Below are 70969 nucleotides of genomic sequence, written 5' to 3'. Positions count from 1 at the left end.
ATATTAAGGCCGAAATAACCAAACTTATTGAAGCTAAGTTTATTCGGCAGTGTCGGTATGCCGAGTGGATTTCCAATGTTGTTCCGGTCTATAAGAAAAATAGGAAGCTTCGGGTTTGCATTGACTTCAGGAATCTTAACAAAGCTACACCGATCGATGGTTACCCAATGCCAGTTGCCGATCTGCTAGTTGATGTTGCGGCTGGGCATCGGATTATCAGCTTTATGGATGGCAATGCAGGATACAATCAAATATTCATGGCTGAAGAAGATATTCCAAAGACTGCATTTAGATGTCCTGGTCATATTGGTTTGTTTGAATGGATAGTCATGACCTTTGGCTTGAAAAATGCTGGTGCTACTTATCAGAGGGCTATGAATTTTATATTTCATGAGTTCATCGGTAAGCTGGTAGAGATTTATATTGATGATGTGGTGGTTAAGTCTGGAGACTTTACAAAGCATCTTGCCGATTTGCGAAAGGTATTGAAATGCACAAGGAAACATGGTTTGAAGATGAATCCCAATAAGTGTGCATTTGGTGTATCGGCAGGACAATTCCTTGGTTTCATGGTGCATCAGAGGCGGATTGAGATCAGTCGAAGATCCATTGATGCCATCAATAAAATAGTTGCTCCGACCAACAAGACTGAGCTCCAGTCCTTGATCGGCAAGGTAAATTTTATCAGGTGATTTATATCTAATTTATCTGGTAAAATTCGTGCTTTCAGTCCTTTACTTAAGTTGAAAGCCGATCAAGAATTCGTTTGGGGGAAGGAACAACAATTGGCCTTGGATGAAATCAAGAAGTATTTGGTGAATCCTCCAGTCCTGATTCCACCTCAGCAAGAGAAACCCTTCAGATTGTATTTGTCTACCTATGGGATGGTCATCGGTTCGGCTTTGATTCAGGAATTTGAAGGGAAGGAACGTGTGATTTACTATTTAAGCAGGAGGTTGATCAATTCTGAGACTAGGTATTCGGCTATTGAGAAGCTGTGCTTATGCTTGTACTTCTATTGTATTAAATTAAGGCATTATTTGCTATCGGCCGAAAGCACGGTTATTTGCAAAGATGATGTGGTCTGATACATGCTATCTATGCCGATCATGAGTGGCAGGATCAGTAAGTGGATTTTGGCACTGTCAGAATTCGATCTGCGTTACGAATCGGCTAAAGCGGTTAAAGGACAGGTTATGGCCGATTTTGTGCCTCAACATTGTGGTGCAGTGGAGGCTGTGGAAATTGTACCTTGGACGCTCTTCTTTGATGGATCCACATGTGACCGGGGGGCAGGAATCGACATAGTGTTAATTTCCCCTCGGGGGAGGAAATATGAATTTTCCTTACCGATTGTTGCCACGTCAACAAATAATCAGGCTGAGTATCAAGCTTTGATAAAAGGATTAGAATTACTAAGGGAAGTTCATGCTGATGCTGTTGAGATCTTCGGGGATTCTATGCTAGTTATAAATCAATTGGCTGGAAGCTATGAATGCAGAAGTGAAGTCCTCATAACTTACTATGAAAGGAGTATGCAATTGTTGAAGGGATTCAAGGATTTCTGATTAGAGCATGTTCCTCGATTGCATAATGAAGAGGACAATCGGTTGGCTCAGCATGCCTTGGGATATCAGCCTATGATTAATACGATATCGGCAATCGGTGCCAATGATTGGAGAAAATAGATCATTGATTATTTGAAGGATCCATCCAAGAAAGTTGAGAGACGAATTCGGGTTCAAGCCACCAAGTATGTGCTCCTCGAAGATGAATTGTATTATTGAACTATTGATGGGATTCTTCTCAGATGCGTATGTGATGATGAGGCTAAGAGTTTGATGGGAGAAATCCATGAAGGGGTATGTGGAGCGCATCAGTCGGCTTTTAAGATGAAGTGGATGATCAGAAGAAATGGGTACTATTGGCTGACTATACTTGAGGATTGCTTTAAATACTTCAAAGGGTGTCAAGGATGTCAGAAGTTTGGCAATGTTCAAAGGGCGCCTGCATCGGTCATGAATCCAATCATCAAGCCTTGGCCGTTCTGGGGATGGGCTATTGACTTAATCGGTCAGATTTATCCACCATCTTGCAAAGGGCATAAGTTTATCTTGGTTGCCACTGATTATTTCACCAAGTGGGTTGAAGCTATTCCTTTAAAGAAAGTTACATCGGCCAATATGATTGATTTCGTGAAAAAGCACATTGTCTACCGATTTGGGATTCCTCAAACAATTACTACCGATCAGGGTACCATGTTCACATCGGGAGAGTTTGACGAATTTGCAATCGGTATGGGAATTAAAGTGTTAAACTCTTCTCCTTATTATGCTCAAGCTAATGGGCAGGCCGAGGCATCTAACAAAGGAATTATCAAGCTTATTAAACGAAAAATTAAAGAAAATCCTAGGAGGTGGCATACATTGTTAAACGAAGCTCTATGGTCATATCGGATGGCTTGTCATGGATCGACCAAGGTCTCACCTTATCAATTGGTGTATGGGCATGATGCAGTATTACCTTGGGAAGTTAAGACTGGGTCTAGGCGGCTATCTTTTCAGGATCAGTTGACTGCCAATGATTATGCTACTTTGATGACACACGAGTTGGATGATCTAGCAGGGCATCGGCTAAGGGCTTTGATGAGTTTAGAAGAGAATAAGAAGAGAGTTGCTAGATGGTATGATAAGAGGGTAAAGGCTAAAGAATTTGCCGATGGAGACTTAGTATGGAAATAAATCTTACCGATCGGGACCAAGAGTTCGAAATTTGGGAAGTGGTCTCCCAATTGGGAGGGTTCCTATCGGATAAGTCGATCGGCTTCTGGAAATGCCTATATTCTAGAAACTCTCGAAGGAGTTGAATTTCCCAGAGCATTAAATGGCAAATATCTAAAGAAGTACTACCCCAGTATATGGGTTGATGCATGAAAGTTTGAGTGCCGATAACATCCCTATCGGCTGGGTCAAAATGTATCTGGGACCGGATGTAGTGTTTTAAAAGGTGCCGATAACAGTCCTATCGGCTAGACTAGATATCAGGAAGTTTGGAAAGTAGAAAGAAGCAAGTATGTTGCCGATGAAGAGTTCACATGTTCAGCAATGTCTGGATCGCCGATATAGCGCGCAAGCAGATCTGGTTGGCTGCTTCTATCTCTTTGATGTCTTCATCGACAGAGCCTTCCACCAGCTTCAATTTCTTCTTCAACTGCAGCGCTTTACGACCATGGACATTTCGCTCTTGCTCAAGGAGCTTGATCGCCTCAGGCAGCTGGTTTTCCTCTTGTTGAGCCTGGGACAAGGCCTCTTCCACTTGCTTGAGCTCTGCCAACAAGGCTTCTCTTTTTGCTGACAGATCAGAGATCTTGCGCTTCAGTGCATCTCCTGAGGATTTCAAAGCGCCGATGTTCTTATGCTTCTCATCGGTAAGAAGCTTTGCTTTCATCATCTCCTCAGAAAGCTAAGTCTGAGCCGCTCTATTGGCAAGGCGCTGGGCAGCCTTCTGGTACTGCAGTTGACGGCTCTCCAGATGTGCTGCTTGGAAGAGAACTTCTTCGGCATCGGCAGGGATTTGGCCTCTCAGGGTCTTGAATAAAGCCTTGGCCAGATCAGAGTCATCAACTAGTTGGGCTGTGTCTTGATGGAGGAGAGCCGACAGTTCTTCCAGCTTTGCCCTGACCTTTGCCGATGTAATCCCAACTGCTCGAGAAGAGCTTGCTTCCTCGCCTTCATCTTTAGAGATGTCGATGGCATAGGAGAACAAACTGTTGGGAGAGTCCTGCTCCTGAAAAGGAGATAAGATGAGTTATTCTTTGGTTAGGTATTGATAGATAATACAGACAGGGATTGGGTAACTTACTTGTTTCAGGGAAATCTCTCGCCTCTGACTAGAAGATGCCGATGGAACCACAGGTTGATCGACTGGGGCTGCCGATGGAACTATGTCGGCTGAAAGAATAACAGAAATAATTGTAGAACAGAAGAAGTGAGTTCATCGGCAGTGATTTCCTAGAAAGTGTGTTACCTTGGGGAGGTGCAGTGCTTGTCTGGATCGAGGAAACTACCGATGATATGATTGATCCTGCTGAATCGGTAGTCTGCTCGCCCATATCAGCCGATGTGTTTTCTGGCTAAGGTGCTTCTGGTTGGGGCTCTTCTGGTCGGGGTTCTTCCATTTGAGGTGCTTCTTGCGGTTGAGGGGAAGATGGTACTTGCTGTGTCTGTGTTTCTGGAGAAGAGGGAGAAGACTCTACTGGAATTGGAGATACCGGGGGAGGAGGAGGTGTTGTTACTCTCTGGCGCTTTGTTTGTGCTCTGGTACTCTTGGCACCTTTTCTCTTCGGCTGACTAGACTGGGGGGCATCGGCACTTTTGCTTCTGGTCCTTGCCGATGCGCTGGTGTGCTGATACAGAAAGGGAGATTCGTAAGTACAAGTGCATCAGATATAAGAGTGAGATCGGTATGAAAAAGTTTGAAAATGTACCTTGAACGCCTGTGCCAAGGTAGAGGCAGCTATTGATGGAGATATCTGAGTCCTCTTGGTGGTAACTTTCTTGAGGCGGACACCTCGATGCATGATGGTAGCCAGAGTGGGAGCATTGTTACCGATTGAAGAAATCGGTCCTGATGGGAACAGATCAATCGGCTTGCCGCTCCTGCTGACCGATGGAGGAGTGTTATCGACCTGCGACATAACACAAAGAGTAAGTTACCGACGAAAATGAGAATTAAAGGATTATAGCATTGGTTTGGAAGTACTTACAGTATCATCAGAGACTTTGTACTGAGGATCGATCATACCATGGTATGTAAGGGCCGATCTGCAGAACAAGTGCTCCTTCCACTCCTCCCACCATTGCTTGTATGCCTGAGTAATGAAGAGGGCTGGAACCCACTCTGACAGATATACATCTGTATCGGCAGTCGGTGCTAGTTGGGCTACTCGGATCCACTCGAGGAGGTTAGTAATGACTTCCCTGGATTTTATCACATCGGCATAACAGAGTGCAATCGGCAGCTGGCCGAAAGCTAGTTGACGGGCTAGTGCCGATGGGTTGTAAAACTCATAGGTTTGGTTGGAGGTTTTCCCACTGCCAAAGAAGTTCACTGGTATAATTCTGGGGGTGATCAGCGCCATCATCACTTCGTCATCCTTGGTGAGACATTATTGAACGGATGGAAGACCAAAGGAAACATGGTGTCTGGATCTTCATAGGGCATCCATGCTCGCTGTTCTCTGGTCAGGCCTTCATACAGGGTTTGGAAGAATCGGCTGACCTGGTCCGCATTGCCTCCTGTACCGAGCAGAACTATGGCAGCGTCACCAAAGTTCAGAGGGGACGGGTTGCCGATTCTTCTTCATCCAGTTCGTAGTCCTCGGCTATATCCCTGGGGAAGCGTTGTGCGAAGAGATCAAACTCAAGACGCTTGTGCATATGGAGACTGAGCCACATGTTGATAAACCACCAGGGACCCCCAAGTTGCCGATGGGCTGGCCGAGTAGGAGTTTCTTGGTTACTTGATGAAGGAGGTGGTAAGCCGCGCCAAGCAGGTATCGGCCGAGCGGAAATCGGCCACCATTTGCTAATCTTTCTGCTGCCGCTAGATAGACGGAAGTTGGTCCTGCCGATCGACCACAAAATACGAATTTGTCTAACCACAAGTTTAGGAAACAGGTCTGTTTCTTTATGTTGACAGGACCTGTTCGTTTGTATTTTTGGATGTATCCCGACCAACCGCCGATGGAGCGAGTTTCTACCTTGGCACTGGGTGCGGTATCAAAAAAATGGGTGCTATCGGCAGAAGATACGTCCAGGCCGGTGAGCATGACCACATCGGCAAGTGTAGGGGAAGCAGGGCCGTGACCAAAGACGAAAGCATTGAGTGTGTCCGACCAGAAATAAGATGCAGCGATCAGCAGAGATTCATTCCTATGCATATCGGCAATGGACAGCCTGATGCATTGGTCCAGTTTTCGCTCACCCCACTGAACCTCGTTCGAATGGCTGACCCTCAAGAACCAATCCTTCCATCCCACGGTAAGACTGGGCCAGGAACGGAAAGTGTCTTTCCACAGATCTAAGGAGAAATTCTCGGCTCTAAAAGGGATCCTGTATGTCTCTGCGTTAATCAAATCTGTGGGATCTGGGTTCCCTAGTGGACCAAGACACTGGAGATGTGGCTGATCGGTAGGGATGACTAGTTTGTTGGACAGATCCTATTGGTTTTAGGGGTGAAAAGAAGAACAAGAACAAAAAGAGAAAAAAGGAGGATGCTCAGTAAAATAAATCGCAGATGAACTAGGACATGGTAAAAGTACGCGAGAGGGGGTGATGAACTAACCTCAGGGACGATGAAGTTGATGGCCATTTTCCTCGTGAGGAAGAAGGTTGAAAGCTTCAAGATTGGTGGAGAAAAGCCTTCGCTGGAGTTCTTGGAGCTCTTGAACAGCGCCGCTGCCAGAGAAGCAGAGTTGGGGCTGTAGAATGGTGTGATGGAGAAGGAGTACCCGAGAAGGAACTATTTATAGGATGAAATGAGCAAGGGTAAATCTGACTTATCACTTCGCCGTATCCGTGAAATCCGAGGATACTCAGGAAGATATGGTAACTGTTTGCACGGTAATCAAGGGATTGTACAGGTGATTTGACAGGAAGCGGCGTGATCTGGAGATATTTTACTATGCGAGATTTTCTAGTCGGTCCATCGGCAGCGCCTTGTAACGGTAATATTGCTGATGAACGAATGGAATGGAGATATCCGTTGGGGAGGATAAGGCACGTCACTGTACGGGATGTCCTGGCCAGTCCATCGGCAGCTTTCTGTAACGGTAACATTGCCGATGGGCGATTGAAGTGGAGATGTCCGTTTAGGAAGTTGAGGGTTTCGAGGAATCTACGGAGGAATAGGATCGGAGTTGTTCAGATTGAAGTTGTCGGTTACCAAATTGGGAACATTAATTGCGGAAAGACATCATTACGGCAGAGAATTTCGGAGCATTAATGATTTCATACTCCGAGATTGGGGGTCATGTGTTGACACCATTTTTGGACACGTATCCAGGATTGGTAGGGTATAGGTCGGCAAGATAGGGTGGTAATACGTGATCTGCGGAAGATGTTGCCGATGAAGATGTTGCCGATGAAGATGGTTGCCGATGAAGGGATGACCGAATATGACTAGGTCCATAGGTGACAATGTGTTTGTGCCGATGGCTACGATAAGGGGGTCTGCCGATGACGCGGCAGAAGGACATGGAGGTTGCCGATTGGCCTGTGGATTGGCCTTTGGAGGTGTCCTAGTTTGTCACGAGAAGATAGTTTTATGTTTTCCTTAGTTAGTTAAATCGTTTTGTACACGGATTCTGTTTAAATTTGGAATTCGAACTCTAGTCGTGTCTGGTTGTAGCTCTTTGGGCAGGGTATAAAAGTAGACCCTAGAGCTTTGTAACAATGGATCAATCAATCAAACACAAGTTTCTACTCATATTCCAGCATCTACTTTTTCGACGACTTTGTCATATTTTCCCTTTTTCATTACGAGTTCTTAGGAGTTCGTCGACTTAAGCTCGGCGTATTCTCAAGTTCCGTGTGAATATCTCTTGGCCGTGGCATCCGGGCGCATCGCTGTTGTCGGGACCAAAGTATTCGAGTTATCACCTTTGCCGATAGTAAGGTCAAATCGGCTGGCACGCCTTAACGTTTAAATCGGGTATTAGCCCTTTGTGTTTGCAGATCAACTTTTGCATCAACACACTGTGCTCTCCCTGACAGGTCCTTTCGAGAGGCATTCTTGGGTGTTTCGTATTACAAGTGGAATGCCAAAGTACGAGAACAGAGAGGAATAGAATGAACTCTGGTGTTTCTTTATTCATTGATCACGGGTATTTATACAAGTCGGAGGGCGAGGAAACTCTCACCCCAAGTAAACTCGAGCCCACGATGAGTCGTGGGTAATATCACGGAGGTGGAACCGGTCTCCACGGGTACGTGCGTAGTCGTGGGTGATATCCGTAGGCGGTCGTGGGGGAAGTCGTAGTTAGGATAGATTCCTCGTAAGAGGATCTGAGGAGATGAGATCACCCCGGATAAAATATCCGTAATACTCCCCCTTGATCGAATCACTTGTTGAGATCAATGAATCGTATTGCTCCTCCAAAAATTCATGTAGGGTAAAAACGAGGAAAAATACGTGTATATATGTGCTATAGTAAAACTCCTTAAACCGCTTGGGAAAAGAAAGAGAAAGTTATAGCACTTAATGATTGCCTCATTGTGAACTAATATGAGAAAACCTTTGCAGAAGAAAACTCATGTTGTAGTTTAGAGGACAATATGTGTCTTTGATACTCCTTTAAAAACCCCTGTGGGGAAAACAAGGAATATGACACTCTTGTGTTAATATTATCTCATTAAAAACTCCTTATGAGAAACCTTGTGAGGAAAAACTCATAGAGAGAAAAGAGTATAATATGATGGTGTAGGCAGGCCAATGTCTAGGAGATTTCTCCCCCTGAACATTGCAAATCCCTAAGTCGTCGCATACCAATTCCTTTGACACATTTTTCAAATGAGGAAGCTGGTAGGGACTTAGTGAATAGATCAGCGAGATTGTCACATGATTTGGTTTTCAAGATATCAATCTCTCCTTTTTGTTGTAATTCATGAGGATAGAACAACTTTGGAGAGATATGTTTGTTGATATTGCCCTTGATATAGCCTGTCTCCATCTGTGTAACACAAGCCGCATTATCTTCATAGATAATGGTTGGAGCTGTAATAGCTTCAAGACCACACGACTGTTGTATGTGGTTGATCATTCTGCGAAGCCAAACGCATTCACGTGAGGCCTCATATAATGTGACTATTTCAGAATGATTCGTGGACGTTGTTGCCAAGGTTTGCTTGGATGATGTCCATGATATGGCGGTTCCGTTTTGTAAGAATACGAAACCGGTTTGTGATCTGCCATTATGGGGGTCTGATTGATATCCAGCATCGGTGTATCCTATCATCTTAGAATTTGTTCCTCTTTGGAAGAATAATCCAAGATCCCTTGTGCCATTAACATATCTAAGGATCTGTTTTACTCCTGTCCAATGTCTCTTGGTAGGAGCGGCACTGTGCCTTGCTAGCAAATTCACTGCGAAAGCGATGTCAGGCCTGGTGCTATTGGCAAGGTACATCAGTGCTCCAACGGCACTAAGGTATGGGACATGAGGTCCTAGGATTTCCTCCCCCTCATCTTGTGGTCTGAATGGATTAGTGTTTAGTCCTAAAGACCGAATGACCATAGGGGTTTTGGAAGGATATGCCTTGTCCATATTGAATCTCTCCAATACTTTCTAGACATATGCAGATTGATGCACAAAGATTCCAGTTGAAAGATGCTCAAGCTGTAGGCCTAAGTAGAATTTGGTTTTACCCAAATCCTTCAACTCGAACTCTGTCTTAAGATGTTTGCATGCCTCATCAATATCTTGTTTGTGGCCGATGATATTTAAATTATCAACATACACCGATATGATGCAGAATCCCGTTTGGGATTTCTTGATGAAGACACATGGGCAATCATCACTGTTAGAGTAGCCCTTCTGTAGAAGGTACTCACTGAGTCGGTTATACCACATTCTTCCTGACTGCTTTAAGCCATAGAGTGATTTCTGTAGCTTTACACAATACATGTTGCGATTTGCGTTTTGATTCGGTATTGGGATTCCGTCAGAAACCTTCATGTATATGTCCGAATCGAGTGACCCATAGAGATATGCAGTCACTACGTCCATCAACTGCATAGATAGACGATTTTGTACAGCCAGAGAGATTAAGTATCGGAATGTTATTCCACCCATGACTAGAGAGTATGTTTCATTGAAGTCAATGTCGGGTCTCTGCGTGAACCCTTGTGCTACAAGCCTCACTTTGTATCTCACCACCTCATTGTTCTCGTTCCGCTTTCGGACGAAAACCCACTTGAATCCCACAGGGAATACTTGTGGAGGTGTAGGTATTACTTGTGAGAATACCTGTCTTTTTGTGAGCGAGGATATTTCTGCTTGGATTGCATCCTTCCATTGGTTCCAGTCCGAGCGTGTTTTGCACTCTGCCATGGTCTTAGGATCTGGATCATTTTCAAGGATTTCGACAATCATTGCGGAGAAATATGAGTCGCCAGTTGTAGTCTTTCTATCAAATGACTCTCCAGTTTCTTCATAGTTGATGGAAATTTCATGGACCCTTTCCGATGCATCATCATTTCCCAAGATGGTCGCATCAGGGTATTCTGATGTCCCAGCATCAGTAATTGAGTGCACTGTTGATGTGGGATGTGAAGGTTGAACCTCCACTGGGTGTTTCTCAACATGAGGTTGAGCTGCATTTACTGGATCAGAAGATTTTGTCTTCCGTTTTCTTTGCTTGCTAGAAGCTGTATCCGTGGAGATAGCCGTACTTCTCCCCCTCTTACTAGGGAGTTGAGTTGTTTTGTTTGGTACCTCTACTCTTTTCGGTACATTTCTCGTTGGATTATAGGATTTTGTAACACCCTTATAATCAGTAAATGCGTCTGGCACGTTGTTTGCAATGTGTTGCAAATTTATGATTTTCTGAACTTGGAGTTCAGATTTTGAAGTACGTGGATCTGAGTTGGGTATGTCTGGGGCATCCCAATTGATTTCCTGGCATTGTTTGTGATGTGGTAAGTCTCCCCCTAATGCCAGAAAATGATCTTCATTGAAGATACAATCAGCGTACCGGGCCGTAAAGAGGTCCCCTGTGGTGGGCTCCAGATACTTTATGATCGACGGAGATTTGTATCCCACATAGATCCCCAGTTTTCTATGGGGCCCATTGTTGTACGCTTCGGTGGTGAGAACGGTACGTATGTAGCGCAACCGAACTTTCGCAGATGGGAAATGCTTGGGGGATTTCCATGTACTAGATGCAACGGAGACGTTGCATGGTATGCAGTTGGTCGCAATTGAATCAGTTCAGCAGCGTGTAAGACTGCATGACCCCAACATGAGGTTGGTAGATTGCAATTCTGCAATAGCGGTCAGCAATGAGCTTGATTCTCTTGATGAGAGACTCGGCTAACCCAACATGGGGACGCTGATCCACGTGCGGCGGAGACGCGGGGGCAGAGTTGGTGGCGGCGGTGGTGGAGCAGCGAGCGCCGGGTCGACGAAGTACGCCGGCAGCCGAGTCGGTGCCGACATCTACGCCGCTATGGTTGGTGGAGATGGACGACGTGGAGGCAGGCTGTGCGCAGCCCGCTCAGGTGACGGCGTCGGCGTCGGGTACCGGATCGGCGACTGCGGCTCTATGCCCAGTGACAGCCATTGGCTGGCCACCATGGATGGTGGCGGTGGTGGGCACGGGCCGGCACCGTGGAGTGGGCACCGAGGTCGGGGTGGAGTCTGCAAGGCAAGGACCAGCGCTGGAGGCGCTGGTGGAGTCGGTGCCCTCGACGGTGGCGTCGCGGGCGAAGCCGTGGACGACACCACTGAACACCATGACGGAGGGGCGACGTTTGCACCTCAGTGTCCTCCGAAACGACGTCGTACAGGAAAACGCCCGGGGTTCCTGTCGAGATCACGGCGTTCGCCCCGAAAGCGATAGCCGCGAGCCTCTCCAAGGGTTCCCGGATGTCCTCCAGTAGTTCCGCGTGAAGGTGGTTGTTGCCGAAGTGTGTGCCCAAGTGTCACTGTTCATCGCCATCCAGACGACTTGTAGGATGAGAGAAGCCATTGAGGCAGGATTACGGCGAGAGAAAGGCATGATTCTACCTTGGGGTGAGGCCCTAGGGTGAGATCGATCCCTCGATGATGTTCTATCCAACCGAGCTATTCTCCTCTGGGGCAGGGAAGAGCGATGTGCTGATAACGTGTTACAAGTGGAATGCCAAAGTACGAGAACAGAGAGAAATAGAATGAACTCCGGTGTTTCTTTATTCATTGATCACGGGTATTTATACAAGTCGAGGAAAGGGGAGAGGAAACTCTCGCCCCAAGTAAACTCGAGCCCACGATGAGTCGTGGCTGATATCACGGAGGTGGAACCGGTCTCCACGAGTACGTGCGTAGTCGTGGGTGATATCCGTAGGCGGTCGTGAGGGACGTCGTAGTTAGGATAGATTTCTCGTAAGAGGATCCGAGGAGATGAGATCATCCGAATAAAATATCCGTAACATTTCGCACGAAAAGCAAGCACCAAATCGGCCTCATCTCAGTGATCCCCTGGTCGGCGTTGCTGTTTTAGTGTCAAATCCTACTTCTAGGTTTGGCTTAATCATGTCAAATCTACTATTGAAAAAAAATACCAGCTGGTGATGGTGCCTTTGCACCCGCGGCTATGAAAGTGACGGCATTGGGAAATACTATTTTTACTTTCCTTTATACTAGCGCAGTTGAAACCGACGCTAGTACAAACTCAAAAGACACCCTCTATTCTGTTTTAGGCGTAGTTTGAAATTACACTGTTTCCTAAATTACATTTTGATCATTTATTGATTTTATATTATATTTCTTATCTTATAAACTTATAATTATTATTTAACAGTACAATTGCTTACAAATTTGACGGTATCTAGTTTGTATGATACTAATAGTTTAAAATTATTATCTAAATATTAGTCAAATACATATATATGTGCGCGCCTTATTATAAAAGGGAAAGGGAGTAATAGTGGTTGTTGCATTCTTTATGCCTATATGGTATGTGTATGTGCTATGATCTGTATCATAGTAAAATAATTCAACAAAGAAATAAAATGTGGCCAGTGACTTGAATGTGGCTCAGACAGCATGTAGGCAGTAAACAAAAATATGAGCAATCAAGTTCACTGCACAATCTGAACAATGGCTTCAAAAGTATCTATGATCCATGCCTTGTTTGGATGTAAAAAATTTTTAGATTTTGATACTGTAGCACTTTTGTTTGTATTTGATAAATATTGTCCAATCATGGACAAACTAGGATTAAAAAATTCGTCTCATGATTTATAGGTAAACTGTGTAATTAGTTATTTTTTTATTTATATTTAATACTCCATGCATATATCATAAGATTCGATGTGATGAAGAGTCTGATAAACTTTTGGATTTTCAGGTGCATCTAAATAGGACAGAGTGCACGCTGTATGCTCGTAGTTCAGTTAACGGATGCAATAATATTATTTACAAAATTTGTTACCACGATAAAAAGTTATTTTAATTGATTAAGGGAAAATGAGACGAGAAGTTAAATGCTCAGTTATCCAAGCTAAAAGCTGGAGAACCGAGGGCCTGTTTGGTAAAGCTCACAATAATTTTATGAGTTATTGTGAGCTGTTTTTTTTTTTTTTGCTAAACACTTAAAACAGCTTTATGGGTGGAGCTGTGAAGCTATTTTATCAAATACTTTATCCAAAACAGCTCGGCTCCATTTAGAAAGTTGCTCATGAAGGTATTTCCTAAAAAAAAGCTTTATTTGTGAAATTTAGCTGTGCCAAACAAGTCTGAATCAACTATTTTGTCGAAAGGAAAAATATTATTAAACCAACAATTTGTATGTGTAGTAATTAATCCAACCATGTCAATACTAGTAGCTCAGATAATCATGCATCATTTGGTAGTTAAAAAGGTTACTATATATGTATATACATAGACATGCCACAGGCCACAACTGATAGATATGCTTCTTGTTCTCGATAAGACACTCCGTATATATTGGTCCCACTTTACCCGTGCAAACAGAAATGAAAACATGACTGTTGCACTCATGAACAGTTAACAATATCTATTACCAATCCCCTATCTAGTCATTGCATCCCCATATCAAGACTTCTTCGTCCTTTGACTGTATCGATCTTTCAGTAGCCATAGAAACGGCTGCTCTGCTGGCCATGGCGGTCATCAGCAGCACTGCTTGTCGGCGGTGGCAGCGGCTGCTGGTGGTGATGGTGCTGGCCGTGGCCGAAGCTGTAGATGTGATCCATGTCCATGACGCTGACTGCCGCCGCCCTCCTCCGCTTGTAGCTCTCCTTGAAGCACGCCTGCCGCAGCTTCTTGGTCCGCTCCGTCAGCTGGATCGACGGGTCCTCCTCCATGAGCGCGCAGTACGTCTCCAGCGCCGCCAGCTCCTGCTCCAGAGCCACCGGAGACATGCTGTTCCCCATCTCCTGCACGCACGCATGCAGAGCTTGCATTCAGGACGACGCGTGGAACTAATGGTGATTAATTATTTATTACTGGCACGGTAATGCAAATCATCGTTCGTGCGTTAATTTTCTGCATGCATATGAATGATTCGATCGAGCGTCACCTGGACGTTGGCCATGAGGGACTTGAGGCTCTTCATCTTCCGGTGAGGCCACCGCAGCACGCCGAGCTCGCGGCAGCGCTTCTTGAGCACGGTGAGCCCGACGTTCATCTCCCTCGCCGCCCTGGTGATGGGCATGTAGAAGTACTTGCGCAGCTCGTCGAAGCCGATGTGGTCCAGCCTCGTCTTCCCCGGCGCCGGAGCTGACGACTGCCGCCGGTCGCCGGCGCCGCTCCTCCTTGCACGCGGCTGTGGCAGTGACGGCGGCGGAATAGGCTGCTGCTGCTGCGGCGGTGGCGGCACCAGCGCCACCGCAGCAGAGCTTGCTTGACGATGCTCGTCATGATGCCTGACCCTGACGACGGCCGTCTCGACACCACTGGCTGCTCCTCGTCCGAAATAGGAGGAGTCCTCGTCCTCGACGGCGACCATGGCCTTCTTCTTCTGATGAGCCTGTACGACGACACCTGCATTTTGGCCAGCGATCGTACCGTGGATTGGTGGGGCTCGCGTGCCGGCGGCGGCGGGATGATGATGATGATGATGATGAACCGCCGGCGGGATCGTAATCATTTGCTCGAGAGGAGGCTTCTTCTGCTCGTCGGCATTATTGTCGAAGGCCTCAAGATCAATGTCGCTCAGCGGCGCCAGCAGGAGCGCGTCGTCAAGGCTCGTGAGTGCGCCGTCAGCAGGTAAGGGTTGGAGTTGGTCGGAGCAGTACTGATCGCCGACGACTGCTGCCGGCGGTGGCGCAGAGTACATGGGCAGGTAGAAACTCTCGTCCTCCCTGCAACGGTGCCGCGACTTGTCATGTCAATCATCAGTGCACAAGAACGACGAGGTCGGCAAGGCAATCGCCATGGCCAGCCGGCGCGCGAAACAAACTAGTAATTGTTGGAATGACCTCTGTAGGTTCATCAGAGCCGACGAGAAGCAGTCGGCTGCAGCAAACGCGGCGTCAGAAGAAGAAGAGGCTTCGAGGACTTCGGTTTTGCATCTCTGCAGGTGAAGGACACCGGGTCCGGGAGGAGGAGGAGGAGGAGGAGGAGGAGCAGCGGCGATCGGCGCCGGCGGCAGACAATCTCCCGCCCTGACATGAGGAAGAAGAGGAGCCAGGAGATGAAGAAGGTCGATGTCACCGTCGAAATCAGAGACCGAGGCGGTCCAATGAACTGACCTGCTGCCGGCGGCCATGGCGTACGACGAGGACGACGAACACAACAGGTTCAAGTCCCCCAGCACGTGGTACGTATACCAGTCGGCGTCGCCGACGTCGTCGCATGGCGCCATCGCCATTGTTGACATGTGGCAAGCTGTAGATGTGCAGGAGGGAAGGATGAGCAGATAGCACGGTGCACGGCAATGGCAGACAAGACAGGTAGCACGGCAATGGCAGGAACTACTTGTAAAACACTTGTTATATACTCTATCTACTCTGGGACGATATATGGTGATCGAGATGCATGGGCAGATGTGAACGTGTGCGATCGATGGATGGATGCAGATGATGGGAAATGGGAGAAGTGGCGCGCAGTAATTGCGGGGAGATCTTGGGTGGATTTTGGCTGCGAAAACCGATCAAAGCCGGCCATTAACTGCTCGGCATTTGCTTGGTGTTGCATGCGCTCATGCAGGCGTAGTAGCGATATAGTGGGGGCACGCGCGCGGCTTCCCGAGCCCAGCCCAGCCATGATCCATGATGAGATGAACTCGCTCGCGCTGATTCATTCATTCTCACGGCGGCGGCGGCGGGCCGGGGAAACGCTCTCGATCATCATCCCAACATTCATTGCTCCGGTGTTCGTGCTCATGCATGCATGCGCATTTACTTGTGTAATTGTATTATCAGCACTTGTAATTGTATTTACACGTACGCGTGAGCTCTTGCTCATGTTCTGTGCCGCGCTACTTGCTAAAATGGCCCACTTTCCAGAAGGTGGCATCAAATCAACAACGGTGTTGATTGGCACGGTACGTGCGTCGTCGTTGCCCAGTTCAAACTGCTGGCCGGCCGGGGAGCTTTGTCTGCACGGCCAAAGGCTGCCGGCTGTCCGCGCTCTGCCCGAGAAGGCCGTGGGGGTTGGAGGTTCACCGGCGGGAGCGCCGGGGAAAGTAGGCATACAGGCCAGCCGGTCGCTACAGTACAAGACTGCGAGTTCACCGTCGTCAGCATCCTGCTCGGTGACCCTGAGGCTGGCCTGGGACTGCCTGGTCCGTTTCCTGAAGAAAAGGACGTACTCTTGCCGTTGCAGGAACAAGCGCAGGAGGATTCCCCGTCTCTTGCCGTTGCAGGAGGACAGCTGGGATCCCAACTGGGGAGCTGACTAGGCTCTGGCTCGCGCCCAGTTCGCGTTCACCGGCCTGACATGCATGGTTGCCAACGAGCGAGCACGGCCTTCGACGACGGTCGGTCCTTGGACGATTCGGGTAATTCCTCCTGTCGCCTTTACGCGGGCAGTGTTGGAAGATAGTGGCATGCCATGCACTGTGATAGTATAGTACTCCTATGCTGCTTTCCAGCCGCAGCTGCTGCCTGATCGCCCAGCTGTCAGCGACGTCGTGACAGCCCAGTCGAGAGATGGAAGATGACGCTAGCTGGTGCCTTGGGCTTTTCAACCTACCATGCATGCATCTAATAAGCTGCGAGCCCGGCCCCGGCAGAGAGCGTGCATGGGCCGCCGCCAGAGGTCCAAACGGTCCAAGTGACCAGACCGTCGTACGTCGACATTGCAAGAGCTCGTGGACGGCATGCGTACGCCCGATCACGGGGTGCTGATGTGCCATGTTAGCACGAGAGTCGAAACACTTGTTTGCCATGTTAGCACAAAACTTATTGGTGTGGAACGTCTGTGGTCTTAACGGCCGTGCGTGTCGCAATATAGTTCGAGAGTTTGTCGTGCAGGAGCAGGTATCCCGTATCCGTCGTGTGTCTTCTTTTTTTTCACGATCATGCCATGGCACGTTTCTCGTTAAGTAGAAATATAGCTTGTTACATCCTAACACCACGTGAAAAACGATTTGTAGGAATACTACCTATATCTTTTAGGGGCGGCTCTTGAGTCGCCCCTACAAATGGTGCTCAATCAAGCCGCTCCTACAAATCGATTTGTAGGGGCGGTTGGTGTTTTTAGCCATCTCTACAAATAGTGTCTATTTGTAGGGGCGGCTCAATATCCAGCCGTCCCTAAAAATTGATTTGTAGGGCGGCTCTATATTTAGGCGTCTCTGTAAATAGACGCTAAATATTTATAATAAAATACTAAAATTTGAATGTTTCGAAATGACCTCGGATAGAGAAACAATCAAAATAAAAGTTGCAGGTCTCGAAAAATTATGAAACTTTGTTAGTGACAACTTTTCTATTTAAATTCATTTATTGCTTCAAAATACTGTTTGAAATTTAATTTTAAATTGTTGATGAACACTTATTTCTCTTTTTAATCTCTGGCTAAAACTTGTAGCTAGTTTTTCTCCCTCGTACGAACTCTAAATGTGATGGTTTTTTCTAAATTTTTATAAAATTATGGTCTCTCAAGATATTATGTTCTTACTACTATTCTTTTGATTATCTTTTCTTATGTATATTTCAAAATTTGAATTTAAAAAATAACAACTTCGAACAATATTTTGAAATGTTAAACGATTTCGACTAAAGAAGTCATGAATGTAAAAGTTGTATAGCTCATCAAGATGTACATTTTTTGTTTTGGTCATTTTTCCATATGATAAAATGAAAGTAACGTTATTCACAAATCTTACATATTTGTCCTGTAGTTTATGAAACTACATAAACTACAATAGAGATATATAAGATTTGTGATCAATGTTAGAACCACCATGTCAGATAAATATTTGATGAAATGATCAAAATAAACTTTATAGATCTTGAGAAGTTATAGAATTTTGTAGTTTGCAACTTTTCGTTTGAATTCGTTTTGTCAAGGAAAACTACGTTTGAATTTATCCAATTTAAAATTTGAATTTTTCAAATGACCTCAGATAGAGAAACAACCAAAATAAACTTTGTATATCTTGAGAAGTTAGGAAACTTTGTATTTGGTAACTTTTATCTTGTCATGCAAAACTACATTTCAATTTAAAAAATTTAAAATTTGAATATTTCAAACAACCTTGGATGGAAAAAACCACCAAAAGAAAAACTGTAGATCTCAAAAAGTTATAAAACTTTATAGTTAACAATTTTTTAATTTAAAATCATCTTGTCATACAAAACTTCATTTGAATATCCCAGCCTTAATATTGATAAGATTGATCGCACCCTGGTGTAGCAATTTGGTCAGACAACTATTGCCGATATGTGATTGATGATTTTTCAAAATCATTAATGCATATATTACTGTTTTGGTTTTTAAATTTGTGTTATTTTAAATATCACCGTAGCGTTAGCACGGGCAGTATACTAGCAAACACAAGTGACAAAGAGGTGCAGTGGTAGACAATGGTATGTGCGAGTGGGAGGCCTGGGTTCGAAGGTCGACAACCGCGAAGTCTCGAAAAATCATGAAAAAAATAGATGTGGGCTAGATCTAGCAAGTGGCTGACCGGTGGGGGTCTTCTCATGATTAAAAAAATGTTTTGCTATTTTTTTAGAATTTTTTAGTGGCTGAATTTCAAAATAATTTGTCAGGACGGCTCAATATTCAACCACCCCTACAAATCAATAGGTTTTGCTATTTTTAAGAATTTTTTAGTGGCTGAATTTCAAAATAATTTGTAAGGGCGGCTCAATATTCAGCCGCCCCTACACATCGATTTCTAAGGGCAGCTGGATCCAGTCGCCTCTACAAATCGATTTGTAGAGGCAGTTGGCCAGCCACCTCTACAAATGATGTATTTGTAGAAACACCTTGGTAGTGGCAGCTGACCAAACGGCCCCTACGAATGCTCTTTAGTCGCCCTTAAAAATAACATGTGTAGTAGTATAAGGTAGCCACGGTGAGACTAACAACTGAACAACACACAAGTTGTTGTAATTACACAACAATAAATCATGACAAGCTGACCACGACGTCAAATCCGGCTAAATCTAAATTTATGGTTACTAAGTCTAAATCGCCCGAAAACAACACATGTTCTGTTTGTAGTGTGTTCCGTCATGTGTCTTCGAGAGACGACCAACAGATATATTATCCATGTTATCTAGGCTGTTTTTATATTTTTAAAACAAAAATTAAAGTTCAACAGTGTGCTATCTGGTTTGCTAAAATAACAAGTTTGCTATCCTTAAACTTTCGCTTGTTATATATAGCATATCGTCCTCACTAGCTATCCTATGCAAAAGTTGTTGTAGAACTTTATGCTTTGAGTGAGTTTTTTTATTTTACACAATAACTAAAACTTATAGTTTAGAATATAATTTTATCTAATATCTTGAAGATGCTCTGAGACTGTCGACCTATCTATAACTTTCTACAATGAGTTAACGGGAACGGGATTTGACTATGAGTTCTTGCCTTTGGTTAGTGTGCACCGGCGGAGAGGCAAACGATGGGTACCAGCCGTCATGTCGGCCACGTGTGTAAAGATGGCAATGGGTACCCGAAAACTCGATGAGTTTTATTTTATTAGGGTAAGAGTATGGGTCAACTTTTATACCTATGGATTTGTTAATGGGTTAAGAGTTAAACCCAGCGGGTTTCTAGGTGTGTGTCTGCAGGCATGGTACTTAAATCTGTAAACTCATGAGTTTTTTAAACCCAATTTATTATAATAAAGCATCACCAAAAATCCAAATTACTCTAAAATTTTCTCAAGTAGAAGGGTTCATTTAGTGCCATATGACCATCCCATATCACATCGGCAGAGAAAATAGCAGGAAAATAAAAAGAGAGAAAGGAGAAGTGCTGCTCCTGCCATGCATGCATGGTCCATCCAAAAGCCGATGGATCCTTTGTTATTTTGGTGCATGGGCCGAAATGCTGACAGCTAGTGCTTCCGACCACTTGCATGAACACTACTCATTGCTGCCTGTAAGTTTAGTACCACACTGCTTATAGAACACAGACATAATGAGGAGGTGAACTATAAAGTAGACTAGAGGATGCCAGTATGGATGCAACACAGTAGTCAGGCATATGTGTTGATGCATAAACCTTAGTTGCTTAAAGTTTATTCAAATTTAGAATTAGAATTAAAATGGAGATTTGGACACAAACATTAGAATATATGAATATATCGGGTATGGGTTTGCTATACCCAACGGGTACATACCCGTTGCTATCTGGACCTGTGTCATCGCTAGTTGCTCCAGGAGCAAGAGATAGCGGGCCTTCGCTAGTTGCTCCGGGAGCAAGAGATAGTGGGCCTTCTGCACTCGAGCATTCTATCTCTCAATGCAAGTTAATATTCACTAGCACATACTATTATGTCTTTCTTCAAACTATTCACATCATTAAGCAACATCACCTAACATATATTTATGTCTCCCTTAATGCAAACTATCCATGTCAGTATCAACTAGCACATATAGTTATGTCTTTCTTCAAGCTATTCATATCATTAAGCAACATCATTCACTATTAGAGTCTATATCTTCCATATTTTTTTTTGAGAATTACACAGTACAACATAGATACCCACAACACGCATATACATTTATCCCTATAAACACATATACGCAAACTATATCCCTGTGAGTACCCTGTTCACACTAGTCTGTGTCATCCACTATCATGCATTACGATATTTCTCTATTCATATAAGTAAACATAAGTAGTATAATTTTATGAGGACTGAAATAAGGGTCATAGGCCAAAATATGATGAATCAGATCATCGAATTGCTCAATATAAGTAGAAACTGTGATTGTTTGTTTGAGATGGAAGAACTAACAATTGAGGGGGTTCTGTTAGTTACACTCAAAGCAGCTATAGATGGCAGAGCAAAGATCAATCCAAGAGGACCGCTGAAGGGATGGATTCTACACACCGCGACCAAAAGGCTTTGGAACCCACAAAGTTCGTAATATCTAATTTGACCCACATGTTAGGAGGAACAAAGAGATATCAAAATATGATTAACAATGTTGCTACCATAATTTTGGGCTCATGCCATCAAACTTGGGAAATTCTATTGAGGAATGGCCTAATTCATACGAAACTACCACTAAGAATCATAGCTGCTAGATGACACATTAGGGAATGGTGTGGCACCTTTGACCGGGTTTGGCACGATGGTGGTGACCAACCCGTTGCTAGAACCTTGGTGAGCGCATGTGTCGCGCCATGGCCAAAAGGCCCTAAAGCCACCTTGAACGAGGTCAAAGCCTGATGAGAATCCGCCGGCTTCATCAAGTTGATGTACTCTGTGTCGGAGGCGTGTTTTGCTAGATCAAAGTCCTCCTGGTGTGATGAGAGTTGATCCACCTTTAGACATAGGTCTAGAATGGATTCGTGAAGCTCGTCCACCTTGGAGTTCATTTGGGACCGCTAGACGTCCACATCCTTGAGCGTGGAGAGGTTATCATTGAGGGTGCGCTTGATGGAGGTGTTTTGAACCAAGAATTCCTTCATCAACGCCACCAATTCTCCGATCTGAGCCTCCATGTTGCCAATCCACTTCTGATCCTATGTCTGAGGTCGGAGGAGAGATAGTCATGAATGGTCCCAACGTTGATTGGTGAGGAAGAGGAGGAAGAAGTCGCTGTTAGGTTACGCCGCCGACTCAAATATGGCGACGGGTGTCACCGCCATCGTGCCCACCGATCGATTGACTGTTGGTAGCGATTGATACAATATCTCTCTATCACAATTGTATTGGTACCAAGTAGCTATGGATTTGGGGATTACAATGAGCTCAACTCACGTCAACCTTCTCTTCTCCCTTCCTACCTCCCTTTCTCGTTTTCGTCCTTAGTTAATGTTCCTCGAGTCCTCTGATTCTGCACAGCTCCTTGGCAAGTGGATCAGTTGAGTGTTTTCCGATTATAACAGACTCCGCTAGCAAACACTAGAATTTGCCCACCAATGTCAGATATAGTCGGAACAAGACCTATCACCCTACTTGGATCTCATTTCTTCTTGACGGTATTTCACATTTTTTCCCTTTTTATTTTAATCTGTATATCAGTTTCTTACCACCAGAAAAATAACCCAAATATATGGGTGTTTGGCACTGCTCCACAAACTCCACCATGGAGTAGCTCCACAAAAAACTGGAGTTTCCACAAACTCCACCATGAAGCAGCTCCACAAAAAACTGGAGTTCGTGGAGTACCTCTTGAGGTGCTCTCACAACTCCACCCTTTTTTCTCGAACTGAGTGCGTGAAGCTGAAACTGTTTGGCTAAAAATATGGAGCGGAGCTTAAAAAAATATGGAGTAGAGCAGTCCCAAACATAATCCGCGGTTCAAGTGAGAAGAAGGCAGCCTGACCAAGGTCACACTTTGACGCAGGAGGAAAGGAGCTCTATTGGATGTGAAAAATCACTTTTAGCGCAGAAACTAGGTGCATTTGCAAAAGAACAACTACTTCAGTCGATAGCATATTTTGCACTGCAAAGGGTAATTGTCCATTCGATAGTTTCCACTTACGGTGGCCTTCTCGGCAAAAGCCAGAAACAACAATGTCTTGCCCCTTGCGAGAAAAAGTTACTGACAATATACAAGAGTAGTACGTTTTTTTTAAAGACAATATTAATATATAAAAAAGGTAAGCATGCATGACTGGCGCTAGAGGCGTCGTGGGGGCGACTTAGCTATGAATTATGTGACATCTCATCAAGATATTTGAAAGTAGAAATCGTGCAGACAGCCATTAGCTAGGATAGGAGGCTAGGACTTTTTGGCACCTGACAAAAGGAACGCGCCGGGCCGAACTGACTGTGACCTCACGGATCTCTCAATGTTTTTTTTTTTTTTTTGAGAGCCACGGATCTCTCAATCTATGCGTCTATCAGCACGCCGGTCCGCCGCGATGTGCGTCAATTTGAACTGCAATTGCTTGAATGTATCGGCACTGGCAGACCCATCTCGCGCGCACACGTGATCCAAGATTCCAGACATACATCATCTGAAACAGAGGAAAGGAAAAGGACAAAAAAGAATTGGAAAAAAAGCATGGGAAGATCGATCCTAGGACTACTTGGGAGGGAATGTGAGATGGGAATGGGATAGAGAGCGCGACACAATGCTCTTTTTTTTTCACTTTGCTTAAAGCTAATCATGTCCCAAACATGAGAGACATTTGTTAATCCCAGCGTGATGACGCATTGTTCCCAAGGTAGTTTTTTTTTCTCTCTTATTTACAACTGTTTCCTAAATTGTACGGATGAGCAGCACTTTTATTGGTACTTCCTCTGTCTTTGAAAGCTTCAATTCCTAAAATCCGTGCCAGTCAAACTTGTTTAACTTTGACCAACTTTATAGAAAAGAGCATCAATATGTATAACATAAAATGAGTATCTTATGAAAATATATTCAATGATAAATCCAATGGTATTAATTTGGTACTATAAATCTTAACGTTTTTTTCTATAAATTTGGTCAAAGTTTTAAAAGTTTGACTTATGACAACTCTAGAAGTTGCACCTTTTAGGGACGGAGGGAGTACACAAATATTGTAGTCCTAGACAAGATTTAATTGTACTAGTTAAACTGCGTCATCGAGTGACTATAAAATAAATAGCAATTCTTTTAATTAAAAAAACAACAAACATATTGATTGAGTGCTTATGATGGAAGCGAGGTGTGATGATTCATAAGGAGGTTGGGTTTTCATTTTCCCCTAAAAAAAACGGAAAGAAACCTCATAAGGTAAGGTGGGTCCATATGCATGGGCAGAAATGATGGCCATGCACAGCACAGGGATAGAAAGAGAAGAAAGGTAAGAAAGAAGTGTTCAGTTCAGCATCCCAACGAAGGAAATCTCATCTCATCCTTGGGAGCTTTTCATCTTGCTGCACCGCAGTCGGTGTGAGACCCAACCCAACCATCCTGACTGCTTATAATAACACTGCTGTAAATATAAGAACCAACTAAACACTGTAGGAAACCAGTTCCACTACCAGCTTCACTTCACCCTGCTGTACTACCTATCAACGTCGGGCTTGGTGACTGTTGGTGGCAGTGGATGTAGGGATTACTCGACTTGATGAGCTGATGATAGTACTACTCGCTGGGAGTGATTGCCGGCGTAATGTGGGGGACTGAGTAACCAAGCAAGTACTCAGGAGTAAGGGCCATCCGATTTACCATGTTTGCCGTTCATTCACCAGGTCATCAAAAACACCTTTCAATAGAGTAGTTGCAGCAGTCATCGCTTGTCACATTGGCTTTGCCTTAACTTGCATTATTATACCATATGTACCTGTTGCTGCCGCTGCCGGAGCATCACCACAACTGCTCCTATAGTACTAGTTAAATACCTGTCGTGCTCATGACATGCGCACCTCCTCCTTCTTCCGCCATGGTCTTCTTCCCAGCACGGCGTTGAGTTCCACCCATCATTGCTTCTCGCCATCTTGGTCCAAACATTCTTGGTGATTGCTCCAGGCTTCCATCCCCCATCTGGCTCTGTGGTGAAAGAGCGATACAGGAACAGAGGCAAAGCAACAGAGGAGTTGGTTTTGCTGGCGACAATGGTGGAAGCAGTGGGGACCTTCGAGAGCAGAGGCCCCGGCGTTGCGGGGATGAGCAGCACGCTGGAGGAGGTGCAGATGCAGGAGACTCTCGCCTTCTCTGAAACCATCAAGGTTAGCTCATCCTTCCACCAGATTCGTGTTCGTCGCTGCATTCTTCTTCTCCATCTCGTTTCGGTTCCCTCCTAGCTTTTCCCAAAAAAACTACGTACCATATCTTGCTTGCTGACCACTTAAAACAAGTCCCCACATTGCTTTTTCCAATTGCAGGATCTCAAGACACTGAGGTCGCAGCTGTACTCCGCGGCACAGTACTTTGAACTTGCCTACATGCAGGAAGACAAAAAACAGGCGTATGTGTTATACCCAAATCCCCTCCATCCCTCCTGCTTCCCGCACGAGATCATCAACAAGCAGAATGCACTTGCAGTTAACTTTTCTTCACACATTCTGGCTTATGTTGCTCCGAATTTACTGATGGTCTGGATGTTTATCTGCATAGGATGACAAAGAACCTCAAGGAGTATGCCGTGAAGGCCCTTGTGAACACGGTTGACCACCTGGGGTCCATATCTTTCAAGGTCTCCAGCCTAATTGATCAAAGGTTCAATGAGGTCGCCGACGCCAATCTCCGCATCTCCTGCATCCAGCAGGTTTCAAAAGGCTTCTCATCCTGGAATCTGTATTAGTCCTGTTGTCTCTCTCTTTGAACTACTAATGAAGCAATTGGTTTCAGAGAGCTCAAGTTAGCCAAGCCTGTATGGACAGAGAGGGCCTTTCACAGCAATCCTTAGTGATCACTGCCCCTAAGTATCACAAGAGATACATATTGCCAGGTAAACGAGTATAGCTATCCTATTCTTTGTTTCGAATCTCAACTGTAACTTGTCAGCTCATTCTGAACGCAAGGAGTGACTTGGAATTAACTTTGGCAAGATATCTAAAATCCATTTGGCAATTGCAGCTGGAGACCAGTCAATGCCCAGTGCCGTGCCCAACTTCAGGGAAATGAACAAGGTCACAAACAGGGCTTCTCAGATACATCAAGTATTCAGTGGTAAGAATGCACCATAACATCTAGTAGAAAGTCTTCACCGCTTCTTCAATTAATGGCCCTAGGAAGTCCCATTTTTGTCGGACTTCTTCCTGCCCGAAAATTTTTTGGGCTGCCGGCGGAACCAAAATTTAAGGGGAGCCGCCCTTCCCTCGGGTCGTTTCGGGAGGCCCACCCAAAGGTTGGGATGGTTTTCCCTTCCCCCCTTCCCCCCCCCCCCCCCCCCCCGGCCCTTCTCCCTCCTCGTTCTTTCCTTTTGCAGGTAGGTTGACAATCCAATTGTTCACTGTTTACAGAAAGGTGCAATCAATTGCGCGAGTACCTTCGCAGCGTGCACGTTCAGCATCACCAGCACAGCGTGCACATTCCATGGCACCATCTAAGAATGCTACACCCACCAACAGAGGTAGAATAATCAACATCTGATCAGTTCATTCCAGCTATCCAGTTACCGGAGATTATTAGAAAGAGGCTCCTGATTTGCCCCTACAGATGCATATCAAGATCAGTTGACCCATGCTTAACCATCGATTTGTTTCTGCAAAAGCAGATAAGCGATCAGAATCACCAATTCCTTTCACAACTCCACTGACAAGGTCTGCGTCACTCTCAAAGAAGGCATCCTTGCTCAAGACATCAAGCGTCAGGGTTCAGGTAAATCACATGGGGTTGTGATGGAATCTTCCAAAAAATGGTACTCTAACGCCAAGACATTTTCATCTGTTGTTGCTTAAAATGCAGGCCACCTCACAGCCCAAGAAATTGGCACCACTGAGGTCACAGGCTGACAGGAGCAACGACTCGAAGGATGGTGAGCATACCCCAAAGAAGAGCAAGAAGTTTCTCAAGTCCATCCTCAGCAGGCGCAAGTCCAGAAAAGATGAGCCACTGCCAAGTTATTTTGACGACTACTGAGCCACAAGATTTCTCCCTCCATTGGATGGCACTGCAATCTCTGCATACTCCTACATCAGTGTTTTCATCGAAGTGTTATGTTCTCAATATAAATATCGTCATTGTATAGAAATAGCTTAAAGGTTACATGAATGTAGTTGAAGATGGGAAGTTTCAGCAAGATGTCTCACCCACTTGCATGTTTCTGTAAGAGATGCTCAGATAAACCTGTAACAGTCAAGGATGGTAATACACAACACAGAAACATCAGGTGTAATAGAAGCAATTACCTCTCACGCATTGCAACAGAGAGTAAAAAGTAGAAACTACAAGATTTTCTTGAAATATTATAGCTACATAACTATACAGAGTTGATATGAATATGACAACATTAACGCCAGTGCTCTACTCGACAAATCGCATAAATTCTCCCACACCAAATACAATCTTTGTTTGGTCCATTTGCCCTGCCATTGTACATTAACCCTAAACCCAGCACTTATGTATTGAAAAAAAAGTATTGTAGCTTGGTATCTCCCTACTTCTAGCTTACAACTTTACACCCTCCATCATCAACATCCTGGCGAACAAAACAAGATAACTTACTGTACAAATTTCCAAAGATTTATGGTCCACATTGCCTTGTGCAAAGTGCAAAAACTCATGGCCTCAAAATAAATCACTGAGGCAGTATGACTAGTCACATATCAAGCTCATATAAAAACTTGATGTACAAATTCTGATGTCAAATTTCCTAGATGTCTCTGCTCTTACATCATAGCTCCGTCTTTGCTATGCCATCCTTGAAAGGAGTAAAGCATCTCAAAATTCTCATGCACGAAACAAAATAGAATGATATCAAGCGACAAACTGCATCCATCACAACTTCTAGCATGTTTTCTTCCCTCTTTGCTTGTATTAACGCTGATATGCTGCAGCGAGATCTTTTATCTGAACAAGCTTCACAGAACCATCACCCCCACATGAAACGAAACCATTAGGCAACACCTGGATGTCTGTTACAGCAGCCTGCAAATACATAGGCATATAGTTAATAAAAGAGAAGTATGTGATATTACTATCTTCTCTTATCATAACATGACCAAAATTTACGAACAAAGTCATTAAACATTTTATATCGTCTTTATAATACTACATACTCTAACAACACCGCCAAAACCCCTGGAAGTTGGTTGGAAAAAGGTGTGCCGTTCATGCATCTTTGTCCAGTGAAAGACTAGCTGGGAGTTTTTAGCATCCCAAAGCTTCACATCTCCATCTTTGCTTCCAGTTAAGAACAAGCAGGTATTTGGGATGGTCAATACCTTTGTGACACTACCTGAAGATGGACGATAAAGATCAGACAGAGAAACCAACTTCAATTCTGAAGAGTACAATGCAGTATCACTTAGTTACCTAGATGAGCCTTTGGTATATGCCAGACCATCCCGCTATTGGTACCACCAAAAGTACTAGATTTGATGTCATGCATGGAAGATGCCTTGACACCATGCTCAGTGGTAATTCTATGATGCTTGGACTTTCCAGTAGAAAGGAAGCGGCAATCATGCAAAGCTATATCTCCATTTTTCCCACCAGTCACAACAAGCGGTGATATAGACCCACAGCCTCTATCACTATCAAACACAGAAATAGACCGAGCTCCTCCTGCAAGATGAAGTCCATGGTCAACTAAATATACTATATGCTATACAAAAGGACATCATATTGCGCAGATCTGATGATATGGCTGTACGGCAAAAACCACATGGGTAGGACTCAAATTCACCTCCCAAAAACCTCTAGGACACAAGCCTAGTCAGGCTGCTGTATGCAACACATGGCCCCTTGTGGTTTACTATCCCACTGTTGGAACTTCATGACAATTTGGCCATGTTGCCCAAACTAAGTCATAAGACGTATTCAAGACTATTTACTATTATACAGTACGTATATATAATCATGTTTGAGTCCTACTGGGCTACTAATGTATGTTGGAAAATGTCCACTTGATCTGGGGCTAGTGCAGAAAACAAAAAGGGTTCAGAACTGGTAAACATGGATAACTATCTTTTTTTCCCCCTAGGCCATGTTCAGTGTCCATGCTTGGGTTCATTTTATCTTTCACTGTATTATTTGGGAGAAGAAAGAGCAAGATGTATTTTGGTAACATGAGATTGACCTGCTGGCAACATATACAAATAAAACTCAACGACAAGAAATGACTTTGCTCACATTATGTATTTATGTATGAAAAGAAAACCAATTTATTCTGTTTCTTTCAGAAACATGTGATGTGGATCACTTTGCATTCATACCAACACATGAGTACTCAGTTATTGACAACTAAAATATACAGTTGCCAACTCAAAATTTTCAAAATCAAATTTATGACGCTAATATTTACACTTGTGCAGACATCATGACCCCATGGTGCAAGCCTGCGACAACCTTGGATACTGCATCAAGGTGCAGTCACATTACGGAACGGAAGAGCAACATGGGTTCTACTGCAAGTTCAGAAAATGAGGCACAAGGTGGGAATGCACTGCAATTCTCTTGTTTCATATTCGCAAATAGCAATGAACCATGGAAAATGCTCAAAACAAATGGATTTGACTTAAATGTTCTCAACACCTCATCAAGTTGATCCTTCTAGAGTGGTAACTGGATTGTGAAACTTTTCTTTTTGCCCATGTAAAGACTTGCGTTATTCTACACCCTAGGTGTAGAATCACCACAAGTCAAAATTGAGTAGAAAAAATACTGAGCAGTACTGGAGAGTGTTCAGTATCATCTTGTCCAACACTCAGGATCACGAAATACTGAACAATACTGAATTTTGCTCAGCATAACACTTCGGTGTAGAATAGTATTCTACACCTAGGGTGTAGAATAGCACTTGTATATATATATAGAACTATTACTCTGTAGCTGGCTACAAAATAACTTATTTTGTAGCCACTTTGAGTTACGATAATTACAATATTAATTTACAAGATTATTGTAACTCCTTACTAAGTGGTTTACTATAACATTACAGTAAATATCCCCATGTGTTATAGTAAGTCAACTATCGTAAATATGTATTGTTATGAACGAGGGTATTTTAGGATAACTAGGCCTTATGCTTTGCCAAGAGCTTAGAATTGTTTCTTCATAATTCATTGCTTTCCTTTCCATTGTGCTCCATGGGCTGCATATAAAAGGTACATAGGACTAACACCTCTTGTGCCTAGACAATATGGTACTATTCCTATAGACAAATAACTTTTTTTTTAGCAATATAGACAAATAACTAAGAGAGACACTAATTAACACTAATGGGCTTAAGGCCCAACTAGGACACTTGCGCCCTACGGCACCCCTCTTTATGCCCATGACATCTCCCCCGCCCTTGGAGAACCAGCTAGTCCTCGAGCTGGAGAGCTGACGCGAAATAGGGTTAAGCCTTTTACATCTCGGCTTCCCCTTTTTATTGAAGACTAAAATACAAGGATATCCACCTGGATCCCATGGGAAGAGCGCCTCTGCTGGCTTCATGTAGGCTGAAGGGTGGAGTGTGAAGCAGCCGGCCCTTATGCTAAAAGTGTCTAGCACCACAGCAGGCACAAGGATGAATGAGATAGCCTTTGATGCATGATGCTGGTGCGAGGTCGCTGCACTGGAAACGCCCATACTTGGACCTCCACTGCAATTGGAGCCGCAGGCCGTATCGGCGAGTCCGAGTGGATGAACGAGCTGAGGAGCATACGTATCTGCCACACCATGCGACGGACAAGCATTCCTCGCACTGTTGCCTGGAGGCGCACCGTTGCTTGCTCCTTCGATGCTTTTGTGGCACGAAGAGCCTGCGCTCGGCGACGTGCCAGGAGTCCCCGTGCTGCTGCCTAGAGGTGTACAGCTGCCCGGCGTTCACGGTCCTCCTTCTCGAGACGCACCTGGAGGCGATCCAGCTGTGCGGTCATCTCCGCAAGGTTGCGCAGGCAGTTGTCGACACCAAGGGACAGCCGGTGGAGCGGATTAGGGCGCGGAGTTGGTTTGAAGCGCCGCTGCAGGAGCTCGGTGAAGCGACGCCATGCTGGGTATTCATCTTGCGTGACTTGGCGGAACCACTCGCGGGCATCAGCTTTCAAATTGCGAGAAGCTAGCCATACCCGTTCTTCCACCATGATGCACTCCCGGCGGAAGTAGAGCTCGCACTGGTTGATGAAGGCCTCCGGATCAGAGGTTCCATCAAACTGCGGGAACTCCATCATGTACGGGCGTCGATGGGTCGAGGTCACGCCTTGGATCGGCGACGAGGGGTGAAGCCGTGGTCGTCTTGGATCGAGGCGGCGCCTGCTGGAGAACAGGCGGCGACTGCTGGTGGTGGGCTCGGTGGCGCGGAGGGGGTGCGGACAATTCCCTGCCTTTCCTTTCCTCCCAATCTTGGCCCTGATCTCTGGTGTGGCTAAGAATAGACGACATGCAGAGGTTGAGGGTTCGGTGGATGTTGCACGGCTGTGGAGGCTGCTGCGGCTAAGAATAGAACAAAGGCATGCAGCATTGGAGGACTAGCATGCAATGGTGGCCGCGCGGTGGGATGGAGTGGCGGCGGACGGTGCTGATCGGATCGGGATCGGAGAGTTGGCTCAGCGGCTGGAAGCGGGGTTGTTGCTGCGCGAGATGGTGGTGGGGATCGGGCTGTGGTGGTGGCGGCGCGTAGTGGGGCAGCGGCGGCGGCGTGTTTAGGGTTGAGGTGACGCTGCTGCTGGCTGCTAGGATCGGCTGATCTTTTTTTTTGGAAACGAAGGGGATCGACGGGATAGTTGTTGTTGCCGGCGGCTGATGGAGATGGAGGTGCGGCGGCTGGGGGCTGTGGTGGTAGATGGCCGTGGAAGATGGATCGGCCGGCGATCTGGATTGATTTTTTTTTTTGATGTGGAGGATTGGCAGTAGCTGTGGATGGATCGACAGGACTCGTGATACCAGATGTTATGAACGAGGGTATTTTAGGATAACTAGGCCTTATGCTTTGCCAAGAGCTTAAGAGAATGAGGGAGACTAGAATTGTTTCTTCATAATTCCTTGCTTTCCTTTCCATTGTGCTCCATGGGCTGAATATAAAAGGTACATAGGACTAACACCTCTTGTGCCTAGACAATATGGTACTATTCCTATAGACAAATAACTAAGAGAGACACTAATTAACACTAATGGGCTTAAGGCCCAACTAGGACACTTGCGCCCTACGACGCCCCTCTTTATGCCCATGACATGTATACATATTATCGTAAATGGAGGTGGCTACAGAATAACATATTTTGTAGCTAGCTACAGAGTAAATATATATAACAGGGTAACACAAGAGTCAGCAAACAATCTATCATAATCATTTTCCTACTATATCCTAATATGCAACAAGATCCGAAGGTGTGTCTGCAACAGTCATACATTTAGTGATTTATCCTGTACTAATCATATTACATTGCTTATTCAAGAATAATGATTATTTATTCTCAATAGTCAAACAGTAAACAATTAAGCATTGCTCACGCTCAGGACTTACCTTCATGGCACATGATAGAAGTTTGAGATGTGGCTGGTGGAGACAGTGTGTCCCATATAACAACATTTGCACCATTTGAACTATAGCCAGCAGAAGCAACAACTGATCCACTTGCAGACACATACGCAACATCCCTGTAACCAATAATAACTTATATGTAAGACAATGAGATCTGTACCAAGTAGCAGCTATTGGCTGTCGCATTGCATGGATGGAGTTTGGTACACATACGAGGCATGGCTGTCAAAGCATATAGATGACTCTGTAGGATGGACATTGCTTCTTCCACCCACTTCAACTTGCCATGTACAAACAGTACCATCTAATGCAGCAGTGGCAAACCGCTGTCCATAATAATCAAATTGAACAGCTGATATGGAGGCCAGTGCATAAGGCGGTGGAATATTAGCGGCAGGTAGAACACCATATGTAGCCATAGCACTATCTTTACCAAACTGAAAAGTTATAAGAATAAAAGTATAAATGGATATTTAAACATAGGGTATATATAGCTTATAAATAGTTCAACGCTAATAAATGAAGTCCTATAGTAGAAGTCATTCATGAAATATAGCGTGCTATGGGAATGTTTACTGGTTCCAGTAATGTTTGATATTATGGCTCCTAAAAAGATGTTTAAAAACTGCTTCCATATCTAGGGGGAAAGAAGTGCTTTAGAAAATGTATACCTCCCACAGATACACATGTGTATTGCTTGAACCAACAAGAAAAAATGGTAATGAGGGATGGCGGGATAATGCTCTTGAATGGATGTTCTCAATTGTTGCTGGAGGATCAATGAAATCCTCAAATTCTTCAGGTTCACCCCACCCAAACCCAGAGGCCCCAATACCAGCATAGCCTGGAATTCCAAATGCTCCACCACCAGTTAGGTCTCTTCCAGGTTTTGCTAACGAACCCAAACCTATAGTCCCTCCACCTGAACCAAGTTGTGACCCTCTTTTCCGACCAAGACCAACACCAGACGAGATAGAAGTTGGAGTAGGTGTAGACTGACAGCCAGCCCAGCCATCTAATGGCCAATCAGATCCCGACCAGACATACTCTGAAAAATTCTTGTCATGCTGCTTGTCGCTCCAATTGAAGAAAACAAGGCCCTGAAAAGAGGCTTCGCTTAGTTGGTATATAATGCTAACAATGTAACAGCATAACCATATGACACAATGACTTGCTAGAAAAACAGCACACACTGTACAAAGACAGCTCTTGAAATGAGGTTTGGCCAGCAAAACTGAAGAACATTAATACAACAAAGTTTAATATATTACGAAATAAAAGAATATATTTCATCCAATGCAGGTATAAATTTCTCTTTCTAGATGTGATGATATAAAACTCAGGATGAGTTATGACATACTGAAGTGATTAAAAATATACCTTTCGATTAGTAGCAATAGCAGCTTGTTTCTCATTGACAGAGTTAAGACATATCGCCTGCGCCACTGTAAAGGTTAAAATGCAGAGTACTAGAAAGGGAAGCAATGTGTACACTAAACAGTAAAAGATCTTTAAAGGCTCAATAGGCTTATATTAAATACCTCAAGAAGCTCCCCGCTTCTCCTTAAAATTTCCCTTGGGCTCTGAAACTCTTTTTGTATGATCAACTCTCTTCTTTTAGTTTCAAAAAACACTTCGCCGTTAGAAGAGGCTTTGTCAGTGAATCCTTGTCCCTTCCCATTGTTCTTGGAGCCAAGTCTGTGTTCATGTTCTTCTCCACTTCTTTGAGTAATAACTTTATCACACTCAACCACAGGACATCTTATGTCCTTCCAAGATCTAGTGACATTTATGCTGCTTAAAGAAAAACAATTAACTCCTTCATTCACAAAGGCATTACAAACATCCACAGGATTAACAGATATTTCCCACAAAATATTAAACAACGCCTCCATATTCTCACTGTTTGAAAGCTGCGAAATTCTCGAGAGGTGATCATGGCTATCACTGACTGGGTGTTGCTGAGACAACTTGGACTCTAACCAGAACAGCAAACTCGAACTTGAATTCATTGGTAACTTCTTCCTCAAGAACGATGCATGCAGTTTTACTAACGAAGATGACATAAAATGAATGGAATCCATAACAAATTTTGCAGCAACAGAAGTGATAAGACCCCTGAATTCTGAACCACTAACACCAACTTCGTGTTCAAGTCCCTCTTTTTCAAAGAATTCCCTTAGATGATGTTCAATCACAGATATCAACCGAACCCACACAGAAGTGCCTACCAAATGCCACTTCTCATCTGCTAAAAGATTTGAATTCACACTCTTTTTTAGTTGTGTCTTACTCAATGCAGCACAGGGCATTTCTCCTTCTGTATTCAATGATATATCATGATTTTTGTGGCGTATAGCATGCATCAGTTGATCTAATAGTACTTGAAAGGGATCCCCATTAACAGAAGCAGCTAGAACTGGATTTATCATGATAAGTAATGCTTTTATGTCGCAATACAACCAAGAAAAGGAAAAGTCTACAATGTACTCAAACAGATCCATAACTGCCAGCACAGCTGACCTGTCATCCAGAATATAATTTCCACTGTTGTCATGTCTAAGAAGTAACCTGCTGACGTTCAGGTAATTTGACAAACCTGTTATAATGTACTTATGACTCTCTTTAGGTGCGCATGCAGTAGAATTGGTGTGCTCCATACTCAGAACAGAACACATGGAGGAGAAGACAACATATCGACTAAGAAACTTCCAGCTCTCTTTGAATGAAAACAATAACAGATAATCGAGTGGGCAGAGAGGGTGACATTCAAGAATACGATTATCAGTTGCAACATCTGGTGACCTAGTACCCCATAACAAAACATGCGCTAGAAACAATAAACCATCATGGCTACAAAAGATTAGGATCTGCAACAAAAGAAGGGGAATTTTTTGGATGAACTACCATTCAAAGTTGACCAGAAATTATAAAAATAAAAGAAGCAGCTATCTAACAGCATTACCTTCTCAGCTATATCAGCAAATTTGAGGGAGAACCTTTTATCAAATATTGAGATTACTGCTGTAATATCACACATAAGTTTTTCAATTTGATGATTGTTGTACTCATTAAGAACTTTTTCTTCAGATAATGATGTGTTGCATTGTGAACAGAGTGAATGCTTTCTCAGAAGGCTAGATAGATACTTTGAAGCCATAGTTACTTTAAGGTTGGACTCAACACCACTAATGACAGATGAAGATAGCCAATTCTTAGAAGCAGAGAAAGGGCTCAGTATTCCATCAAAAATCTTGTGTTCTCCATCACCAGGTGAGATGATGCTATCCTTGCCATCTATGCTTGAGTTAGTAGATAGGCATTCAAGTGCTTCAAGCTAATGAGTGACAAAAAAGTTCAACAATTAGAATCATATACAAAATAATAGATACAAAATACAGGGTGGACAAGCGAAAAGAAGTCAGCCAGCACAAGGTAAACTTACAGGTAGTCCACACTTATTCAAGGCACATGCAGCCACTGCAAATGAAAACTTAGATAACTTTGCAGATACAGCTTCACCAACAGAGTTTCTGAAACTACTTTTTGTCGAGAGAATTGCACAGTAATGACCCACTTCTGGGTCTGCAAGCACATTTTGATTAATCAGCAACTTTGGATGACAACCAAATAGTCTATTGACAGACTGGCAATAATTCCCTAACATCCACTGAGGATTCAGATGAGATAAAGTTAAATTGAAGGATTACACTGGAACCACAATAATGTATATTGATTCTCAACATAGCAAATTGGAAAGGCAATTAGACAAAGGCCACATGTATATGACACACCTCAAACAGGCTTGACAGCCAGTTGTCTCCTCTCTCAATTGCATCTGGAAGTAGCACATTACAAATGAGATTACGCTCCAGAGGCCCTCCAGATCCTTCAACAAGCCGACAAATTACAATGGCGAGCTGTTCATCTTGAAGGTTCTTTGCACAAACATTCACTGCTGATGAAGTATCATCACCAAGGAGAAAAAAAGCTATAGCAAGCTCCCATTGATGCCTTCCCATTAGTACATAAGCATTTTTTAGAGCAGCAGCCTTGTGCCTTTCTTCCTGAATAGATTCATCCCAATAAGTGTGATGTAGTAATATAGGTTACAACGCAGCGTTGTTTTCGTATATATGAAAGTTCATGTTTTTAACCAATACAAAACTTAGATAATCATTCACAAATATATGGTGTACATGTACCCCTCGTCAATCTGTGTGGGCAATAGAATGACCTTATCGCAAAAGGAATTTGCCGAAGGAGGGTGAAAATGTGCAATCATCAAATCATTTGGCAAGAAGGCTCTAGAAAAAATCGACCTACGGGGGAAGACTGGTCCAACGGCATTGCACTAAGAAGAAGCTTCTCTTGTGCCGACCGAGAAACATCCCAAAGGGTGGCTGCCCTAGACGTGCAACAACACATGCCTACAGCCATGTGTATCTCGCTGGAAGCAACTCAAATGGTTACACATAACTCAGCAACACAGCCGATGAGGGGTGTTTTTTAATCCAGATTCACTCCCACGAGAAGTGGAACCTAGGAGTCTAGGACCAGGGGTGCTACTAAGGTTGTTGTGTGCCCTAAGCAACAGACCCTTTCGCAAATTGAGTATATGATGATATGTTTGAACAAAAATGGAAACCAATACATTTAAAAAAATGAATATTTCAAAAACAATATTATTAAAAAATAACTTGAAATTCCTTGGTCATATTATCTGCATCTGGCTCAAAAAAGTCCAGGATTGCCCGCATAATGATAATCTATGAAGTATGAACTGTCCCCTAGCTCATATGAGGTGCCAGAACTAGCATTACTTATTTCCTGAAGAATCTAAAATATGAACTTTGCAAGATAATTATAGGATCAAGCCACACATATGAAATAGAAACAACCACATAACTGATTTTCTCCAGTAATCAAATAAAAAACTTACAACAGACTGAAATACCTGGAAGTTTCTGGACAAAAACTCATATAGACGCTTATCCTTCTCATCTCTACTAATCTTGAAAAGACCAACCAACACTTTTATTCTGTTCAATGCTATGTAGAGCAAAGCACAATCCTTGGGGTCCTTACTTTTAAGATACTGCAACCTTGCCAACTTCTCCATCTACAATTTCATAGATACCTAATCAGCACAGGTGATTATCCAGATAACTGCAAGTACAAAAATCCTTCATTATGGTGTTTAGAGATAGGGCACAAAAGATCAATGGAGAGTCATTAATGCTTAATTCCTAAAATTTGGAAACTGCATTACAACAATAATAGAACAGTATCACATAAGTTGAGAATGCAATCCTATCATAGACAGGTCAAATTTAATGACTTCTTTGGGGAAAAAGAAACATAGCATTTAACTCTAACCAAGGCAAGCAGAAAGAACATTAGTGCCTGTTTTGGTATGGGAAATAGACATGAATCTTTAGGATCAATCTTTTCAAGGGGCAACGAAATCCACTTCATCCAAACACTCACTTGGTATAGGATACTACTGATCAAACGAACCCGTTATTATGTGTTAGTTTAAATTATCTTATTAGCACCTGCAGGATGCATTGCAAAAAAAACATAAACAGCCTTTTCAGGGGTTGAGAACATGATCCGTATGAATTTGATACAAAAATGTGCATCATGACGGTTTTGCCAGTTCACAAGACATGCTCTAGTTTACCACTCTTTTTAAATGATGAAATCCATTTTCTCTTTAGGAAAACAAAATTATAGAAGTTAGATTAGTTCTGAAGCATTGGATCGCTTGGATTCACATACCCTTGTCCTTAGTTGGGACACATTTGTATACCACAATCCTATACCAAGCTTTTGCATCTCTGGCCAGGTTGGCTCTGCAGGAAGCACAGAATTAAGTAGATCATCCTGACAATCAGATTGGAAGGCCCACGCTATGGAAGCAGAATCAACACGGCACCCTGATGAATCTCCAGGTCTTCTAAGAGCATGGAGTTGTTGGAACTGCACAGCAACCCAGAACCTTGAGAGATAAAATTACTAATTAGTGTAACTTTAACCACATATGATAGTATAAATCCAGCTCAAACACTTAACTAGTCTCTAGATTAAAAAAAACGAGATCCAACCTAGGAGGAACTAGGCGATTTTTCATTAAGAAGAGAAGATAGAGAAAATAGGCACCCAAATTCAAGCCAAAAGGAGACTTACCTAGGTGGTTGGGTGCATGACCACACCTCCCACCCAACCAGTTTAGCTAGGCTCACTTCCTAACTAGTCTCTAGATTCAAGTAATGTAATACCAATGAATTTTCATAAGTAAACATTTCAAAGTTCCATTACCTTCTTCCTGCTTCATCAAGGTTTTTGTAGGGAGAGGAATAGCTCTGATCAGTGATTCCAGCCATAAGATCAGAAATTGCAAGTATCTGATTTTTCTCTGAGTCACTTATACCATATATGCTGGAACTCTTATCAAGGAGCTCAACAATCTCTGGTTTCCTGGATGCACTAGTTGTAGTATTGATACCTAAATTGCCATCCTCATAAAGAATTGAAGTTGAAGGTGACAACAGATTGAAAGTTGTGTTACTTCTATCTTCACCCCACATAAACCCCTTGGTAGAAATGTTGTTGGACACTGTTGCTGCAAAGTATTCAGACAAAGGAAGTTCTGGAATACTATGGCTTGATTTATGGCATGTGCTGCACTTTGACATGGCCTTCGAAGTTTCACTCGCTTTCATGGATTGAAAAAGATGGTGCAGAGCAGCATCGACACGTTTCCATTCACCTATGCACAAGAAACAAAATAATCAATGACTCAACTATGTTACTTGATTTGCACAAAATTGTGTAGGATACTAAGTGATTTTCAAATAAACTATGCAAGGTCACAAGGATATATCTTGTCGAATGGGTATCAAAGATTAGGGTATCTATATACTCTAATAAAGCTAATCCCCACTAGACGTTCTATCTCTTCTTGTAAGGTGTGGTTGACAGCACCATTTAATGGTGATGCTATAAAAGCTAGTATATTTGTAGATCAGAAGGTTCAAAGGAACACATGAACCATCCAAACCTGGCTATTCCAATTTATGACTGGTCAAAGTTACTTACCGGGACATTCCAGGAAACAGCAGTTCCATCAAGGTTAATGTCTTGCAAACAGGTTGGGGAAAACTTTTAGAACTAAAACAATCAGGTTTAGTTGGGCACAGCAGTTTATTGTTCTCTTTTCGAATACACTAAATGACAAGATTTTTAAGAGCCACGTAGAACTTTGTCTATATTTCTCATAGAATCACAGCAGATCATGCCAAAAGTAAACTTGTATCTCGAAATTCAACTCACATTAACTCTAACATCTTGAAAATCTAAGGTAAGGTAGCAGTAAAATTGTTGGAGCTAGTACTGCCGCATAGGAAGTATGAGTGGGAGGTGGGTGGTCGAGGCTTAGAAGCCTGGCAGCGAGGATGTGATTGTGTGCTCGACGTCGGCTAGGGCACAGGAGAACACAGAGGGGCGAGAGAGATTAGATCAATCTTCAGCTAACCTTTCATTAATCCAGTGTCAAATACTTATACCCAAATCTTAACAAACTTCTCTGCTAACTCAAAGGAACAAACAAACTCTAAAGAATCAGATCCTATCAACTGAACGTCCACGCGCTGGAGACTCCTGGTGACCGCGCTCTGGCGCGTCGCAGCATGGCTCGGCAGGCTCGCTCCTCAGCCACGATTCTGCTTCCTCCGTTGATACACGCTGCCCAACATAACAAAAATTATCTAACATCTTGCTCTGCTAGCCACAAATAAATTTCATCTTGAGCAATAGCAGTCTTGAAACCACAACAAGAACTACTAGTTTCTCCCTCTATCCCAAAATACAAACATTTCTAGGTTTGTCCTAAGGCCCTGTTTAGATTGGAGATGACAAAATTTTGGGTGTCACATCGGATGTGTCGGAAGGATGTCGGGAGGAGTTTTTAGAAACTAATAAAAAAATAAATTACATAGCTCGTCTGGAAACTGCAAGACAAATCTATTAAGTATAATTAATCTGTCATTAGCACATGTGGTTACTGTATCACTTAAGGATAATCATGGACTAACTAGGCTTAAAAGATTCATCTCGCGATTTTCAACAAAACTGTGTAATTAGTTTATTTTTTATCTACATTTAATGTTCCATATATGTCTAAAGATTCGATGGGATGGATGAAAATTTTTTAGGTAGGGAACTAAACAGGGCCTAAGTAAAACTACCTTAAGTTTGACCGAGCTTATAGAAAAGAACAATAACATTTTCGATATCAAATGAGCACCATTACATCCATTGCGGCATATATTTTCATAGCTTACTTCCTTGATTGGGTAGATGTTAGTAGTCTTCTCTATAAACTTGGTCAAGCTTAGGATACTTTGACTTAGGAGAAAACTAGAAACACTTAAACTTTGGGATGGAGGGAATAGTTTATTGTACCTATATAACCTAGTAAAATCAAAATAATAGGGCATTACTCTTCAATGAGAATCCAGATTATTATTTTCAAATGCGCAATTAAGCATTCACAGAGAGGTCTATAATCAAGTTAAAAGATGTTAATGTGCATACCCCAAACGCTACTTATTTTTCATTAGACAATTTTTTAAAAAACAAGAAGTCCATTCGTATCAACTTAGCAACACTTGAGATAAATGTAGAGTTGAGAGAGAAAGAGAGTATTTTAGGTAAATCCAACACACCTGAATAAAGATACTGGACAAGTGCTCTTGGGTGATATGATGCCAGCGGTCCACTCAATCTATCAGCTATATGCAACAAGCTCCAAAAACCATGAGAATAGTGACTATGTTGGTCTGTTAGCAGGACATCATTGCTATCAACATTTCTACTGTTGTTGTAATTTTCTGGTAACTTGAGTTTACCAAAAGTAGCTTCGTTAAAATTGTTAGTACATGGCAACATCTCATGAACTACAGGACAAGAATGTATCTGGGTCATGTACTCATCATCTCCAGTTACTAGCCATGAACTGAAGAGTGAAAGATGGTTCTCATGAACAAGCACAACAGTTGCTTTTGGCCCCCAATGAAAGCCAACAATATCATGATGAGCATGGGATAATACAATACAGCTCCAAAGATGCTCTTCTTTTGAATTCTCAGTGTGTAGTACATTCTGGAAGGAAGAATGCTTATGAGAATATATACGCAACTCATTAGCTAGATAAACTGCAAGTAGAAATCGTCCATCACCTAAGGATAGCCCGTCTAAACCAACAATATGGTCCTGCAACATTAGTGTATCTTCTAGCAGAAAATTCCCATCCCCCCTGATTTTTACTGCTTCCCAGATATGAATAGAGGTGCTATTTTTCTTCAAATTTCTACTAACAGTAATAACTCTACCACAGCCTGACAATAAAACTGTGTCAATTGGTCCTTGATGAGCACCAAACATGCCTACTAGCTCCCAGATGTGTCTTTCTTTCTCAGTCTGTAAAGAGTTATCTGCACAAGACATCTTCCAAAGTTTTACAGTGCCATCAGAGCAACCAGTAGCAATATGATAGCCTGGAACAGTTCTGTAAGGGTCATGTTGTTGTATAGGCAGTACAGTATTATTCAGCAGCATTACAGAAATGCATGTGGGATATTCTCCCTCCAGGCCAGAAGGAAAGACTGAAGAACCTTCATAAACAACTGCTGAAAACATTTCATTGTCGAAGCATACATGTGCCCCTTGGTTTGTGGTGGAAAGTGAGCTAGGAGCAAAACCACACAAACATCTCCCATTGACATATTGATTTTCTGAATGCAATACTACTTTCCATGAGAAAGCTTGGAAAGTCTTCTTCCATAGACATACTACTAGGAAACTGTTGTTCACGAAACAACTGCTGCATTTAGAATCTAATGGTATTGTATGAATGCTGTCAGGTGGCCCTTCGGCATTGCTTTCTGCAAGGAAGGGGATTGTGAAAATTTTCTGGCATGAAAGAACCTCGTCTTTCTGAATTCTGACGATGAAACAATCAGCTCCACTTTCCCCTCCAAGGACAAGAAATCTATTATCATGAGTAACAGAAGGCGCCCAACACAAACATGAGTACTGGACATCTTCAGAAATGTTACGCAAATCAAATTTGCACAACAGCTTCCATAAAGGATACATAGGTGCATGCAATGTCGGTATGAGAGTTGAAAAGGTTGACAGAGACCAGAAAAATATCATTCTGTTTGAATCCATGGAGACAGCTAGCTCTATTTCGCAGCTATATGGATGGACAGCCACTTGTCTGATGCTACCCTTATGTCCATCTTGTTTGACAGGCTTAGTCAAACAACACAAGATACTTTCAGCAGAATCACTTGAAGCATGGTTCCCAGAATCAGCTGACAGTCTGGTGGATAAGGCTGACCAAACGAATGAATCGTCCACCAGCAAATGAAGCAAAAAGCATGTTACAGGTGGACCAGAACATAAGCTTCTTGAGATGACAGCCTCAACAAAAATTGACTGTTCTATAGATTTTGGAGGGCCTGAGTTAACATAGGACTCCCCCCAGCCCTGAAGTTTGCTCTGTTTCCATAAAGTAATCCGTGGGTACCTTGGAGGAAATACATCATCCAAACAATGGACAGCCCAGAAGCTAACGCAAGGACCGGGCCCAAGACTTACAAGCCACTCACATTTACCAACCTGGCTCTCCCTCAAATCGCCTGAAAACAACTTGAATCTACCTTTCTCGTCTCTTGACACAACACTGCCAGATTCCATGGACCATCTCACACTGATATCCACTCCGAGGACTCCATTCAGAGTGTTGTTTACCTCCATTACTGCAATGACACTGAATGATATTTGCAAACCACGCTGCTTCTTCGACCTGGCCACCTCATCCTCACTCCAAAGCCGGACAGTCCCATCAAAGCAGCAAGTCATGAGGATCTCTCTCCTGATCTCAGACCGATCATGGACATATAACGAACAGGGTCTCCACTGGATCATACAAACAGGCTGCGGATGCACAAGCTCAGCTTGCTCCAGCCCCCTCCTGGCATCATTCAGAAACACAAGAACAGGCACACTGCCGTCAGCTGGAGCAAGAGCTGCCCCTGTCGCGACAGGACCCTGCACGGAGCAGGTAGTGGAGACAAGTGCTTGCGGCACCTGCGGCGTAGACCTCCAGGTGAGCTGCCAGGAGGACTCCAATCTGGTCCACATGGAAACACCTGAGCCAACTGCCACAATGCCATTGCCGCAGCCAGTCCAGGAGACAGCGGTGATGGCGAACGTCTCGGTGATAGACCATCTCAGGAGCCAACCAAACGAACCTGCAGATTCCAATCTCCAAACACTGAGCCGTGCCACAACAGCCGTCTAAGCTAAGCTGACGAGCTGCGAGGATAATTTGAGGAGTTGGACAGAGAAGCAGACCTGGAGAAGAGGTGGGCGCTGGCTGGAAGACGGATACAGAATTTTCAGCAGCGGCGGCGACCTCTCCGCTCCCGCTGCCGCACCAAGCGACGGCGGAGACGGGGGCGCGGAGGTCGATGACCTGGCGGAAGAACGGGGAGCAGCTGACGTTGCTGTTGTCATCCCGGGAAGGGGAGGGGAGGTGGGATACGACGAGGAAGGAGCCGGCGGCGTAGGCGACCCAGGGAAGGCCCACGAGGTCAGGGAGGAAGGCGATGGCGCGCGGGTCGCGGGTGGGCGCCGGCGGGATTAGATGCGGCGGGCCGAGGGCGAGCGGCAGCGGCGGAAGCGCGTCTCGCTCCCCCATCGTCGTGCCGGCTGCTGCATGCGCCACTGTGGCGGCGATGGTGGTGGTAGCTGGAGTTGCGTGGATCCCCCTCACCGGTTGCCAATGCCACGGCCGATCTCTGGAAAGCCGGCGACCACTGTGTGCGGCTGTGCACGGACGTGGGCTACGTTATTGCGCGGGCCACGACCTGGGCTTTCTGGGCTAATTTAATTGTCTTGCAGTCATGTATTTGTTGGTCCATCCTTCTATTATCGAGCTGAGAAACTCGTTGAGTTTGAACAGTATTTAAAAATTTTAGTTTTATGATTTTTTTTATATATTCTATTTTTTATTTAAATTTTTATACTCAATCTATCCTAAATTATAAGATGTTTGACTATTTAATACCAAGTTTGACCACTCATTTTATTCAAATTTGTGTAAAATATCACTTCTTTTATCGTGGCTTGGTTTATTAATAAAAGTTCTTTATTAAAGACTTAAATTTGACTATGTTTGTATAAATTTTTTGAATAAGACAAGTGGTCAAATTTAGGGTTAAAAAAGTCAAACGTCAGATTGAGGTAGCAGTATCTTCAATTAAACTTTGTTAAATATTTTAATCATCCAACTAAATTGTGACTTTACTTATTAGTGATCTAGCCTCGCTTTGCAATAATTGACATCTGGACCTAACAAAAACCTAACTTGTCTCTGAGTTGGCAAACAAAACCTCGTTTAAAATGTCTCCAACAATTTGTCATCTGGCTTTCCCATTCTTATTTTTTTAGCAAAATAAAAAAAAATCTTCTTTAATAGTTTGGCATCTTCCCTCCCCGTCTTTTCCAACATCACAAAAAATTATCCCGAGCGCGCATATATGCGCGCAGCCTAGAAGGTTTTCTGACTCGTCTAGTAAGCAAAAAGAAAGACAGTATTCTAGATGAGAAAAATGTAAGAGAGAAAGATTTGGTAGAAAGGCTTAAACACGTAAAAAAAAATTCTCATACTAATTTAGAAGTTGGTAAACACCATATTTTGGAGAGAAAAATATAAGGATCTCTTGGAGATGTGACAAGTGCCAAAATGGATGATTTCTTCATAAAAATTGCCTGGAGTAAGCAATTGACTTGCAACTGCATTGTTGATTTGATAGAACAAAAGATGCACAGGAGCAAGCGTGGCTTTTCTCATATGAGCTAGTTTGCCCACTAGCACCTCCTTCATTTTCCTGTAAAGGTCATATTGCCTTTTTTCTATTCGATGAGTTTTGCAAACTTTTAAAATCACTAACTTTTATTTATTATTAATGAATAATATATATTAAAAATAAAGTTCTCGTCTTAAAAATAGATGGATGATCTCTAGATTTTATAGACTGAGTTTATAATAAGGTCACTAGAAGTTTTGATGTAATAACCAAACTAGCGCCATTGCTAGAACCTTCGCTCCCACCTCTATCCACAAAATTCATTTACGACATAGATGAGCTTATTCGAGGCTTCTTTTTCCCCTTCCTTTGTAGGAACATAATTGAGTCAATTCTCTTTTGCTCTCTATTGTCTTCTAAGTTCCCTCCTATTCCTCCAACATCTTTGGTACCTAGATGGGTTAGCCTTTAGCCTGGCTGTGGCGAAGCATGGGAAAACTTCTCATCTTTTTTGGTTATCTTAACTACCAACTCCTCCTCCTTTTATGTCTCGACTGAGTGAGCAAAGTAGTATCAATGAGATTCTTCTAAATTAAAACTACTAAGAGTATCAATGAGATACTTCCTTTGTCCCAAGTTACAAGACGTTTTGGTTTTTTAGGTTCATTATTTTTTAGACTAGACTAGAATATAGTGTATATCTAAGTACATACAAAAGCTATATCTAGAAAAGTCAAATTATCTTATAACTTAAAATAAAAGGACTAGCTATTAACCTCATTGGGTTACTGCTTTATGTTTCTCCTTGCTGGATCGTATGATGAAAGCCAATTGAAAAAAATTTCAGTCATAGGCAGCTAAATCAGGTCTATTTTCTTAGGAAATCTTAAAAGGTCAAACTTTTCCAACAAAGAAGCTAAGTTAAACTATACGAATGTTGATCAATGGCCCAACTTTTAATTTCTCAATCATTTGTAAGGAAATAAAATATTATAAACCTTTATTGCAACAAGAAACTAAGACATGCTCCCCTCAATTCAAATTATAAGACGTTTTAGCTATGAATCTAGAAAGCCAAAACGTCTTATAATTTAGAACAGAGAAATTATATAATGTATACTTTCCTCCCATTTCACAATTTAACCATAGACTATTTAAGTTGTCATAAGCTAAACACCAACATCAAATTAGTTAATTCATTATGGAATATGTCTTGAGTATTATCATATTTTCTACATGATTCCTTTTTTCCAGAAAGTTTAAGTTATTATAGGACAAATAAAACACCACATCCTGCCTGAACCAGATGACCTAAATCTGGATACCTGAACTATATGAACATATGGTCTGTTTGGATATGCAATTAGTCTAAATTAGTTGTGGTTGACTCGCTAGTTGGCTGAAAACCAGTTAAAACTTGACCAAAAAATTATCTAATTTTAATTGCTTTTTAGCTAGTCAGCCACCATACGAGAACCATACCAGCCAGACGTTAAAAAGGTATCCCATTTCTCCGCTGGTGTGGACTGACTATAACGACCAGGGGACGGGCGAGTGATTAGCAGCGAACGATGTGACGTGGCAGGCAGACGGGGCAGCCTCGGCCTCAGACGCAGAATTTCGTGTGCGGTGCCGAGCCGCCTCTTATCCCTCCCGACTCCTGCGTCGCTCGCGGTCAAATCAAAAAAAATGGCGCTGCTGAGCCCGCGCGTGCCGCGGCTGCCGCCCTCCACCTTCACCTTCACCTTCGCCGCCGCGGCCGGTGCCCCGTGCTTTGGCCGTGCCGCGAGGTGCCAGGCGACGGCGGCGGGCGGCGTGGCGGCCGCGGGGCCCCCGTCGTCGGAGCTGGAGGCCGTCCAGTGGGGCAGCGCCAAGCTGCAGGGCGTTCGCGACGAGATGGAGGATGAGATCTTGCTCCGCCCGGGCTCCCTCCTCGACGGCTTCTCCTTCGCCGCCGTCTTGGATGGACACGCCGGCTTCTCCGCCGTCCAGTTCCTCAGGCACCTTGCAAATTTATTGTTTTCTAAAATAAATAAATAAAATCCTACCCCCTCAATGAAGCGCGGTTCCCGGCTGCTCGTTCGTGGCGTTTTCAGGGACGAGCTGTACAAGGAGTGCGCAGCCGCGTTGGACGGCGGCGCGGTGCTCAGCACTAAGAACCTCGACGCTATCACGGTCTCCATCCAGCGTGCCTTCGCCGCTGTCGACGCCAAGCTCTCCACCTGGTCAGGGTCACTGGTTTGCAGGATTCCATCTCCCAATTTTCTTGTCTTTCTCATCAGGCTTGTAAATCTCTTGCTGCTTGTTCTTACATGTTAGTATGTGGTTGCTTCCCTCCAGGCTCGAGCAAGCGGACAAGGACGACGACTCTGGTGCTACGGCCACTGCCATGTTTCTCAGGAACGATGTCCTTGTTGTCTCGCACATTGGGGACTCTTGCTTGGTAACCAACAATTCTCTTTAGTTACCTGTCTTGTGTCTGTATAACTGTGCTTTGTGTCATCCTAATGTCAAGCCTAGCAAGTAACTCGTCCAAAAAAAAAAAGCCTAGCAAGTAACAACAGGACTCCGATTTTTTTTTTCCTATTTCAAGCTAACTTTTCTGGCGATGATGAGAAGGTAGTTCTGAATCTTGATTAGCAGGTGATATCACGCGGTGGAAGACCTGAAGCTTTGACCAGCTCTCATCGACCATATGGGAACAACAAAACGTCCCTTGAAGAGGTCAAGAGGATCAGAGCAGCAGGTGGATGGGTGTGTTTTCTCTGCCAGAGTTCTTCTCATTCTCCTAGATTGCCCCTAGACTACTGTATTCATAGCTTCATAAAGTTGGTGACTGTACATGTTAAGTTCAAAACCTACCCTTCACTCCTTGCTAAAATAATGCAATAAAGAACATGTTCCTTACCCCTCATGTTTCGTCTCATTTTCAAAGTTATGGGAAGCTGACTCTTGTTTTTACAAAGTCAAATTATATTGTTTTTTTTTCTTGTAGATTGTTGATGGGCGCATATGTGGAGACATATCTGTATCTCGTGCTTTTGGGGACATAAGATTTAAGACGCGAAAGAATGAGTTTGTCTCTTGTACTCAACTCGCTGTCTCCACACATTATGTATTCCTTTTACTGCGTTATTTCTCAGTAGTAGCTTCTTAGTCTTTAAGATTCCTTTATGGTTTTGTACAGAATGCTGGTGAAAGGAGTTAAAGAGGGAAGGTGGACTGATAAGTTCATCTCACGGTAAAGCGTTGGATTTTATTCCATGAATATTTGTACACATGCCCACCTAAAAATTCATATGTTCACATGCATCTGTAGCATGTAATTAATGACTCTCAAAGTTCATATGTTGCGTTTCAAGATTAATAGGTTATTGGTTAACCTCATGGTTGGTTTAATAAAACTATGTTATAGCGAGTGCATCATTGCAAGTGACAAATAATATAAATCATGAAAATTACATTTACAGCAATCTATATTTGAGGCATCACAAAAAATTGCTAGTTTCAGGAAACTGAGTTCTTTTTGCTGAAACACAAGTTCACTGAAGCTATCTGAAAAGTAACTTATTTGCAACTCCTGTTCATTTTCTCTAAACCATGGTAATCAAAATCATTCCTTCATGCCACAAATTAGATTATCATCAGATGATAAATATCTTATGTTCTTCAGGGTAGAGGGCTGATATGGCTCTGAACCATGGAGTTTGTCCTCATTTTAATATCTGATCTGTATCAAGTAAACTATTTATCCAACATATATTTATGTCTTCTTGGTGTTGGCAGTTTTTGAGGCGGTCGCCACATAATGTGAAAGTTGATGGAAAAAAAAAATACTCCTATTGCATAACTTAAAACTTTTACACAATGAGGCTATGTTTGCACTTGCCAAAAGTTGAGCTTATTAAGGTCTATGATGCTTCTAATGTCACAGGAGTTCTTTTTCTGCAGAATAAAATTTAAAGATGATCTAATAATCTCGTCACCTGATGTATCTCTGGTAGAGCTTGGACCAGATGTGGAATTTGTTCTATTAGCAACTGATGGTCTTTGGGATTACATAAAAAGGTCTATCCAAGTACCTTTCATATTTATGTACAGTTTGCCTTTCAAATCATTGTAATTCACTATTGAAAGTTAGATGTTCTGACATGTAAACTGATTGGCTTTTGTAGCTCTGAAGCTGTAGCTTTTGTCAGAGATCAACTACGTCAACATGGTGATGTCCAGGTATTCAGTTTATCCCGCGGAGAAAAACAATAGTAACTATTTTCCTTTCTGCAACTGATTCTGTATTTTCACTTATTACTCATTTGGTTTGTGTAGTTGGCCTGTGAGGCACTTGGTCAGAAAGCTCTGGTATTGATGCCTGCCTTCTGTTGTTCTTTTCTTTTTGTATCATGAAGCTAGTTTAAGTATAGTTTTGGGTTCATTCCAGAATAAAAAGAAATGCTGTTATAATGTTTCATTTTATTCTCAACAGGATCAACGGTCAAAAGACAATATTAGCATAGTCATAGCTGACTTGGGGTACTTATTCAAAACTTTTAGTTGTTCGTTTGGTTGATGTGTGCATGCTTCTAGTTCAACATCCACTGCAAGTTACTGACAATTCGTACAAATATTGGCAGGAGGACAAATTGGAAGGCGTTGCCCGATGAAAGACCAAACATGTTCTTGGAACTAAGTCAAGCAGTCGCGACTGTAGGGGTTGTCTCAATAGGAATTTGGTTTTCGTCGTTCCTTGGATTACAGTAGAACTAGGTCCGTTCAGATGTGTATATTACTTTCTGGTTACTGAGTTACATTTTCTGCTGGCAGCTGCAAATATATGTATATATTCTTATAGGGTGAATAATTAATAGGGTAATATGTTGGGTAATAGTGAACGTGTGAAGTACTGATGAAGATCGTGTAGTTTCAGCTCCTGGTGAGTGATGACAGCTGAGTCGCTTTGAGTCCAATGGGACGGAGTGAATGATCTGTCTGGATTTCCTTTTTCTTTGCCATATTGAGAAACTTCTTTTAAAGAAAGTGATATGAATATTTTCTATGTATAAATAGGAGATCTCCACTAATTGATTTGTCTACAGTTTTGTCAATCCACGTCATTACTTGGGGGGCGGCTATAACTATTTTCATTAGTTAAGCCACTTCAAGAGACTCTATATCCTTCCTAATCGTTGGAAATAGAGATTTTGATAAAAAACCATCCTACAACAGCCTTTTCAATTGATATTCGAATATTACCATCTTCTATTCTAGATTTCTTGCTAGCCAAAGATAGTGAAACATTCTCTAAAGTGCGTATAATATATAGAAAAATTGTTAGAGAGTAAAATGATATAGAAAGCGATATTTATTCAAATAACTCCATATAATAATTTAGAGACCAAGTTTTAGAACTCTTGAAGATGCTCTAGCGCTAACAGTTCAACTCATTATCTAATCACCTATTAGTAGGTGGATTTAAACACATCTCTATTAGAAATTAGCTAGCTAGCTATTTTTTAATGGTAAAATAGGGCCCCGTTTGGTTCCTCTTGCTAAATTTTAGCTAGCTAAAATTATTTTAGCTACTCTTGGATGACTAATGGAACTAAACTATTTTAGCTTCTTTTAGTCAATGTGTTTGGAACTTTAGCTACTAAAGTGACTAAAGTTTAGCTAGCTAAAATTTAGCAAGAGGAACCAAACAGGGCCTAGATCAAACATGTCTTTGTTCTTCTATTAAACAGTTAGGCAGATAAGGTGGTGAGTTATTATTTTATCTCCATGAGCTTTCTATGTCAATTTGCACCGACGAGAATCTAGGCATAACATTTTTTTTTCAAATCTGGCATAGCCATATTTTCCGCGCCCGTGATATCAAAATAGGTCCTCAGACCACAGCAGATCCCTTTGCTTTTTTTTTCATCATCGTGGTCATTCTCCCGCTTTGCCTAAGCAGTGGTAATCTCTACAACTAAAAAGAGGCAAATGTTATCGTCTCCGCTATCGGCCTGCCTCCGACTCCCGTGGTTAACCTGCGGTCAAAAACAGTTCCTCCCTCGCCGCTTCCCCTCTCCACAAGGAACCGCAGGCAATCTCCACGACGGCGGTTGTGGTGTGGCATCCCGATGGCGGAGGTAGCGCAACGTCCGGCGTCCTGGAGGCAGATGCGGCGCGGCATCCCTGCTGTAGAGTCCAGCAGGAAGGATCTAGACATGCAACACAATCGGGATCTGTTCGTCACCATTGCCAAACCCTTGCCGATGTGAGCACCTCCCTCCCTCTCCTCCACTCCCTGTCCATGTCTCTCTCCCTCACTATTTCTCCTTCTCCCAGATCCATGGTGTCCTCCATGAAGCAGAAAGAGGTGGAGGAGCTGCTCCAGTGGGTGGAGGAGCTGGAGCAGGCTGAGGCATGGCTGCTCGGCAAGAAGAAGGCCGCGGAAAACGTGTCGTCGATGGCTGCGCGAGGAGGAGCATCAGCGGCATCTGTATTTTTTTCCTACATATTCTAGACTTTGAATTTCATTGGATTACTTAATGCACTTCGATCACCTCATGCTCAGAAGTTGGTGTCTCCTGCTTATTTGCTATTTTGGTAAAAAAAGGAAGTGCTTGTCAGGAGTATTTTAATCAATTGCTTTCATCAATTCAAATGATAAAAGAGTAGTAGAAAATTGCTTACTAAAAAGTCTGACAGTTATTTTATATACTTACTGAAAACTCACACACATGAATATTGGATTTCCTTTCATTTTGTGGTGATGATGGTGTTTAGTTCTATCACAGACGCAATGTCTTGAAGCAAAGAGATTGAGGTGTATCTCATTTTGTACAAATTTCTACTTTGAATAAAGACAAAGACATGTATAAAAGTTTGGGTGATAAGTACAGGTGAGCAATTTTTTAGCGCCAATATCACATTCAACCCACATTCTTGTTTGCAAAAAAAGGTTTTAATTTGAGCTTCAGCATGTACTTGATAAAGAGGTCTGGGAACCTGCAAATTATTTTGGGGAGGGCTCCAACAAATTTAGTTTCATATGTTAATTAATTATACTAAGGATTCAGACACACGGATTGCTATTCTGATTGTATTGGTGTTTATCATATCCTACCGCAGAAATAGTTATGCATTTGCTCTTTGCTGTGAAGACATTGCACAGTGACATGCCATTCTCAATCCTGTCATTTTGCCTTCTGAGCATGTGGAGGGGGAGGAGCCTACTACTGCAATGGATGCAGCGACATGAGGTTAGCACTTTCTCTAGGTTGAACTGAGAGTCTATTTTCTATGATTGGAAACCAGGAATGGAACATACAGTGGAAAACATATTGCCAGCGTTAAAAGGGAGATGTGAACTCAGAATCACAGGCTATACCACCAATCTCATGAAGGTATTTTTTATTTTCATTCCTCCAGTAGCTTATATAATTGTAGTTTCTTGAAGTAAATCTGTCTTGAATATCTGAAATCCTTGCCAAGACAAGATAATCAAGCCAAAACATAACTCCATAGAAAAAATGACTAGCAAGCACCCCTACATGAATTTTTTTATTGCCAGAAGCTGGCAGCATGGACAAATACAGGAACCAAATGAGCATGGCCATCAGCAATCTGTTTACTGTAATTAGTATTAGTTAGTTATTAGGGCAGTAAGTCATATCATTATATTATGGCCCATTTCGATCTTTATGAAAGCGCTCCATTTATTGGTATCTGATTCTTAATCTTAGTCCTTTTCTGCAGGTAACATAGATCAAAGAGTACAGCAGAAAGGGATGACTCTTAGATGTGTCATGGAATCTATGTCCATTGCAATGCACTCTACGGTATTTTCTTCAGTGTCTGCTGTTTTACATATCATCATCTGCCTTTTTATTGCACTCTATAGTATGTTGAGTAATCTGTTTAGGCCTGGTATTTTCTTCAGGAAGTATGATATTAGAACTGCTATTATTGTTGCTCATGATGAGACACGTGCCACCACTATTCAACACCGTATTCAGCACCGTGATCCAAGCGTGTTTGGTTTGAAGCGCCCACCTATTCTTAGTCATGCTGACAGCAGAGAGGCGACTGAGGAGGTGCGTTGAGAATGCTGGTGGTGTTGCGTGATCATTTAGTATAGGTTGGTGTCTGTTGTTGAGAATCAGTCAACAACGAAAGGCGCCTACACCGAGGGGCTCCTCAACACCAAGCCCATTCAAGTGTGTTGCTTATGCTCGTAACCTGCTTAGCAGAATGCCATAGTTTTTTCATGCCAGCAAGCAATACAGGCCTTACCACTTATGGATATGCCATATATTCTTACAACCACTAGAAATGTGAAATTATGATTTTGGCTTGACATGGCTTTCAGTTGTAGTAATAAGTTTTTTGTTGATGAATCATTGTTTACACGATGCTTGCCATTTGCTCTGCTCTATCTGTCAATGATTAGATCTGCAATTATCATAGCAATTGCATAAACAGATAGTTTTCTTTTTGTCCTGATTGGGTCTCAAACAAACCAACATGTAAGATATCACGTAGACATGAGTCTTCACTTGTTTAAGCACATTTCCATACATTATGCTTTAGACTAATCTTACCTAAGGAATATACTTTTGTTGTTTTTAACAACAGTGCATTGGTTCCATTCTTACTAGAAAGCTGGTTCTCATTTATGTCTCTTATCTGAGAACTTGGTTTCATACATGCATTGACTAATTACAAATGTTTTACTACAAAAATTACATAATATGTCCCGCTTTTAAGAAATTTTGCTAATAATATATCTGTTCACATGATTTTGGAAGCATCAGTAATACATAAATCTTAATTTGTAGATATTAGGAGGATAATAAGAATGCAGAACATGATACTCACATTGGGAATGTGTTAACACCTGCTTTGTAGCTCATGTAATATTTTTTCTCTTTAGTCAGATGTGCAAATTTTTCAGAAAGACTACCATAGAATGCAGGGTTCTAGAAAAATGTCATCGATGCAGAGATTATGACATGGGTAACAAGCAACATATAGGGAAGAGGATTTTCTTGTTGAAAGGATTGAGATGTCGCGTAGGGGGAGGTTTTCCTGATAGAAGGCACATGTGCACACTATCCCTAACAGTCAGTATTTACTTGCCTGGGCCGGTCTTCTCTCATGGGCAAGTTGTATGTTGCTGTCTAGATCCACTGCTAGAAAAAATTATCAAATCGTTGCCAAATGGAATAAGGATCATTATTTTGTCTATAGAGGTTCTTGATAAGCACAATCTGTAATGATGATCAGGTAAGTTTCATAGATAGTTCATGGCTAAAACTTTTCCCGTGTTAACTTAGTGTCTTTTTAATATGTGCAAAAGACTGAACAATTGCAGGCAAGAGAAGCTATTTTAGGTAATGGTTGACTTATTCTTTTGACAAGACTCACCCTTCAGAAATGTACTTCAAGCGATATGTTCTTGTATGCATCAAATTGGAGATGTGAGGATGAGAGAGAGAAAGAGAGAGGAGGGAGGGAGGGAGAGATGTCCATTTTTTTTGGTGGAAACAAAAAAGGCAGCTGTTATAATAAAAGGTGGCGAGAGGTCCACATTTCAATGGTTTTTCCTTCACTGTTCCAAGTGTTGATTCATCAAAATATTATATTATTTACACATGCAAAACAATTTAAACTGGTGGATATCATGTTCTGAACTTGCTTGTAATTGAATTTTTGAAGAGTGTTTGTATTTGCTTACACTTTTTGTTTGGACATTGCTATATCAAATTGATGCTTATTTATCTTCATATAGCTCAAACCAGCAACGATGCTAAAATCAGGTAAATCATAGTGTCCGATGATTTTAAAATATCATGTTTTTGTCATGCTTCTCTTCTCTTATTGTGTTCAAATCCCGTAGCAACGCACGGGCATAAAACTAGTCTACTCATATATTTGTGATGGTTCCTTCCTAAGCGGTTTGATCTTGGGCTTCTTTGAACTGTTGTTGTCACCAGTCCACGCCCGGGCGGCCCACAGGCAGGAGCAAGGCCTAGAAGAGCGAGAGAAAACGGGCCCGGACCGTTCGCGTGTCTGGCCGAGTGGGCGCGTAATGTGTTGTGTCAGGCTTAACAAGAGCAAGTATAATAGCAGAGGTAGAAGAAAATGAGAGCAGATAAAGGTAAAACGGGCCGTAAGTTTATAATAACCAGCTTACACATAAGAACTAAAAAAAATTATGAGAGACAAGTGGGCCATACATTAATAGTGATAAGATAACTACTATATTTGAGTGGACTGAGAGAAGACTGCAAAGAGAAATCTTGCATTAATAGTGATGAGATAACTACTATATGAGTGGATTGAGAGAAGACGACAAAGAAACCTTAAGCCTTTTGGCGGGCGATTTGATCAGCCTTACTCCAAAGGACGGACAGAGCGCCGCACGGGGGCTGGGGCGGGTGGGCGGCGGGAGTTGCACGTCGATCGGACGATGACTGGGCCTCGCCCTGTCCTGCGCGACCCATTGTAGCCCACCGCCGCAACGCGCTACACACGGCTTCTTCCTCGAGTCGCCCACCGCCGCGGCCAAGCTAGTGTTCGTTGGAGCTCCACAGCCACGGTGGCCTCCTTCTTCCCCACCTCCGTGCTACTCCCGTCGCTACCATGGCCATGCTCACTGGCAAGCCATGACGTCCCCGCCCCTAGCCTGGCCTAGTTGCCACCAACTCCCCTAAATCGTCCGGCCACCATCCCCACCACGTGGCTTCTCGGCTGATGTCCTTCCTTCTAAGCCCACCGGAGTTGAAGACACAAGGAAGGGAGAGAGCTGCTAGAGATGGAGACGAGGGTGGTGCTGGCGTGCTTGGGTGGGGACATTAGAGATGAAGATGGGGGCGGTGCCAGCGAGATCGGGTGGAGGCGCAGGCTTGTTGGTGGGCCGCTGGACCGAATCGAGCAGCGGTGGGAGAAAGATAAACAGTGGGAGAGGGAGGAGGGGTCGACTGGTCGGTAGCGAAGATTAGCTGAGGGAGACACAACTCATGTAAACACTTAACTCTATACTTCTTCTTATCTCCCAAGCCAGGCACTTCACCGGCAGGCTGACCTCCATCTCATTCCTTCTTTGAGTTTCGTTCTTCGTCGGCTCACCGGAGGTCACAGTTGTGAACAGTTATTGAAAACCTGCTTCCTTTTTCTTGGTAAACAACACTAACTTGCTCAGAAGTTTCTTATGTGCTTGGGTCCAGGAGATTTATATATGAAATATTGTGAAGAAAATCGGAACTTCCACCTCTAGATTGTGGTTATAATAAGCCATCAGTTGAACTGTGAGTGTGTTATGCATGGGATTTCTTTGATATTTTCTACTTCACCAATGAATGGACACGTATCATCTAATTTTAATCCATATATACCTGTAGCAAAATTCAGCAACAAAAGTCAAAACCTATTTTTTAAACATTTTTAGTACTTCCTTATTTTGGAGATCTCATAATATTTTGACTCATTGTCTCATACTATCGTATGTGTTCAGCTCTCCATAGGTGGTAATCCATTCCAGCAAAAGTGACAATACCAAACACTTTGTTTAGTAAAGTTGCGTTTCAATATTGCGAGTTTTTTTTTCAAAAGATTGTGGGGTACAATATAATGGTCCGTCCATTGTTTTCGTCTACTTGCTAGGAAGACTACTAGTACTACTACCCTATTCAATATTCATATACTTATGATCAAAAGTTTATAATATTGCATTATGCCATGGACATTGCCTTGAGATAGTGGTTTCTCAATTTTCACAAATGTACACTATTGTATATTGTTAGATAGTGACCAGCTTCCTATCCAATTGTCTTATCATCTAGTGAAAGAAGTTTGCAATGGAAAGTTTCTAAATGCGATCTATTTATTGCATTTTTTATTTCTTTTTATTATGCATTTATATATTATAAAATGCACTATGTTCCATCATCAAAGGTTCTGCAAAACTTTCCTAATAACATGACCAAGCGATAGAAGCAAAATTGTAACTTATATATGGTAACCATAGCTAGGGTAATCACTTTGGTAAAAAAACCATAGGGTGATCCATTGACGAAGCTAGAGCAAAATTAAAGGTGGTGCATTTGACCACTAGTACACAAGAGCTCAAAGCTGGCGGTGATAAAATCTTTCCACAGGCAGTTTTAGTCGTTATCATGCGCCCCGTGTTGTAAAAACAGTACGAAAAGAGATAACAACCGACTGTGTTAATTGTATAACACAGGCAGTTAATGTAACAAAACCGCTTGTGTAAATCCTCGATTTACACAGACAGTTCAGTTACATGACCCGTATGTGAAAATGCATTACCATAAGCGGCTCACTTAAAAGAACCGCCAGACAGTTCACTTAACAGAACCGCCTGTGTAAATGGAGGATTTACACAGGTGGTTCTTTTAAGTGAACCGCCTGTGGTAATGCATTTTCACAGGTGGCTCCTTAAGCTAACCGTTTGTGCTATTCTTTCTATAAATACTCCACAACCCCCTTCTTCCTCCTCGGGCAGAACTGTAGCTCGCAGCCACCTTCTATTGGAGGCCATGTTGGAGGTCCAAAATTTTCAAAATACAAAGGGGAGGTTTTGATCTTCATTTCTTGGAAGAAGGGGGCTAAGAAAGGTTACTTCATGCCTCTAATGCCTCTTTTTGTGCCCTCTTACTCAATTTGAGCTACTTTTTGCATCTAGGGTTTCACCATGAGAGGAAGAGAGAAGAGTAGATAGGTATGGACTATATTTTCTCAAATGAGGTTGCTTAAGATGGTTAGATGATGTCTCTCCTCTCTTTTTTCCATGTTTCCTTGAATCCAAGAAATATATATGTAGTGGTTTCCATGAATTGTGTTTCCTAGCTTGGGAAGAGAGAGAAAGATAGGTTTTATTTTTAGTTTTTTAATTATATTGTTTAGGATGTTATTTTTTATGTCAATTTGATTTAATTATGCAATATGCATTTTTCATGTATTAGGTTGCTTAAGATGGTGAGATGATGCCTCTTCTCTCTCCATTTCCATGTTTCCTTCTTAAATTTATTTTAGTGAAATCAAGATATATATTTAGTTGTTTCCATCAATGGTGTTTTTCTAGCTTGTCAATTTGATTTAGTTGTTAGGTGTTCTTTTTTGAATTATTACTTACGGTTTTGTCTTTATTTTGATGTTAGCTCCGAGGCCTACAAATTGGATAGATATACAAGCGGGAGGTTTTCATCTTCATTTCTTTGAGGTTGTTGTTTCAAAGGTTAGATAATAAATATTTCTAGATAATATTTCATACTTGTTTTGCATTGAGATCAATTAATTTACTAGTTTTTCCATAGGTAATGATGGAGAGATCCTTATGGATGTATAACTTATTAAGACTAGATCCATCATACATACCCGAGGTGCATAGGTTTGTTGATGCCGCTAAGAACCATGCTTTGAGAACAAAGACGAAGCACACATATTGTCCATGCATCGACTGTAGAAATATTATTCTATTTGAAGATACTGAAGCAATTATTTCTCATCTGGTCTACGGAGGATTTATGAAGGATTACTTGATTTAGACGAAGCATGGAGAGGGTAGCTCGGTGCCTTATACAGTTGGGGACCCAACAAACATGAACGCGGATGGTCCAGGCATGCCTGCTGATGGATTTCTGTTTTTTCACGACACACCCTAGAGTGAACATGTTGTGCCAAATGTTACTGCTGGTGGATTTGTTATGAGAAATGATGGTGCCAGAACTCATGTCTTACCAAATGATATGGCTGCGGAAGATGCTGAATTCTTGGAGGCAATGTTACGTCGTCATACTGAACCATCAATGTTATTAATGAAAAAGACGGTGTTGTGATCTGTGCTAAAACTGTTGATGACAAAAGCCAGGTATGATTTGTTTGATGCTGGATTCGATACGTTCTTGAGTATTATCGAAGACATGTTTCCAAAGGAGAACAAAGTGCCTGCTAACACGTACTATGCAAAGAAGCTGACCAATCCATAAAAATTTAACAAGTTATCTTTGTTTTATATATACAATATGCATAAGACGATGTTGCAACTAATAAATATCTACTTTTTCGTCATACAGTGCCACAAGCAACTAGTCGGATCGGTCCACCGTGGATTCTACGTCTGCGAGTTTATGAGAGAGACTGAAAGATATGCCACTAACCCTTTTAAGGAAATGCTCTAATAGTCGTTTATATAGTTGTGTCATTTTTGGTTGCTAAGCATGTGTTATGAACTATAAGTATATGATGTTTCTAACTTCCTCCACAACAACATGAGTTGGAAAAAGTGAAGAGCGTGACTCAAGCTATTCTATACAACATAGTTGAGGACCTCTGCACTTCTCTATTGAGAGAAGTCATTCCCACTGAAGAGAAATATCACGATCGGACTAGCACCCTAGCAAAGCCTGAGTACAGAGCGCTAAGAGATATTAGTAGGCTAAAGCTAACTCGATCAAGTTATTAGAGTAGAGGTTTCTGATATATGTAAATAGAAAAAACTTAATGTGTGATGTTTGTAATTAATGTAAATTTGTGTACAAAGTAGTGGTATATATAAATGAATTGCATGTTGCATTGGCTGACATGATTGACTAGGCTTTTGTCGTTTCAATATTATATATATGTTCTATGTATATATATTAATATATATATTAAAAATAGGGTCTGGTGGTAAAAATTGGAAATTGGTGGGAAATTTGAAAATCTTAGCACAAGCGGTTTGCTTATGTGAAACGCTTGTAGAGAAATGCATTTCTACAGGTGGTTCTCAGGTACCCGCCCGTGGAAAGTTTATTTTCATAGGCCACCAGCGCAGGACCGCCTGTAGAAAGGGGTTGCAAATCGCCTGTGAAAGCATTTAGGCCCCTAATAAGTTTCGGTAATTAATGATAATGTTGATTACTATGACTAACGTGTGTTTTGCAGAGGCAAAGTCATTTATGTTAGGTCATGGTAATGGTGATTGATGGACTAGATCGTCCATACCAACTTAATGGTGGAAATCATTTCGGTTTTTAAAGGATGGTTAGACATCGTTTAGACTAGACTAGGTCTAGGTTTCATATGGTGAAGAAGGGCACTTAGAGTAGTTTAAGACTTTATTTTTCCTTTGACCGTACTATTAAGGGGGCATTGAGCGGGTAGCTTGACCTAGGCAAGGCTTTAGGTTTAGGTGTGGTACACACTTGGTAAACCTAGCACTAGGCAGCTCTGAGAAAGTCCTTAGATCTAGAGGAACAAACTTCATTTTGGAAAGATTGCGTTTCGATGAAGTTTGGGTGCTAAAACAAGCAACGGACGCTCTGTGAGCGCGTCTGGTGGTGCTGACTTGGGTCAGCGTGTCTAGGTGCCTAGGGTTAGGCACCGGACGCACGTACCGGACTCGCCGGGGGTGTGTGTCTGATCTCATACCTAGGGAGGTCTGTAGTGTGACCGAGCACCGAACGCACACACCAGACTCGCTGGGGTGCGTTCGGTCCCTTACCCAAAGAGGGTTGAAGTTTGCCCTCTCACCGGACGCTGTCTCAGTGAGTCACTGGACCCACTGTAAGTGCATTCGGTGTGTGGTAGATCAAGTATAGATAGCCGTTGATGGAGCACCGGACGCTCTGCGGAGCGCGTCCGGTGCAACATTGAGCGTGTCCGATGCTCCTGTTTTCTAAGGAATTTGGGTGGCCGACCCTTGGACTCGATGGGGAGTATTTATACTCCTTCACCTCATTCATGGGAGGTCTCTTGCCCATTTGATCAACTGAGAAACACCTTGTGGTACAAGAGAGAAGCAAGAGCCTAGAGAGGATTGAGAATTGAGTGATTTCTTGAGTGAATCCCTCTCTAGTTGAATTTCAAGAGTTCAAGTGTGCATCCACCACTCTCTAGAGCCTTGTTTAGGTCAAGTGAGAGTTCTTTGCTTGTTACTCTTGGTGATCGCCATCACCTAGACGGTTCGGTGGTGATTGGAGACACGAAGACCGCCCAGAGTTCAAGCTTGTGAGCGGTTTTGGGTGATTCACTGTGACGGAGTGTCGAAGAATCAGCCCGTAGAGAGCACTTGGTCCTTGCGCAGACCAAGGGGGAGCAAAGCCCTTGCGCGGGTGCTCCAATAAGGAGTAGTGGAGAGTGGCGACTCTCCGAAACCTCGGTAAAACATCGCCGCGTTCTTCTTGCTCTCATCCTTTACATTCTAGCATTTACTTTGAGCATTTACATTCCTAGAATTACCATGCTAAAATATGATTGGAACTAGGTTGCAAAACTTTTATCTGGTAGCTCTCTAGAGCACACCCACAAGGGGTTGAATTGGAGCTTATAGGTTGCTTAAATTTTCAGAGAAGCCCAATTCACCCCCTCTTGGACATCTTGATCCTTTCAATTGGTATCGGAGCCTAGTGCTCATTATTTAGGCTTCACCGCCTAGAGAAAAGATGTCTAACGGGGATGGACCGCCACCCATGTTCGATGGTACGAATGGAGTCATACCTCAAAGCTTGTGATGTTAAGTGCCTAAAAGCCGTGACCGAAGGGTTCACCCCTCCGGCCAAGGACACCGCTCTTACTCCACTATAGCAAGAAAACGAGAAGTGGAATGCAGAGGCCAAAAACCACATCTTTAGAGGTCTTTGCAAAGAGGTGTTCAACCGTGTGCGGAACCACAAAACTGCCCTTAAACTATGGAAGAAACTTTGTGTGCTCCATGAGGGATCCAAGAGTGAGCGTGAGGAGCGGTTTCATCTTGTCATGAACAAGCTTAGTACATCTGAGATGCTTTTCAAAGAAAATGCTAATGAAATATATTCTCGCTTGAATGTCATTGTAGATAAGCTAAATGGACTTGGGCTCAATCAAATGAGTCCGGCGGATGTGGCGAGGAAGATACTATGTGTCCTCCCCATTGAGAAATATGGGCACACAGTTACCGTGCTTCACCAAGGAGATCTCTCAACCGCCACACCGACATCCATCTTGGGGAAGATCAATGCTCATGAGATGTACATGCACATGAACCCCCAAGATAGCCCCTCATCGGCCAAGAAAGAGAAGAAGGACTTGGCCCTCAAGGCTTCTCACAAGGGCAAGTCAAAGAAGATTGAGGTTGAGTCATCAACTTCAAGTGATGATGATGCTTCCATTGCCCTCATGGTGAAAAGAACAACCAAGATGTTGAAGAAGCTCAAAAAGAATGGAGTCAACTTCAACTCTAAGAAGAAGTTCTTCACAAGTAGCAAGAGGAAGCCCATCTCCGAGATGGATTGCTACAATTGTGGTGAACTTGGTCATCTTGCTCATCAATGTCCTAAACCTAAGAAGGACAAGTACAAGAAGAAGAACAAAGTGTAAGATGACTCAAGTGATGATGAGAAGAGCGACAAGAAGTCATTCAAGAAGAAAGGTGGCAAGAAGAAGGAGTACCACAAGAAGAAGAATGGCAAGGCTTACATTGTTTGTGATTGGCTCACCGACATTGAAAGCTCAAGTGGTGACTCCTCCGGCAATGAAAGTGATGATGACAAGGTTGCCGCCATTGCCATTGATGCTCCATCGACATCATCCTCTCCACCATCTACATCCTCTACACACCTATGCCTCATGGCTAAGGGTGACCGGAAGGTACAAAGTGAGGATGAGAGTAGTGAGAGTGAAAGTGAATTTGTGTTTTTTTCTTATGATGAACTTTTGCAATTGCTTAATAAATACACTAAAGTCATAAGAAAGACTAGAAATGAAAATGATAAGCTAGAGAATGAAAATGAATCTCTTCTTGCAAAGCTTAAGTCTAGTGATGAGCTTAGAGATCAAAATGAGATCATGACCACTAAATTCAAGGAGCTCAAACACTCTCTAAAAGAGCTCAAAGAAAAACATGATAAACTTAAGAGTGTGCATGATGAGCTCATTACTAGACATAGAGCTTTGAAGGAAGAGTTCACCACTCTAAAAGCAAACAATGACAATCTTGAACTAGCTTATGATCTTGCTATTAGTGAAACACATGTTGCTACTAACCATGTTGCTAAGCTTGATGTAGCCACATCTTGTGATGACTTACTTGTGGAGAGCATTAGCAAATGTGTTGGTTGCAAAGGCAAGAATGTGGTAGTGGCCGAGAGCTATGAGGACACTATCATGATCAAAGAAGAAAAATTCAAAGATCAAGTGTGAGAATGAGAAGCTCATGAAAGAGTTGCAAAAGCAAGCCAAAAACAACACCGTGGTGATTGAGTCACTTGATCAAGACAAGGATAATGCTTATGAGATCAAGATGCTCAAAGAAGAGAACCAATATCTCAAGCTTGGTTTGTTGTATGACAAGCAAGAAGAAGATGAGTCCTTCATCTTGGAAGAGTTAGAAAGCAAGAATGACCCAATCATCAAGAGGCTAACTCAAGAGAACAACAAGCTCAAGATTGAGAAGGAACATCTCACCAAGGGGTTAGCCAAGTTCACTAGAGGGAAGGATCTACAAAGTGGACTCTTCATGAACACTATCATGAATATGGACAAAAGTGAAATTGGCTACAAGGCTCAACAAAGCAAGCTTATCAAGTCACAAGCAATTCATGATCAACCAAGCAAGCCTAAGCCTAAGAGATGCTTTGAGTGTGGACAAGAGGGTCACTTTGCTCATGAGTGTGAGGCACCACTACCACCTCCTTTGCCAAAGCATGCAAGACCATTTGCTTTCAATGCTCACTATATTGTAAGACAAGACAAGAGTGGTAAGGTCAAGGTTAGCTTCATGGGGCCACCCAATAAGCAAAGGCCAAAGAAGATTTGGGTGCCAAAGCAACTAGTTGAGAAGGTTAAGGGCCCTAAGCAAATGTAGGTCCCCAAAACTCAAGCTTGATCTCTTGTGTGTAGGTGAACTACAAGACCGGTGGATCACATTGGGTAATTAATAGTGGTTGCACTCAACATATGACCAGAGATCCCTAGATGTTGACCTCACTTTATGAAGATGTAGATAATCAAGAGAAGATCACATTTGGTGACAATTCAAAAGGCAAGGTCAAGGGTCTAGAAAAGATTGCTATATCAAAAGACAACTCCATCACCAATGTGCTCTATGTGTCTTCATTATGCTTCAACTTGCTTTTGGTTGGACAACTTTGTGATCTTGGCTTCCAATGCCTATTCAACAAGAGAGAAGTGTTAGTGACCAAGGAGGATGACAATGAGATGATATTCAAAGGCTTCCAACACAACAACTTATATCTTGTTGATTTCTCCTTCAATGAAGTTGACATCAAGACTGCTTATTCACCAAGACTTCACTTGGATGGTTATGGCATAGAAGGTTAGCACATGTTGGAATGGGCACACTCAAGAAGTTGATGAAGAAAGAATTGATTAGATGCTTGAAGGATGTGACATTTGAGAAGGATAAATTATGTAGTGCATGTCAAGCCGGCAAGCAAGTGGCAAACACTCATCCAACCAAGGCCTATCTCTCTACTTCAAGATTGCTTAAGCTATTACACATGGATTTGTTTGTACCAACCACATATGCTAGTCTTGGTGGCAACAAATATTTCTTGGTCATAGTGGATGACTACTCTCGTTACACTTAGACATTCTTCTTGCAAGACAAGGCTGAAGTTGCATCAATATTCAAAAAGTTTGCAAAGAATGCCCAAAATCAATTTAATGTCAAGATCAAAAAAATAAGGAGTGACAATAGGAAAGAGTTTGACAACACCAACATTGAAGAGTATTGTGATGAAGTTGGAATCAAACATGAGTTTTCCTCAACATACACACCACAACAAAATGGGGTAGTGGAAAGAAAGAACCGGACATTGATCACCTTGGCAAGAACCATGCTTGATGAGTACAACACTTCGGAGAAGATGTGGGCCAAGGAAATCAACACCGCATGCTATGCATCTAACCGGCTCTTTCCTCACAAGTTCCTAGTGAAGACACCATATGAGTTGCTCAATAGGAAGAAGCTCATGTCTCATTCTTTAGAGTGTTTGGGTGCAAATGCTACATATACAAGAAGCGCCAACACTTGGGCAAGTTCCAAAGAAGATGTGACATTGGCTACTTGGTTGGCTATTCATCAAAGTCCAAGGCTTATAGGGTCTTTAACCATGCCACAAACATGGTTGAAGAAATATTTGATGTTGAATTTGATGAAACTAATGGCTCCCAAGGAGCAAGTGATAATCTTGATAATGTAGGTGGTGAACCATTGAGGGATGCCATGAACAACATGCCGGTGGGAGATATCAAAGCCAAAAGAGGATGATGATGTGCAAGTCATTGACCCACCATCCTCCTCTCATGTGCCACAAGATGATGACAAAGATGTGAGAGATGTCCATGAAGACACTCAAGTCACTTATGAGCAAGCGGTGGCACAAGCTCAAGATGTTGATGCTCCCTAAGCAACCCCTCAAGTGGCGCCAAGAAGAACATCACATCTCCTCCAAGATCACTCTCAATACCTCATCATCGGGAGTCCATCACGTGGTGTTACTACACGCTCTAGACATGCTTTATTTATTGAACATCACATTTTTGTGTCTCTTGAAGATGAACCCAAAACCATAGAGGAAGTTCTTCGGGATGCGGATTGAATCATTGCCATGGAAGAGGAGTTGAACAACTTCTCTCGCAATCAAGTATGGACACTTGAAGAGTGACCCAAAGATGCAAGTGTGATTAGAACAAAGTGGGTCTTTCAGAACAAGAAAGATGATCAAGGCAAGGTGGTGCGCAACAAGGCAAGGCTCGTGGCAAAAGGCTTTTCACAAGTGGAGGGTCTTGACTTCAGTGAAACCTTTGCACCGTTAGCAAGACTTGAAGCTATCTGTATCCTACTTGCATATGCTTCTAGCCATGACATTAAATTATTTCAAATGGATGCAAAAAGTGCTTTTAAATGGTTACATTAATGAGCTTGTCTATGTTGAGCAACCTCCTAGTTTTGAAAACCCTAGGTACCCCAAGCATGTCTATTGGTTGTCCAAGGAGCTCTATGGTCTCAAGCAAGCTCCTAGAGCTTGGTATGAGAGGCTTAGGGACTTTCTCATTGAGAAGGGCTTCAAGATTGGGAAAGTTGACACAACACTCTTCACCAAGAAAATGAATGGGGAAATCTTCATTTGCCAAGTTTATGTTGATGATATTATTTTTGGCTCCACTAATGAAGATTTTTGCAAGGAATTTTGTGATTTGATGTCCAAGGAGTCTGAGATGTCCATGATTGGTGAGCTATCCTTCTTCCTCGGGTTTCATGTCAAGCAAATGAAGGAAGGGGTCTTTATCTCTCAAGAGAAGTACACTCAAGATCTTCTCAAGAGATTCAAAATGATGGATTTGCAAGCTAATCAAGATTCCCATGGCATCAAATGGGCATCTCGACTTAGATGAGGGAGGTAACCTGGTTGACAAAACTCTCTATCACTCCATGATAGGAAGTTTACTTTACCTCACCGCATCTAGGCCTGATATCATGTTTAGTGTGTGTATGTGTGCTAGATATCAAGCAATGCCTATGGAATCTCACTTGATTGCCGTCTAGAGAATTCTTAGGTATCTAAAATACACACCCTATCTAGGCTTGTGGTATCCTAAAGGTGCAAGATTCCAACTTGTAGGCTATTCTGATTCGTATTATGCCGGGTGCCGCATTGATAGAAAAAGCACATCTGGAGGGTGCCACTTCCTAGGTAGATCTCTTGTCTCTTAGATGTCAAAGAAACAAAATAGTGTTGCTTTGTCAACGACCGAGGCGGAATACATTGCCGTCGGTGCTTGTTGTGCACAAATACTATACATGAAACAAACTTTGCTAGACTATGGAGTAGTTCTAGATAAAGTACCTTTATTGTGGGACAATGAAAGTGCCGTAAAACTTGCTAATAATCTGGTTCAACACACCCACACTAAGCACATTAACATCTGTCATTACTTCCTTAGGGATCATGTTGCTAAAGGTGACATATCTCTAGAGAATGTGGGGACGACGGATATCTTCACAAAACTCCTAGATGAAGCTAGGTTTTGTATGTTGAAAAATGAACTAAATGTGCTTGATATCTCTAACTTCACTAAAAAATGAAGTTGTGTGTTGTTCATGTAAATAGCTTTTGTTTTGCATCTCATGCATACCAAAAATAAAAATCCAAAAAGATTGTGTGTAGGGCTTATCTAACATGGTTAAGATAACCCCCATGTGTGTGTGAAAAAGCTTAACCTTGGATCAAACTTGACAAGCATTAGTTTACTTTCAAGTATTGCATTAGATATCATATGCATGCTTGTTGCTTTGTCATTTCTTTTTGGTTATGCTTTGAGCATCCACTGTGTTCGTCCATTGATAGGGGGAGCATTCAAAGCTCATCTTGATTTAGACCCCTAGTTTTATGGCCACACGATGTCTCCTTGGTGCTTTCATACGATTATTTTCATAAAAACTACTAAGCCTATGGCTAAATATTTATGAAAAATTGAGGGTTTGAGAGAGGTCACTCATACCAGTTCCAATTGGTGCTTAATTGAGTCTTCTTGAAGTTGGAACTTGGTTGGGTGAAAGTCAGGCGAAACATTTGTTGAAATTCTAGGCTCAGAGTGCACCGGACGATGCACCGGATGCACCCTCTGTGCGTCCGGTGTGCTGTATCTCCTGTACAGCCTACATTGGACCCACGTATAGTGTCCTGAGCGCATCCGGTGTGGTGTGTCTGGTGGTTCTCTAGTGCGTGCCTTGCAGCACCGGACGCTAGGCGAGCGTCTGGTGGCCTGCGTCCGGTGCTCGGGCGATTTGCAGAACTCTCTGCGCACGAGACCGGTGGGCACCGGACGCATATGGTGCTAACTTAAGTGGGTCCGGTGCCCCCACGTATGCCGCATATAACCCACATCCCCCGTGTTCTTTCTCTCTCGGTTTCCTTCTTCCAGAACACGAACACGCCGAGTTCAGCCAAACCCTAATCACCGAACTGCCATGCGTCTGTGAGATCTGCTCCCTCTGGTGGATTCTCCCTTCTCCCTGGTGCAAGAATCCATCCTCTCCATCCTTTGTGCCTAGGAGTTTCCCCTCCCTTGCGTGGATTAGGTTTGGGGGTGAGCTTGTTTTCCCTGCTCTCAAGGTGTTTGATTCTATCTCTGAACGGATTGGATCATCGTTTTTGATGATGATCTTGTGCGTTTCATTCTTGCAGCACCTTGGAGTATCCGTCCGTGTTCTCTGTTGACTTCCGATCGCCTCCACTCATCCGGAATACGTCTCGTCGCAGGTTGTAAGCTGTTCTCGTCCAATCTCTTATCTACTGCTTGCTTCCTTAGGGTTTATCTCCTCTAACTATTATGTGTGCTTATATATATTCTATCTATTCCATCTCTTGCAGCGGTTGAGTCTCAGTTTGATAGTCTGATAGTGTCAGTTGAACTTGGGGCCAAGCTTGCAAGTACGGATTGAGGCCAAGCCTCTCGAGTGTCAGTTCACCAGCTTTGGGCAGCGTGTCAGATTGTGATTGAGAGTTCTTGCAATGGCACGTTGCAAGAACGTTAGTGGATTGAGAGATGGCAGTGGTGGCACTCCTAGGGGCGATGGGGGAGATGACAGACCCTGTCGCTTTATAGCTGTAGAGAAGGGCAAGGGGAAGAAGGTGCTAGCCAAGAAGAGGAAGGCTAGCGACCGTGAGTAGAGGTTGCTAGGGCCGTGGCAACAACAATAGAGGCCACGGAGGCGGGTGGTCGTTCGGGCTCACTTCGGATTAGATCCGAGCTCACGGCCGCCCACAGGCATATAGTCCTTTAGGCAAAGCAGCTACATGGGTCTCCACTTGGCACTATCATGCTTGGAGGCCGTCAGGTCAGGATAGATGTTAGGGAGCCAGGCCAGGAGGAGACAGAGACAGAGGCACATGCAGAGGCAGAGGCACAGGCAGAGACAGAGACTCAGCCAGAGGAGCAGCCCCTCCATAGGTCAACTCGTGCTCGTACCCAGGCTGCCTCTAGGTTTGGTACGCAGCGTGAGTCGTCTACACCTGCTTGCTCCACACCAGCTCCAACTCCAGCACCAGTCTGAATTCACAAGGACTACACCAGAGCACCTAACTGTGAGATCCAGGAGCTGAGGTTTGCACCATTCTCTACTTGGTTTCCAGCTACCAGGGATCAGAGGGTACATGCTAGGTTCTACACTGTGGTACAGGAGGACATGTACATGGCATATGTCCACAGTAAGGCTCAGTTCAGAGAGCAGAGGGTTCTGGACCTTGAGGTGCTGGACAATGTTGTTGGTCAAGACATTAGGCCCTACTTGAGCTACCTACCAGGGCTTGCTGGGCTCCTTGCTTTGCCAGACACCTACGTGGAGGAGTGGGTATGTGAGTTCTATGCTTCAGTGTGGATTGCACCTGATCACAGCTACATCCACTACGCACTAGCAGACACTGACTATAGAGTGATAGCTCAGCGTGCCAGCGAGACTTGGGGTCTAACTGCTTATGACACCAAGATCCATGAGCTTTGCTATGCCAGTTACAAGCCTCCACATCATCCCCACGGTGGTGAGCTTCCTCTAGTGGACTTCATCTCACCGTACTTTCACCAGCCGTTCTGTGAGGGGTCGAGCCGCTCTAATGGAGGTCTCACCCGTCCTGCTCGTATTTTAGATTTTGTGGTGAGGAAGACCTTACTTCCGAGGCCTAGCTATCATGACAGATTTACTCGTATCCAGCAGTGGCTGATTGCTCATCTAGTAGATCAGAGGGAGTTTGATATTTGGGACTTGATTATGTTAGAGATTGAGGATACCATAGCTGAGGGGTTTAGGGGTTATCGTCAGCTACCCTATGCACACTAGCTCACTTATCTGATTCTTCGTGCTCAAGCTGACCCGCTACCACCTCATATTCAGAGGGAGCTGACCGACACAGTGACAGTGTTCCCCCACTACAACCCCAGGAAGATGATGAGGAAACATGTGGACCTCCGAGCTCCAACACCCCCTCTAGCACCACATGGCAGAGCTCCACCAACTTCTCCTAGAGCTACTCATAGTTCAGGAGCTGTTCCAGAGACTGAGGAGGAGCAGGACGTGGCTATAGGTTCAGTGGCAGATGCAGAGACCAAGGAGGAGTTTGACTTTGCTACTGATAGCTCAGACGATGATTATCAGCTTCCCATTCTAGATCTTCCTCCGAGGCAGCACGACCACAAGGTTGGAGGTTCCTCTTCTGCTACTGACCTAGCCCTGCTTGTTATACTTGAGGGCATGAGAGCCGACTAGTAGAGGGTAGCTGAGGAGTAGGCACGACGTGATAGGGAGCAGGCTACTGTCAATGCATCCTTGTAGGCCAGGCAGGACGAGCTCCAGAGATAGCTACTCTCCTTCCAGGAGCAGCAGTTAGCTTTCCAGGCCCAATAGACAGCTCTGATGGCTGCACTCATGGCAGCGACAGGGATTACTCTACCACAAGTTTAGCTTCTAGGTACAGCCCAGTGGGCTTCAGAGTCAGTCACAGCCACCTCTCCAGCTTCCTGCTCATAGCCAGCCATTCACCACTCCATAGTGTTGACGGTCCTTAAGTATCAAATTTAATTATCAATTAAACAAAGAAAAGGATCTAAATGAAATCAACATCTAGACTTAGGGTTTTATCTGACAGAATTCCACGAGTTTCGGTGTTTGTCTATTTCTGCAGGG

The 70969-nt window shown here is 43.1% G+C and overlaps 4 protein-coding genes and 1 long non-coding RNA gene across 9 annotated transcripts; 3 read left to right on the top strand and 2 right to left on the bottom strand.

Moving 5' to 3' along the window:
• Positions 13852–15494, bottom strand: LOC8075003. Its single transcript, XM_021456227.1, has 3 exons — positions 15205–15494; positions 14304–15087; positions 13852–14160 (listed from the first exon to the last, which is right to left on the bottom strand). The coding sequence occupies exons 1-3, from the start codon at positions 15492–15494 to the stop codon at positions 13852–13854; spliced, it is 1383 nt and encodes a 460-aa protein (XP_021311902.1).
• LOC8075476 (putative protein ABIL2) lies at positions 23963–27130 on the top strand. Its single transcript, XM_021456226.1, has 8 exons — positions 23963–25010; positions 25167–25249; positions 25399–25549; positions 25633–25732; positions 25861–25961; positions 26092–26356; positions 26501–26604; positions 26692–27130. Exons 1-8 carry the CDS (start codon positions 24897–24899, stop codon positions 26863–26865), a joined length of 1092 nt encoding a protein of 363 aa, XP_021311901.1. The 5' UTR covers positions 23963–24896; the 3' UTR covers positions 26866–27130.
• Positions 27236–44327, bottom strand: LOC8075475. 2 transcript variants are annotated; one of them, XM_002455734.2, is made up of 16 exons: positions 43844–44323; positions 41146–43740; positions 38738–39188; positions 38198–38417; positions 37371–37535; positions 36208–36480; positions 35859–36083; positions 35379–35750; positions 33955–35283; positions 33794–33850; positions 33085–33513; positions 32627–32850; positions 32396–32529; positions 28261–28512; positions 28005–28183; positions 27236–27873 (listed from the first exon to the last, which is right to left on the bottom strand). In XM_002455734.2, exons 1-16 carry the CDS (start codon positions 44187–44189, stop codon positions 27763–27765), a joined length of 7362 nt encoding a protein of 2453 aa, XP_002455779.2. In that variant the 5' UTR covers positions 44190–44323; the 3' UTR covers positions 27236–27762. The 2 variants fall into 2 exon arrangements, with proteins under 2 accessions (XP_002455779.2, XP_002455777.2); XM_002455732.2 differs by lacking the exons at positions 27236–27873; positions 28005–28183; positions 28261–28512; positions 32396–32529; positions 32627–32850 and having other exon boundaries at positions 33291–33513; positions 33794–33858; positions 43844–44327.
• LOC8075001 (probable protein phosphatase 2C 5) lies at positions 46937–50378 on the top strand. 2 transcript variants are annotated; one of them, XM_021457865.1, is made up of 11 exons: positions 46937–47300; positions 47397–47525; positions 47641–47743; positions 47941–48054; positions 48296–48375; positions 48488–48541; positions 49252–49368; positions 49476–49530; positions 49627–49659; positions 49784–49830; positions 49932–50378. In XM_021457865.1, exons 1-11 carry the CDS (start codon positions 46990–46992, stop codon positions 50056–50058), a joined length of 1170 nt encoding a protein of 389 aa, XP_021313540.1. In that variant the 5' UTR covers positions 46937–46989; the 3' UTR covers positions 50059–50378. The 2 variants fall into 2 exon arrangements, with proteins under 2 accessions (XP_021313540.1, XP_002457992.1); XM_002457947.2 differs by having other exon boundaries at positions 46942–47300; positions 47944–48054.
• On the top strand, positions 51287–55014 carry LOC110433556. 3 transcript variants are annotated; one of them, XR_002451038.1, is made up of 4 exons: positions 51287–51556; positions 51628–51781; positions 52080–52688; positions 53041–55014. It is a non-coding gene; the product is annotated as an uncharacterized LOC110433556 (long non-coding RNA). The 3 variants fall into 3 exon arrangements; XR_002451037.1 differs by having other exon boundaries at positions 51628–52184; positions 52446–52688; XR_002451036.1 differs by having other exon boundaries at positions 51628–52688.

This window comes from Sorghum bicolor, chromosome 3 (assembly GCF_000003195.3).
Source record: "Sorghum bicolor cultivar BTx623 chromosome 3, Sorghum_bicolor_NCBIv3, whole genome shotgun sequence".
Lineage (NCBI taxonomy): Eukaryota > Viridiplantae > Streptophyta > Magnoliopsida > Poales > Poaceae > Sorghum > Sorghum bicolor.
The sequence above is the reverse complement of the archived record's forward strand: the minus strand, read 5'-3'. Positions and strand labels throughout refer to the sequence as shown.

Bases quoted from the DNA above. Each gene is read 5' to 3' on its own strand.
- LOC8075003 (XM_021456227.1), bottom strand. From the start codon at position 15,494: ATGGCCGCCGGCAGCAGGTCAGTTCATTGGACCGCCTCGGTCTCTGAT. The intron at 15,088-15,204 runs GTCATTCCAACA...GCACCGTTGCAG, and splicing joins GCTCTGATGAACCTACAGAG to GGAGGACGAGAGTTTCTACC. The intron at 14,161-14,303 runs GTGACGCTCGAT...GCGTGCGTGCAG, and splicing joins CCCTCATGGCCAACGTCCAG to GAGATGGGGAACAGCATGTC.
- LOC8075476 (XM_021456226.1), top strand. From the start codon at position 24,897: ATGGTGGAAGCAGTGGGGACCTTCGAGAGCAGAGGCCCCGGCGTTGCG. The intron at 25,011-25,166 runs GTTAGCTCATCC...TTCCAATTGCAG, and splicing joins CCTTCTCTGAAACCATCAAG to GATCTCAAGACACTGAGGTC. The intron at 25,250-25,398 runs GTATGTGTTATA...TTATCTGCATAG, and splicing joins CAGGAAGACAAAAAACAGGC to GATGACAAAGAACCTCAAGG.
- LOC8075475 (XM_002455734.2), bottom strand. From the start codon at position 44,189: ATGGGGGAGCGAGACGCGCTTCCGCCGCTGCCGCTCGCCCTCGGCCCG. The intron at 43,741-43,843 runs GTCTGCTTCTCT...TGGAATCTGCAG, and splicing joins AGCGCCCACCTCTTCTCCAG to GTTCGTTTGGTTGGCTCCTG. The intron at 32,530-32,626 runs GTATGTGTACCA...TATTGGTTACAG, and splicing joins TGCTTTGACAGCCATGCCTC to GGATGTTGCGTATGTGTCTG.
- LOC8075001 (XM_021457865.1), top strand. From the start codon at position 46,990: ATGGCGCTGCTGAGCCCGCGCGTGCCGCGGCTGCCGCCCTCCACCTTC. The intron at 47,301-47,396 runs GCACCTTGCAAA...TGGCGTTTTCAG, and splicing joins TCCGCCGTCCAGTTCCTCAG to GGACGAGCTGTACAAGGAGT. The intron at 48,376-48,487 runs GTTTGTCTCTTG...GGTTTTGTACAG, and splicing joins TTTAAGACGCGAAAGAATGA to AATGCTGGTGAAAGGAGTTA.